The sequence below is a fragment of the Chlorocebus sabaeus genome, chromosome 14 (assembly GCF_047675955.1).
Source record: "Chlorocebus sabaeus isolate Y175 chromosome 14, mChlSab1.0.hap1, whole genome shotgun sequence".
NCBI lineage: Eukaryota > Metazoa > Chordata > Mammalia > Primates > Cercopithecidae > Chlorocebus > Chlorocebus sabaeus.
This window is the reverse complement of record NC_132917.1, coordinates 19,127,582-19,199,670: the sequence shown is the minus strand read 5'-3', so window position 1 is coordinate 19,199,670 and position 72,089 is coordinate 19,127,582. Positions and strand designations below refer to the sequence as shown.

Genomic DNA, 72,089 nt, shown 5'->3' with positions numbered 1-72,089 from the left:
GGTAAGATGATCCTGTTGAGGCTGGAAAGGTAGGCAGGGTCTGAACCATTAAAGGCTTTGTGGCTTGGCTAAGAATTCTGGTCTTTAGCCCAAGAACAATGGGCAAACAGGAAAGGATTTGAAAAGCTTGCTATGAAGCATAGTTTGGAGGGGTAAGAGTGAATGTGGGACACCTTCCTATATTAGGAGGCTAGTGCTATAGTCAAAAGAGGCCAAGATTGTAGCTAAAACTAAGGCATGGCAGACAATGAAGACAAGTGGACAGATGGAGAAGTTGGTAAGGACTGACAAACCTTGTCACTAGATTAGATATTTAAGTAATTGTGGGCTGCATCAACAATGACTCCTAGATTTTGGCTTGCACAATTGAATAGGTGAGGGTGCCATTTACTGAGATAAGGAATTCTGGAAGAGAAACAGGTAAAGAAAAATCACTGGTTCCTCTTGCACATGTTGATATAGCAGTGCCTTTGTAGCATCTATGTGGAGACACAGAGTGGGCAGTTGGATAAATGGGACTAACGCTCAGAGGAAAGGTCAGGGCTGCACATGTGGAGTTGATAGTCACCGCTACACAAGTGGTAACTGAAGCCATGGATATGAATGAAATTGAATGAAGGGAAGGGAAATATTCCTGCTGATGGTCTTTCTCTGCCTTGACTACCAAGCTTTGGGTTCCCAACTACACCTTGATAGCTGCCGCCTCAAGACATTGAGGATGTTTTTCATTCAGTCTTGTCAGGTTTCTTGTCAAATTACACAGGAGCGTGTGTGTGTGTATGTGCATGTGCGTGTGTGTTTGTGGGTGTGTCTTTATGTGTGTATATAGGTAAAGTCTGTCCTATAGATACAGAATTGAAAAGTCACACTGGACTGAGTTTTGGTTTCATTTTCTAACACTCCTGTCTGCCAACATTGTCAAAATGGAGAAAGTAGATTAGCTTTTCCTGGGGTATAATTTGTTTCCTTTACCTTTGACTTTTTCAAAGCTCACACCTTCTTCCTTCAAAGTTCCCTACTGCTTGGGACTTTAAAAACAGTCTGATCTTGTTTCTCATTTCCTCATAATTTCACCACCCACAAACAACTGGATAGCTGTACTTTTTCTTTTTCCAGCAAGGTTTACTAGGAGTGGAACACCTACTCTTTATTTTCCCACCTGCCTTGGCATATGATTCTGATTCCCAGAACGAGCCTATTGGTTACAACACGACGTGGTCCTGGCCCTCCATCCCCACAGGTGCCCAAACATTCTGGTCCTTTGAGAGGGCACTATCAGGGGTCTGGATCTTTCCAGTAGAATTGTATGCCTGGATTTTCATTGACTTTTGCTTCCTTAATTTGGTTAGTGTTGATGAGGAACACATTTTAAGAACGCTTTTCTCATCATATTCCTCAGGCAGCCTTCCTGACTTCTCTAAATATCTCGGAGAAAAGGTAGTTTTGCAGCAGCCAGAATGTGGGCTTTGGAAAGGTGAGGGTTTCTGTTTGTGGCTGCTAATTAGGCTTGTCGTCTGCTATGGTTCTAGGGTCTGCTTTTACTGTCTTTACTAGAACTCACCTTTCAGTTCTAGATTGGAAAAAAAATATATTTTACTTTGAATTTGATTACCAGCCAAGATAGGGTGAGTGCCTAGTATCTGCTGGGCTCATGCTCTGGGGATACCAAGATGAGAAGGAAAGACATGGTCCATGCCCTCGAGATGTACATTTGTGTAGTAGAGAAGACAGGAAGAACACAGGAAGAAAGTGACTGACTCTACGGTGATGTCATGACAAAGATGATAAGGATGTGACTAACCTGAAGAGAATAAAACACTCCACTGGTCATTTAAAAGTTACATGGTTTTCATTTTTTTTTAAATTCAACTTTCATGTTGGATATAAGAGGTTCATGTGCAGGCATATTACATGGGTATATTTCACTCAGGTAGTGAACTTAGTACCCAATAGGTAGATTTTTCAACCCACAAATGCCTCCTTCTCTCCCCACTCTGGTATAATAGTCCTCAGTGTTTATTGTTTCCATCTTTATGTCTATGCATCTCAATATTTAGCTTCCACTCATGAGAACATATGGTATTTGGTTTTCTGTTCCTGTATTAATTTGCTTAGAATAATGGCCTCCAGCTGCATCCATGTCACTGCAGATGATGTGATTTCATTATTTTTTATGGCTATGTAGTATTCTATGGTGTATATGTACCACATTTTCTTTATCTAATCCACCATTGATGGGCATCTAGGTTGATTTCATGTCTTTCCTATGGTGAATAGTGTGGTGATGAACATATAACTGCATGTGTCTATTTGGTATAATAATCTATTTTCCTTTGGGTATACACACAGTAATGGAATTACTGGGTCTAATAGTAGCTCTGTTTTAAGTTCTTTGAGAAATCTCCAAACTGCTTTCCATAGTGGCTGAACTAATTTACATTCCCACCTGTAGTCTATAAGCATTCTCTTTTCTCCACAGCCTTGCCAGAATCTGTTGTTTGCTGACTTCAGTAATAGCAATTCTGCTGCTGAAAAAACAAAAAAACAAAAAAAATAGCCATACTGACTGATGTGAGATGATATCTCATTGTGGTTTTGATTTGCATTTCTCTAATGATTAGTGATAATGATCATTTTTGATGTATTTGCTGGCCACTTGTATGTCTCATTTTGAGAACTGTTCATGTCCTTTGTCCGTTTTTTAATGGGGTTATTTTTCTTTTACTTATTGATTTAAGTTCCTTATAGATCCTGGATATTAGACCTTTCTTGGATGCAAAGCTTGTGAATATTTTCTCTCATTCTGTATGTTCTATGTTTACTCTCTTCATAGTTTATTTTGCTGTGCAGAAGCTCTTTAGTTCAATTAAGTCCCACTTATCAATTTTTGATTTTGTTGCAATTGCTTTCAGAGACTTAGCTAAAATTCCTTGCCAAGGCTGATGTTCAGAAAGGCATTTCCTAGGTTTTCTTCTAGGATGTTAATAGTTTGAGGTCTTACATTTAAGCCTTTAATCCTTTTTGAATTAATTTTTTATATGGTGAAAGGCAAAGGTCTGGCTTCATTCTTCTGCAAATGGCTAGCCAGTTATACTAGGACCATTTATTGACTAGGGAGGCATTTCCCCATTGCTTGTTTTTGTGGGCTTTGTTGAAGATCGGATGGTTGTGAGTGTGCTGCTTTATTTTTGAGTTTTCTATTCTGATCAGTTGGTTTATGTGTCTACTTTTGTGCTAGTACCATGCTGTGTTGGTTACTATAGTTTGAAGTCAGGTAGTGTGATGCCTCCAGCTTTGTTCTTTTTGCTTAAGATTGCTTTGGCTGTTAGGATTCTTTTTAGACTCCATATGAATTTTAGACTAATTTTTTTCTAATTCCATGAAGAATGACATTGGTAATTTGATAAGAGTAGCATTGAATCTATACATTGTTTTGGGTGGTATGGTCATTTTAATGATATTAATTCTTCCAATTCAAAAGGTATATATTTAAGGAACTGAGATTGGTTAGCCTGCACAAAACAGCATTCATAGTTTATCCATTTCTGAAAGAACACATAAGGGAGGGAGGTAACAGATAGAAAGTCTGTATTATTTCAGAGAAGATAAGTAGGCCATAGAAGTTATAGGGGGTTAAATATGGCACTCTAGAAGAAATAAGCATCCCAAGAACTTAAGATATCAGATATGGAAATGAGCTGCTTCAGGACAGTGAACTCACAATGACAGCAGTGTGCAAGCAGATATTGGATTACTGCCTGTCAAGGTTGTTATAGAAGATACTGATTTGTGTGAAAGACTGGGCTAGATCAGGGGCTTTCAATTTATTTTTAAGTAGTGTAATTTTTTTCAAAGATCTCTTACATGAAAGCATAAAATTTAAAATATATATGTGTAAAAGGAACGCTGTTTGGTTGTACCCTACCTTATTGGTCTCTTCAACTTCCCCATCCCCTGCAATGACTGCCCCCATGACATTTCCTTAGAATTCCAAGGACTTGAACAATGTCCCCCTCACACTGTTTAATATCTAAGGATTATGATTCCTTTTGCTTCCAGGATTCCATGATTATTCTATATAGGAAGCTTTTGCATTTAAAATGAATCATTAGCTATGTTCCTTTTATTTTCATTTCTTTTTTATTTAATCTCCAAACATTCTGGAATTTCACAAATTAGGTTCTGGAATGTTTAGCCCAGAGTTCAGTTTAGATCTGTTGAAACACAGATTTTGACGAGTTAAGATATATAAATGATTTTTCTTCCAAAGGATGAGTGTTTGCGGTCTAGTAATATATTTTTTAGACACAAACTACTTGAAATCAGATTGTTTGAGAATGAGGAAGTACAGCAGTAAGTAACCAGCTCCAAAAACTTTGATCAACTTGTGTTTAGCATGTTATGGAATTATGTGTTTCTTTCAACTTTGCATGGCCATAGAAGATCGTTTGAAGCTCACATGTAGGCAGTTAATCTTAACTGGGTTCATTGATTTATAACAGGGAGAAAAATGCTCTTGTGAATCCAAATAACTTACACTTGAAAAAGTTAAGTCAAGTGATTTTGTCCATAAACCACTAATAAAATTAAAGAGATGTCAAACAGATGCCTTGCAGGGGGGGAGGTCACTGGTCTGCAGGTGCAAAAACTTGAGTTAAGCAGTTAATCAGCTTCAGAGACTCAACATGCTAACTAACCTAAAAAAGATGGATACATCAAGCATATAATTTATTAATTAGCATGAAGAAAAAGATGGCAGATTTCATTTGAAAATGAGACTTATTTTTTGATCAGCTTTTCTAGTGTATATGTTCTCTTAACAGAGAAAATTGCATCGATTTACAAAAGAGAGACATTGACAAGTATGTTCATTGCTGCCTTAGTTTTGATGACTAGGAGTTGAAGGCATTCTGGTTGTGCATAGCTTGAAGAATATGTAGATAAAATATGGTGGGTGTGTTCACCTTGTAATATTATGAGTAATCTCTTAGGAGCAATATGCTAGCTGCCACATAGCAACATGGATGCATTAGAAAGACATATGATTAATTTTAAAAAGAAACAGTGAAATGTAACACAGTACCATTTACATAAATTACACATAAATAAACACAAAACAAAAGAATCACATTTTGTCAAAGCACATACAAACACATTAGAATGGTTGCATATACAGGGAGTACAGGCAGAATAGGAGCTGTGAAACGGGAATAAAAGTGAATAATGGCAATAATCAAACAATTAGCTATTGTACAGTATAAAACTAGTGGTATGTAGGAGAAACGTACAAAGTAAAGTTTTGAAATGAAGAAGACTGACATAACTGTGAGAATGAGAGAATACTTCTTAGTGGAGGAAATGCTTGAGCTGGCGTAGAACAATATGGAAAATTTGGAGAACTTAAATAATTCAGTGTAGCTGTCATGAGAGATGAGGTGAATGCTACAAACCAGGTGAGATAGGACTGTATAGTACTCCATGTGAGCAACTTGTGTTTTATCCCAGAGGCAATGGAACAAATGGAAGTTTTAAGAAGAGGAAAAGTAAGAATGGAGTCGGTAATACACAGACTACTCAAGAGGCAGGGTAGAGGCCACATTTGAAGAAATAAAACTGTAAGAGAGAAATCAGTTGGGATATTTAAAACAGAGAGGATGACTGTCTGTAATTAAGGAAGTAACAATGAAGATGGACATAATTAAGGAAGTAACAATGAAGATGGATGCTGGGGAAAGATGTGGGAAATATGGAGGAGATAATGTTGATAGGACTTTGTGACTGATTAGATATTGAGAGGTGAGAAAAAAAATTTAGGATGGCCCCCAGTTTTCTGGCTTGGATGATTGGATGCTTAGTAGTGTTAAACAACAGAGGGAACACAGGAGAAGGTTTAGGAGAAGACCTAGTTCAGTTTAGCACATGTTGAGTTTGAAGCACTTGTGGGACCATTCAAACAGCGATGTCTAATTGGTAATTGAATCTAGTTAATCAGGAGAGTGGTCTGAGATAGGGATATAAATCTGTGAATTGAGGCAGGAGAAGAAGTATTGCCCCTATGCCAAGTGCACGGTGTAAAGATAAAAAGGAAGGGAAAAAAGAACAAAGCACTGTGGGGAGTACAAAGGAATGAGTAGGTGAAAGAAGGGGCAAAGGAAGGTATTTAGGGAGTAATGGAAGAATGAGAGCAAGGGAAGAAGAAATCTGGAAAACAGAAGGAAAGCTAGGAGAAGGCAATGTCTTGGAAGTCTAGGGAGTTAAACTTTTGATGAATGTGGAGGAAAGGCTTTCTTCTACTCCACATATCCAACCATCAGCCTGCCCTGCTAACAACTTCCTTGAAGCTTGTCTCTCTGTGGTTCTCCATTGCCATCTTCATCTTCCGAGCCCAAACCACCATCAACTCTCTACTGTGACAGCCTCTTAACTGTTCTCTTGCTTCTACTCTAATCTTAAATTACAACCAGAAGACTCTAGTTAAAACAAATTATATCATGCCACTTATCTGCTTATAAACTTTTACTCATCTCCTCTTATAAACAGGGAAAAAATCTATATTCTATCATGACCTACAAGAACCTGCCAAATCTGTTGTCCATGAGATGATCTCTCTAACCCATCTCATGCTACTTCCTTCTTTAGTCTCCATTGTTCTTTGTTCTCTTCATAAGATTCAACAAGCTCTTTGCTTGCTCTTTCCTTTCCCCAAATTTTAGCATGGCTTTTCCATTCTTATTTTTCATGACTCTATTCAAATATCATATGCTCAGAGTAATCTTTCCTGACCACTCTGTCCCTCCACCACTCTGTCTTCATCACCTTATTGCTTTATATTTTATTTCCTTTATATCACTTATCATAATGGGAATAAGACAGTGCTTGCCTTATGCCAAATGCTGTGCTAAGTGCTGTTTCATGTATTAACTCAGTCATCTCAGTGATACTATCAGGTAGGTACCTGTATCCATCTGGGTTCTTTCAGGAAAATGAAGCTACTACAAGTCATATGGGAAAGTGGAATTAATATAGGAGTTTTATGTGGGAGGATCTGGAAAAGTGAAGATTTGAAGGCAGTGGCAGTACAATCCACTGATTGTAGGCCTATCAGGGAAAAGTCTTAATCACAAAGTGAGAGCTTGTAGGGAGATCTGGAATCCTGTTGTGTCTCACTGCCATGAACTTCTGAGAACAGTTCTTTGATTTACTTCTGTCTTCTAAATTCACTTCATAATGGGAAGTTCTAGCATGGAACTATCCAGAGAAGGGGGTTCTGGGAAGCCAGTTCTCAGCCTTAAAAGGGCCTGGTGGTAATGATGCAAAGCCAACAACAAACAACTAACAATAGTATTATTATCTCCATTTCTCAGCAGAAGAAATTAAGAGGGGGAAAAAAACCAATGCAGTTTTCACAGGATCACATAACAAGTAAGGTGAAGAGTGGGATTCAGACCTAGCCATCCTGGCTGCTGGAACTTGCTCTCACCACTGTGTCATATGCCTTCAGTGTATACATTCTGTGACAACCAGGACCTATTTATCTTATCCCCAACACCTCCCACAGTACTTAATACATAGTAGGCACTCAGCAAAATCCATTAGAAAATTCAGGAATGAAAACTCAGAGGTAATTGATGAGGTTACCAATTACTCAGCATAACCAATGCCACTGTAGTGACTGAGAAAACATCAGATTAAAATGGGTTAAAAGGTGAATGGAGGATTAAGATGGCATATAGGAGGCAGGACTAGCTTGCAGCTCCTGCTCGCATGGACAGAGAAGTATGTGAAGACTCACATTGTGAACTTTTGCTCTAAGAACTACCACAGGAGCATACCAGGAAAGCCAAGAGAATCCACAGACCCTTTGAAGAAATTGGATCACCACTGCAGGCTTCAGTGAAATAGATAGCATAAATAAAAAACAATCACAACTTCTGGAAATCAAGGACACACTTACAGAAATGCAAAATGCACTGGAAAGTATCAGGGATAGAACTGAACAAGTGGAAGAAAGAACTTCAGAGCTTGAAGACAAGGCTTTTGAATTAACCCAGTCTGTCAAAGACAATGAAAAAAGGATGAAAAGAAAATGAACAAAGCCTCCAAGAAGTTTGGAATTATGTTAAACATCCAAACCTAAGAAGAATTTGTATCCCTGAAGAAGAAGAGGAATCTAAAAGTTTAGAAAACATACTTGAGGGAATAATTGAGGAAAACTACCTGGCTTTGCTAGAGATATAGACATCCAAATACAAGAAGCTCAAAGAATACCTGGGAAACGTATCACAAAAAGATCATCACCTAGGAACATAGTCATCAAGTTACCTAAAGTCAAGACAAAGGAAAGACTCTTAAGAGCTGTGAGGCAAAAGCATCAGATAATCTATAAAGGAGAACCAGTCAGATTAACAGCAGATTTCTCAGCAGAAACCCTATAAGCTAGAAGTGATTAGGGTCCTATTTTTAGCCTCCTTAAACAAAAATCAGCCAAGAACTTTGTATCCAGTGAAACTAAGCTTCGTAAATGAAGGAAAGATACAGTCTTTTTCAGACAAAAAAAATTCTGAGAGAATTCACCACTACCAAGTCAGTACTATAAGAACTGCTAAAAGGAGCTCTAAATCTTGAAACAAATCCTTGAAATACATGAAAATATAACATCCTTAAAGCATAAATCTCACAGGATCTATATGAAAATAACACAATGAAAAAAAAGAATGTATTCAGGCCCCAAATAGCATGATGAATAGAATAGTACTTCACATTTCAATGCTAATATTGAATGTAAATGGCCTAAATGCTCCACTTAAAAGATGCAGAATGGCAGAATGGATAAAAATTCACCAACCAAGTTTCTGCTGTCTTCAGGAGACTCACCTAAAACATAAGGACTAACATTCACTTAAGATAAAGGGGTGGAAAAAGCTGTTCCATGCAAATGGACATGAAAAGTGAACAGGAGTTGTAGCTATTCTTATGCCAGATAAAACAAACTTTAAAGAAACAGCAGTTTAAAAAGACAAAGGAGGACACTATATAATGATAAAAGAACTAATCAAACAGGAAAATAATTATAATTCTAAATTGATGGACCAACAGTGAGATTAACCAAGAAAAGAAGAGAGAAGATCCAAATAAGCTCAATTAGAAACAAAATGAGAGCTATTACAACTGATACCACAGAAATACAAAAGATTATTCAAAGCTACTATGAATACCTTTATGCACATAAACTAGAAAACCTAGAAGAGATGGATAAATTCCTGGAAATATACAACCCTCCTAAATTAAAACAAGAAGATATACTAAATAGAATCTCTGAACAGACCAATAACGAGTAGTGAGATTGAAATAGTAGTTTAAAAATTGCCAACAAATAAAAGTCCAGGACTAGAGGATTCACAGCTGAATTCTATCAGACATTCAAATAACAATTGGTACCAATGCTGTTGACACTGTTCAGAGAGAGAGAGAAAGGGGGAATTCTCCCTCAATCATTCTATGAAGCCAGTATCACCCTAATACCAAAATGAGAGAAGGACATAACAAGAAAAGAAAACTACAGACCAATATCTTTGATGAACATAGATGCAAAAATCAACAACAAAATACTAGCTAACTGAATCCAACAGCATATCAAAAAGATAATTCACCATTATCAAGTGGATTTCATACCAGGGATGCAGGGATAGTTTAACACATGTAAGTCAATAAATGTGATGTACCACATAAACAGAATTAAAAATGAAAATCACACAATTTTCTCAACAGATGCAGAAAAAAACATTTGACAAAATCCAGCATCGCTTTATGATTAAAACCCTTGCAAAACCAGCATAGAAGAGACATGCCTTAAGGTAATAAAAGCCATTTATGACAAACCCACAGCCAGCATTATACTAAATGGGGAAAAGTTGAAAGCATTCCCACTGAGAACTGGAACAAGACAAGGATGCCCAGTTCCACCACTTCTGTTCAACATAGTACTGGAAGTTTTAGCCAGAGCAGTCAGACAAGAGAAAGAAATAAAGGGCATCCAAATCAGTAAAGAGGAAGTCAAACTGTTGCTGTTTGTTGATGATATGATTGTATACATAGAAAACCCTAAAGACTCATCCAAAAAGCTCCTAGAACTGGGAAATGAAATCAGCAAAGTTTCAGGAGACAAAATTAATACAAATCAGTAGCTCTGCTATACATCAACAGTGACCAAGCTGAGAATGAAATCAAGAATGCAACCCCTTTTACAATAGCTGGAAAAAATACTTAGGAATACATATAACCAAGGAGCTGAAAGATCTCTACAAGGAAAACTACAAAACACTCCAGAAAGAAATCATAGATGACACATACAAATGGAAACACATCCCTTGCTCATGGATGGGTAGAATCACTATTGTGAAAATGACCATACTTCCAAAAACAATCTACAAATATGATGCAATTCCCATCAAAATACCATCATCGTTGTTCACAGAACTAGAAAAAAAATGCTAAACTTTTTATGGAACCAAAAAAGAGCTCACATAGCCAAAGCATGACTAAGCAAAAAGAGCAAATCTGGAGGCATCACATTACCCGACTTCAAACTATACTATATGGCCATAGTTACCAAAACATCACGGTATCAGTATAAAAACAGGCATATAGGCCAATGAAACAGAATAGAAAACCCAGAAATAAAAGTCAAATTCTTACAGCCAACTGATCTTTGACAAAGCAAATAAAATAAAATAATAAAATGGGGACAGGACACGCTATTCAACAAATGGTGTTGGGATAATTGGCAAGCCACATGTAGAAGAATGACACTGGATCCTCATCTCTCACCCTATACAAAAATCAACTGAAAATGGTTCAAAGACTTAAATCTAAGACCTGAAGTCATAAAGATTCTAGAAAATAACATCGTGAAAACCTTTCTAGACATTGGTTTAGGCAAAGACTACATGACCAAGAACCCAAAAGCGAATGGAACAAAAATGAAGATAAATAGATGGGATTTAATTAAACTAAAAAGATTCTCCACAGCAAAAGAAATAATCAATAGAATAAACAGACAACCCACAGAGTGGGAGAAAATCTTCACAATCTATTCATCTGACAAAGGACTAATTTCCAGAATCTACAAATAACTGAAACAAATCAGCAAGGAAAAAGCAATCCCATCAAAAAGTGGGCTAAGGACATGAATAGGCAGTTCTCAAAAGAAGGTACACAAATGGCCAACAAGCATATGGAAAAATGCTCAGCTTCACTAATTATCAGGGAAATGCAAATCAAAACCACAATGCAATACCACTTTACTTCTGCAGGAATGGCCATAATCAAAAAATCAAAAAATAATAGATGTTGGTGTGGATGTAGTGAAAAGGGAACACTTTTACACTGTTGAAGGGAAAGTAAACTAGTACAATCACTATGGAAAACAGTGTGGAATTTCTTTAAGAACTAAAAGTAGATCTACCATTTAATCCAGCAACCCCACTACTAGATATTTTCCCAGAGGAAAACAAGTAATTATACAAAAAAGATACTTGTACATGCATGTAATTTGCAGTTGCAAAAATGTGGAACCAGCCCAAATGCCCCATCAATTAATGTGTGGATAAAGAAAATGTGATGATACTACTCGTCCATATAAAGGAACAAAATAATCTGCAGCAACCTGGATGGAATTGGAGATTGTTATTCTAAGTGAAGTAACTGAGGAATGGAAACCAAACATTGTATGTTCTCACTCATATGTGGGAGCTAAGCTGTGAGGACACAAAGGCATAAGAATGATACATTGTACTTTGGGGACTTGGGAGAAAGGGTGGGGGTGACAGGGATAAAAGACTACACATTGGGTACAGTATACACTGCCAAGGTGATCGGTGCACCAGAATATCAGAAATCACCATTAAAGAACGTATGCATGTAACCAAACACAACCTGTTCCCCAAAAACCTATTGAAATAAAAAAATTTAAAATTTAAAAAAAGAAGCAAAAGAGTGAATGGAGATGAATATGCAGAGACAGAGACAAAAAGACTTTTAGGTAATTCGGTGCTATATAAATGTGATGTTTTCATTGTATGGCTTCATTCCTACAAAACTCTTTATTATGACAATATGACAATTACCAGAGACATGTTTTCTCACTATATAATTGGTTATGTACTACTCTACTAATGCTCTAGGACTTTGAATACATCTTATCACCATTATTAGCTATTGTCCTGAGAAGTTCTGGCTTCTTCACCAGAGATAACCAGTTTCTCCAATAAATACATCACAATTATTTTCTCTTTTCCTCTATTTCTTTTCTTTTTACACTTTTCAGTGTAGTTCACATATCTTAAGTGTTCACTTGGTGGAGATACATATGTGTGTGTGTCGGGGGGTACACATACTACTGATCAAGATATGCAAGATATAGAACATTCAGCCCTCTGGGAGGCTCCCTTGTGCTGCTTCCAAATCAATACCTCTATTCTATTTTATCTTGCTTCTTTTGCTAAACCTGGTATTTCTGAGATTAATTAATGTCATAATGTATAGCTTGTTCTTTATATTGCTGTTACTTCTTTACAGTCTACTACAAAATATTGCTACTTATTTTTCTGTGTTATTGTTGGTGGTTAGTTATTTTTATATTTTTGGTTATTTTTAATAAATTGCCTATGAACATTCTATTATATGACTTCTGGTGGTTATATTTATTTCTCTTGCATATATAACTAGGAATGGAATTTATGGGTCATAAGGAGTACATATGTTTAGTTTTAGTGGATACTACCACGATGTTTTCCAAAGTGATTGTACTAATTTAAACTCTTACCAACAATGAGGAGAGTTCCAGTTGTTTCACATCCTCAGCAACACTTTTAATTATTAGACTTGTTTGCTTCAAATAATGAACATAGGAAAATAGGATTAATACATAGAAAAACACAGCTAAAATACAAAGTGCTACATGATGAGTGTATGATGGGACAAAAAATAAGGAACTGTGGATAGTCCCAGACTTTGTCCCTTGTCCAGAAATCTGAGGATAATCTTGCAATTGCTGACCCAGTATTCCCCTTCTTACTATATTTACATGTTTAATGAAGATATAATTTTCATAAATAAAGTGCACAGATCCCAAATGATAGTGGGATGAGTTTTGGCAATTAGGCACGTCTGTGCAACTTCTTCTCAAAACAAGTGATGTAATATATTCTTCACCATTCAAAGTTATCTCATACCCCTTTCCAATCAATCTCCTCCCTTACAACTTGCCAACAGAGGCAATCACTTCTTGATTTCTGGTATAAGCCATTTGCACTTTCCCAAACTTCTGCAGATGTCCCATGGGGAAAACTGGTTGTATGTTTGGGGCTTGACTGGGGCTTGACTAGGATTCTAATCCTTCAACATAGTCAGCATGACTATCAAAACTCTGAGGGTTTTTTCCCCCCCTTAGTAAAGTACCTCTACCTTGGCTAGCTCCCATGATTGGCAAATGCTGCTAAGGTAGAAAATGACCAGCATTTGCCAACTTTCTCTAAAAAGGACATTTTCTTCTTTGGAAATTTAGGCAATTTAGCCATTTTTGCTTCTATAGTTGTCTGATGCCTCTAAAAATATTATATTTAAATCTTCGTAAACTTTTTCCATAATTCTTGCAGCAGAAATGTTGAGCTATTACATTCTACTCCTCTTACTTGAAAGTGGACACTTATTTTCTTTTTAAAAACTATTTTAAAAAAATTTATCACCAAGTACTTATTGGTAACCTGTTTTATTAACACTGTGCTGTAAGAGTTAGAAAAAGAATCTACGCCGACCAAGGTAGCTGACGTCCATTTCAGAAGAAAAAACATAGCCAAGTGAAACTGTAAGAAAGCATAACAGCAATGTCGAATATAACAGGAAAATCTGTGACTTTGGTTCAGTCATTTTGTCTTCCAGGTCTCCTTTTCCACAATTGTGAGCAAGAGATCTGATTCCGATTCATGATTATCCAACGCTTATGTTAAACACACTGAGCCAGGGGATGGAGCTGGCCACTAAGTAGCTGCCCAGGATATCAATCTAAATGAGGTGTCAAAACAGCAATGGAAATATAACAAGATGGAGAAAACACAGTGTATCAGAACCTCACTCAGGAAGCATAACGCATGTGATCTTAGAGTGAGCCGTTGGGATATTGGGTGAGATTCCCAAGGAGAATGCTTAAGAAAGAACAGATGGAGGATAAACTCTTCTACAGAGAGGGAAGCTGGTTCACCACAGAGTTTTTGTTCTGTGAAACGGCAAGTTTGGGTTCCATCCAATATGCCTGGCACAATAGAGGAGAGGCTGAGGCTCTAACAGCCCTATTTTTCTGTCCCCTCATGCAGCTTTCAGTATTTCTGCATGAATGATGAGCATATAGTTTGTAAGTATAGACTAAATGAGACCACGCTCATATTAGCCTTGCATGCGCAGCCTAGTTCTCTAGTAAATAACTCCTTTATAAATGAAGTTGCGCATAGAACCCCAGTACAGAAACATGAAAGAGAAATCACCTGGTTAAATTATGCACAAGGGTGTGGGGTTTTGTCTGCTCAGCTTGCCTTAAAACCTGCTGATAAAATTTTGCCAAATCTTAGGTCTTAGTGGAATACTCTTTGAAAACTACTTAGATGATTTCCACCTTTTTTTTTTTTTTTTTTTTTTTAAACTACTGATGTTCTGTGATTCTGTGATAAGGTATAGATATCTGGAGAATCTGATTGTAATACTTTATTTCTTAAATTCTAATCTGTCATTAATGAATAGCAATGCTATTATTTGATGTAATAACAGATATTTTGAGCAAAATAAAATATTTACATGTTAAATGTACAATTATCCCTTATATTTTGTTTTCTCTCTCTTTTATTTATATTCTGAAAGCTTTCCTGAACTTCTTGTGGCCCTTCTATTAAATAATGTTTTTATTTCCATGAACTCTTTCCTTTTCTTTTACTATGTATTTTTTTAGTCATCTGTTCTTGTTTTCTGGATGCCCACTCTTCTTACAGCTCTCGGATGCTATTAATTAGAATTCTCTTGATGTTTGTTTCTCTTTTCTAGGGAATCCAGTGTTTGCTTCTCAGTTCTTTCTTCCATCCTATTCCTTCTTTTCTGAACAGATGGTTCTCTGCAAGTTTTCCAGGAGCCTTGATTGTAATTCATATTTAAGCACAAAAGACTGTTGATTAGTAAAGGCAGATGACGTGGTTTCCTCTGTTGCTTCAGGTGCCCCTCCACAGGGAGACAGCAATTTGAATTCAGGGTGTGCTGACTGCCAGGCTTCACCTCAGTCAGGCTGCCCTGTCTCTCCCTCTGCTGGGCCACAATGCTGGGCCACAAATGCTAGGAGAGCCAGCTTTGAGGGACCAACTTTCATGTAGATGCAAATTCTTCCCAGGCAGGTTGCTTAATTCTGCTGGGAGCATTTCCCAGGCCTTCATGGGGGAAGACACTGCTGTGGCATGGGGCAGAGAGAGTGGAGAAGGGGCTCTCTCCTGACCCAGCAGAATTCCACAGGGGACTGTGGAATTCATCGTCTCAACTTCTGCCCCTTCTCCCATTCCCTCTACATTACTTATTCCAAAATATTATACAGGAAAAACGTATGTGGTGGACTTCCTATGCATTTCCTGAGCTGGAACCTCCTCCTGCATCCAGTATTAGTAGGCAGTATGAGCCTGTCATTCAAGATTTTCTAAGTGGCTGTAACTCCCATTCTTGTTGCTTTTTTATGGCTTTATATCCTTGTGTACTTTACTGTGATAGCATACTAAAGATGGGGCAGCTGGAAAGCTCTGGGTGCAAACAACAGGAGATGTATTGCTGGTAGAGAATTTAAACACAATAATAAAACCAACAGAAAGGAAGTCTGGTTTTTATAATCACCAAGGTCATTGATAACCGGCCTCCTCCAATCCCCTGACCAAAAAACCCACTTTCTTTGATCTAAGTTCTAAACAATTGCTTTGGTTACTGTAGAGTTTTAATAATATATATGTGTATCAAAAAAACCCTACAGTTTTTACTGCTTATTCTTTAACAACACTGAATTCTACAGTGAAGCTAATTTGGAAATTTCCCAATTATACAGTGGACCCCAACACAAATAAGTGTAATTTTTACTGCTTATTCTGTAACAAACATTGGATTCTACGGAGAAGCTAACTTGGAAATCTTCCAGTTACCTAATTGACTTCAACACAAAGGGACTCAGCTACCTATGTTTGTTTCAAGAGTAAGTTCTTAAAGGTTTGGAAGAATTCAAGCTCACTCTCGGAGGCATTTGTATCTCCAGTCCCTATGGTGCTACCTATGCTTGCATTGAAAAGAGTAGATTTGAAATGAATGACGACAGTGCAGTGATGATAAAGAAGAAGAAACAGAACTCGAGTTACTTCCATTATCTCATTTTATTTGATAATTTTGAGTTTTATTTGTGTTTAAATTAAAAACAATGATCAACAGACCAAATAGTGAACAGTAATATTTTTGTGGTAAGTACTCATTTTAGTTCATAATGACATATTTCACTAAGTATTTTTAAATGAAAATTGTTGTGTGTAAAGTAAACCTTTGTTTCAAACTGTAGAACAAATTAATGAAATAACGATTAGTACTGAAAGCAATTTTGTCATAAAAGGGAATATTAAAAGATGATTCTTCTGGGTGTCAAATAACTGCATGCCGCTGCTTTTTGTCATTTCAGTGGGTTGGGGGAAGGAAGGAAGTCAACGCATGTGGTCGGTCTGCCATTTTGAACCAGTAGTGTGGGTGCCACAGGAAACTAGAGAACTCAGGAGGTTAAATAACTTGTTTAAAGCAAGGTTTAAGTCAGCAGTGGAGCTTGTGTCCCACTCTCATTACTTTTAGTCAAACTAGTCATTGCACTTCGTGTGGTGAGCCAGCCTGTGAAGGATATCCATGCATGTCCAGCTTTCCCAGGCCCTTTAGGCTGAGCACAAGTCCCATTCCTCATTATGACTTCTCCTTAGGCTGTTTCAGCTCAGACTCCTCTCAAGCCTCACAAACCTTATACTTCATCTAGTGCTTTTCATATTATACCTGTGTTTTGCTTCCACCTGGACTGTAATCTCTTTAAGTGTAGGAACCATATTTAATGGATTGCTCTATCTCTTTGCAGCAATGAACCTACTTCATCTAGGTTTCCAGGAGTAGTTGCTGATAGAGATGGTTATGGTAAGGTTGGAAAGAAAGGCTAACCCTCAGTGGTGACTTACTTTGAACATGAATTTTTACAAAAGATCAATTCATTTGGAAGCTAGTCTGAAAAATGAACTCTGAACTCTCAGCATTTTTTACTTTTTAGTCAAAAGTAAAGCATGATTACAAAGCAATGAGATTTCCTGATAGCTTCATTTACACAGTGGCTCCAAAGGAATTTCCAGAAGTATGATCCAGATGCATTCTGTGCTGCAGCAAAGTCATTCACATGTGCATCTAGCCTCCTTCAGAAGGCTGACTCTGAAAGATAACACTTATTGGATCTGCTGGTTTAGTTACCCAAATATCCTGAGGTGATACCATTTTCCTAAAGGACTAAGTCATATTAAAGGCATTGGTTCAATCTGAAACATTGTCAGAGATTAAAAGAAAACTCGATTTGACAAGAGAGTAACAGTTTGCTCCCTCTCTCCTTAGGAGAAAGTTCTGAATTTGTTCTCTTCACAGCCAGGGCATAGTTATAATCAGACACCTTCTGTTAAACGTTACTCAATTTTAATTCCAGAGAGAAATAAAAAAGGGTAGGAGAGCTGTGACTGAGAGCAAGGTACCTTATATTATTAAGATCTTTTTTTTTTTTTTTTTTTTAAATACAGAAAGACAATTTAACAGATTGAGGAAGTTGTGGGAGAAGAGATAGCTATATAAACACAGTCTCAAACAAAAGACCTTTCATTTAGAAAGATAAGATTGTGTTTGGACAGAATCAAATTTTATCAAGTCATGATTGAATGGAGAGGATAAGTTGAGGCTTGTTTAACAAATGCAAATATTGAATATTCAAGAATGGTAAGTTTAGAATAAATATAAGATGTGTATTATTTCAGCAGAGGGAAGTAAATACACTTCTGGAACTCATTTAGCCTCAAAGGTGGTACTGGCTAAAATACAAGTAGATTGCAAAGTGCTTACAATCCATTCAGAGATGATAGGTATAGCATGGATTATTAAGGGAAGCCAGAATGATTGGACCTTTCCCTGACCTCTGAGGCTGATGCTGAATGTGACATGCTGGCCCCCCAGGACTCACTCTTGGGGTCATCATCAGAGACAGTCAGTTGGACTGCAGAATCAAGGAACTGGCCCAGGGGCACAATTCTGATGTTCTCATGTTTCATCTCACTGAGCTAAATATTAACTTTCGGCCTGTAGTGTCTGTCACCAAGTCATCTGTCTTGGTAAATGCTGTTGGAGTCTCAGCATTGTGAGAAGGCAATGAATTTTCCCTGCTGACAGTGAGAATATCCACACCAAGGTGCCATAGAGATTTCTGCTTCCCACAATGTTTATGACAGTAAATTAGGCTACAGAGTGCACTGAAGATTGTTTACATAACCCCGATAGCTGATATATTTGTCAGTCTCACTCCACGGACTGTGACTTTAGTAGAGCCAGATATTGTTTAAAATATAAGATAATGTATGAAATGATCAGAGTGCTTTACAAGAACTCTGAGAATAAACACTTGTTTATTTGGACCTTTCACGTGGATCTCATATATTTTCTTTCCCCTCTGTTTTTCTTTGATTTTTTATATGGTTTGGATCTGTGTCCCCACCCAAATCTCACGTTCAGTTGTAATCTCCAATGTTGGAGATGGGGTCTGGTAGAAGGTGATTAAATCATGAGGGTGGACCCTTCATGAATGATTTAGCACCATCCTTTTGGTGCTGTTCTTGTGATAGAGTTCTTACTAGATTTGGCTGTTTAAAAGTGTGTGGCACCTCCCACCCTCTCTTTTCCTCCTGCTCTGGCCATGTAAGACGTGTCTGCTTCCCCTTCGCCTTCCGCCATGGCTGAAGGTTTCCTGAGGCCTCCCCGGAAGCTGAGCAGAAGCCGCTATGCTTCCTGTACAGCCTGCAGAACCCTGAACCAATAAACCTCTTTTCTTTATAAGTTATGCAGTCTCAAGTATTTCTTTATAGCAGTGCGAGAATGGACTAATACAGTTCTAGTATTATCTTTCCATTTTTCTCTGGTTTCCTTGTTAGTTTCAATTCTGTACCCAAACAGAGTAGCTTGGGCTTTTCTTTTAAACTTGTTGCGGGTCCTGGGCCTGCCTCTCTACAGAGCCATTCTCCTAGGAAAGTCAGTGACACAAATTGGCCACATATGCAGATAATTTTCAACTCTCTAGATCTCACCCTAACTCTTTACCTGTGTCCAGACTTTCAGTTCAGCTTTATGCTTCCACTTACCTTATTCAGTCTTTAGCAGAAAATCTTGTTTTATAAGACTTGATTGCAAAATAGAGACTCTTGCATAAAGCAATCATCACTGAGTGTCATTCCAATCAAAATAGAAGCTTTCAGGAAATATTCACTTTTGCAACTTGTGTGTGTAGCCCTCATTTGCAGTAAATTTTGTCCTTTGATACTACAATCTGATTTTTCAAAAGAGCTAAAATTATCTGGTTTCAAAAAAATAAATTTGATGGCAAAGTAGCCCTAACAGATTGTACTTCATATAATTTTTACTTTCATCAAGCTAAAAATCTGTTTTCTTATATATTTAACTCATTTCATATAATTTCATGGCCACTTTGTTCCCAGAACTACAAGAAGAGTTACTGATACAGAAGCAAATGATACAAAGAAAACATTATTAAAATAACTGTTTGGTCTGGAGTGAAATTTTGATTTCTTGGCTCCAACAATCCTTTACATCCATTTTAATGGCTTTTAGCAGACCAAGACTAATTAGTAGATTATGAATTTTAAATGTAGTGGTCACTACCTGCAATGTTTTGTTTATTTTGTTTTGTTTTTTGACGATGCAGAATAAAAAGAAGATAACAGAATAATATAGAATAGAATAGGATTTCAGTTCTGCTTAGGATATAGAAAGTCACAAGATAACTCTGTTCCTATCCTACCAAAAGGAAAAACTGAATAGTCAACAACAACAAAAATAATTTTCTTGAATCCACAATAGAGTTGAAGTCACTGGGTAACAAGGTGAACTGAATTCTTCAAAGTGCACCAAAGGTAACTATAGTAATAAAAAACCCAAATCCAGATCACTTAGATTAAATCAACTCCCCATAATGCCTGATAGAAGAAGAACTACATCCATTTCTGTGTTCAAATATTTTAAAACTTAGTCAGTATTGTTCTAAGCATAATGTTTGACATTTGATTACAAAAATTATAAAACCCCTAAAAACTAACCCATTGTGAAGAGACAAATCAGTAGAGATGATACAGATACTGAAACATTGAACTTTAAAAATACTTATGATTGATATTTATTAATGGCATTAACCATTGGAGAAGGTAGACAACATGCAAGAATAGATTCAGTAACATGATAAAAACTATATACATAAGAGATGTGATAAGCAGATTGGTCACAGCTGAAGAAGAATGAGTGAACTAGAAGTCAGAACAATGGAAGTTATCTAAGCTTAAACACAAGAGAAAAAAACAGGTGGTGGTAGAGAGGACAAAGCATCTGAGAGCTAAGAATTGTGGGGCAACATCGAAAGTCTAACGTGTGTAACTGGAGTCCCAGATAGAGAAAAAACAGGAGAGCAGAAAAAAATATTTGAAAAGATCATGGGCAAGTCTTTTCCAAAATTGATGAAATGTAATAAACCAAAGATCCAAACACTTTATAATGTGTGTGCACTTAATAGCAAAACTTTGAAGTACATAATGCAAACACTTACAGAACTGAAGCGAGAAGTCCACAATTATAGATGGAAATCTCAATACTTCTCACATAGGAATTGATAGAACAAATACACAAAAAAATGTAAGAATATATGAGACATGAACTGCACTATCAACCAACTTCAGCAAATTGACATGTATAGAACACTTCACCCATCAGTAATATAATGCACATTCTTTTCTCAAGTACACGTGGAACATTCATTAAGAAACACTATCTTCTCGGCCATAAAACAAAGCTCGACAAATTTTAAAGAATTGAAATTATATGTATTAGACCATTCTTGCATTGCTATGAAGAAATACTTGAGGCTGGATAATTTATAAAGAAAAGAGGTTTAATTGGCTCACGACTCTGCAGACTGTAAAGGAAGAATAATGCTGGCATCTGCTTCTGGGGAGGCATCCGGAAGCTTACAATCATGGCAGAAGATGCAGCAGTTGTCTCACATGGTAGGAGCAGGAGCAAGTGCAAAGGGGAAGGTGCTATACACTTTTAAATGGCCAGATCTAATGAGAACTCACTCAGTATCTCAAGGACAGTACAAGTGGATGGTGCTAAACCATTCATGAGAAATGCACCCCCATAATCCAATCACCTTCATCAAGCCCCACCTTCAACACTGGGAATTACATTTCAATATGTGATTTGGGCGGGGACACACATCTGAAGTATTTAATTATGCAAAGTACTTTTTTTCTACAGAAGGGATTTAACCTAGAATCAATAACAGAAAGCTGTTAAAAAGAAGCCAGGCACACTGGTGCGTGCCTGCAATCTCAGCTACTTAGGAGGCTGAGGTCGGAGGCTTGCTTGAGCCCAGGAGTTCAAGGTCACATAGCAAGACCTCATTTCAAAGGTATTGCAATAATTTCTTTAACATTCTTCAGTCATTAATGATCAGCCTTACTATCATCATGTATAATAGATGATAAAAATAACACTTGTGTAGCAAAGAGAAAATTGCTCATACAATTGCTGAAAATCATTTCTCTTATATATTGATGTTGTGTGTATAATCTTTGATAAATTACCTGGTAAATAAAAAACTGCATTTCTCAGTGTTATAATTTACCTTATATAATTCTATTGTTAAAGAACATTTCAAAGTAATGTTTATTACATCATCATACTTAAGTATCGATTCCACAATCTAATCTGATGAATGTCCTGATATTTGCAACACTTTTAATTTAGGTGGGATAAATGTGGCAAGGTAATTTTATAAAAGAGTTGTTTAGTTGTATAAGTTTAACCTAAATTACAATCCATTTAACCTAGATTTTAATTTCCTCCTAGAATTAGGAAGAAAAAATGGTGGTCAACATATATTTACTTAGAAAAATAATAAAAAGAATTACACGTAAAAAGGCAAAAATATATTGGAAAGTATATGGAAATTACTAAAATGCTTGGTATCTATTAATAATGGTACAATTTCAAAGGATTACAAATATGTATAATGAATATTGAGAATTCTTCAAAATTCTGCAATTGTCATGAATATATTTAAAAATACATGAAATGATTTTTAATTTAATTATTTTAATTCCTTTAAAAGTTAATCTTAACAGAATTTTACCAAATAACTAGATTATGGAAATATTTTGTTCAGAGATTGTAGTTAACTGTTTCTATTTACTATATAATTCTGAAGTTCTTTAGTTTTTGGAAGAGAAAGTATTAAACAGGGCATAGAAACTCACAAATGAGATTCACATTTTCAGTTGTAAAGAAATCTCACTTGGAAAATATTTTTAAAGATGTTATATGGGTAACAAAATTGGCTACTTAGTTGATATTTTAAGCAACCTTAACAAATATAATTTAAAACTACAGGGAAAACCAATGCTATATTTCAACAAGTTGAGAGATTCCAAAAAATGTTGTTATGGCAAGCAAGACTCAAAAATAGTCACCCTAGTTGCTATGTTTTCCCAACATTGCTGTAACATATTGAAAAGAATGCTATTAATGAAGCCAGTTTGAATAAAATAAATGTAGAGATATTGTTACATTTCACTTCTTTGTTTCAAACTTTCAATCACTACTTTCCAGAAGGGAAATTTGAAACACTGAAGAAGAAAGTTTTCTATGCAAACCTTGAGTTAATTATTGATTTAAACTTGATCCACAAAAAATAATATAAATCATTATACCTAAGCTCTTCCTTACACCAAAGAATGTTTATAAAATAGAGTTTACCATTGTTTTGGATTAAGATTATAGGAAAATTTCTATTGCTAAGTAGAAAAGTGTTTATCACACTTTTACACTGTTGGTGGGACTGTAAACTAGTTCAACCATTGTAGAAGACAGTGTGGCAATTCCTCAAGGATCTAGAACTAGAAATACCATTTGACCCAGTCATCCCATTACTGGATATATACCCAAAGGATTATAAATCATGCTGCTATAAAGACGCATGCACACGTATGTTTATTGCGGCACATTCACAATAGCAAAGACTTGGAACCAACCCAAATGTCCATCAATGATAGACTGGATTAAGAAAATGTGGCCCATATACACCATGGAATATTGTGCAGTCATAAAAAAGGATGAGTTTATGTCCTTTGTAGGTACATGGATGAAGCTGGAAACCATCATTCTCAGCAAACTATTGCAAGAACAAAAAACCAAACACCGCATGTTCTCACTTATAGGTGGGAATTGAACAATGAGATCACTTGGACACAGGAAGGGGAACATCACTCACTAGGGCCTGTCGTGAGGTAGGGGTTTGGGGGAGGGATAGCATTAGGAGATATACCTAATGTAAATGACAAGTTAATGGGTGCAGCACACCAACATGGCACATGTATACATATGTAACAAACCTGAACGTTGTGCATAGGTACCCTAGAACTTAAAGTATAAGAAAAAAAAGAAAAAGTGTTTATCTATAATTGCCATTCACAATGACAATATTTGTATAAACTAAGATTTTCAACACTGAATTGATAAAAAACAAAAGAAAGTAATAGGCTCAAAAGTGTACCAGGGGTCATGTGCTTCTAGTTAAGGTGAAATAATAGAGACGAGATTTTACCAGTCCACTTGAAACAACTAAAAAATAAAAATTAGATAAAATAGATGAAACAATGATTTTTAAGAAGTTGGATATCAGGTGATGAAGGGCAGTAATCTCTGAGATACAGTAAACAAATGATGTGACCCTTATAAGTAGCCGCAGTGCAGGGAGAGGGGACCCAGGCAGTACCTACTGGTCTCCCTGAGTTGAAGAGACAGAGCTGAGACACCAAGGCTGCTAGAGTTCACAGACTAGAATACCAAAGAAGGGAGAACCTCATGAAGAAATAATCCAGAGATTTGCAGAGGGTCCTCCTTGAATATGCAACAGAGTAGTGAGTCTGTTCCCCTCAGCAAAACTGGAAAAATCTCTTAACTCACAGGGCATTGACTGGAATTCTCGAAAAAGTCTTGTCTCAGTTGTGGGAATTAATAGCCTGAAGCTAGATCCACCTCTGATCCCACCTAATGAGTCTCAAAAGCAAGGTCTGAAAGAATCATGCTACTGACAAACTAATTTTGTCTCAGAACAATAATCAAGAATGTCTATAGAAATACAATAATATCCATCACCTAACAAAGCAAAATGCACTGTGTGGCATCTAATGAAAATTTACCAGGCATGGAACAACAACAACAACAACAAAACCAAAAAAACAAAACTAGGCAAATAGAACGCATAACAAGGAGAAAAATAAATCAGTTGAACTGGACCCAGACTGACACAGATCTTAGAATTACAAAAAAAGACATACAATAAATTATTGTAACTGCATCTGTACTCAGTAGACATAAAAATTATAAAATGAAGATCCAAATCAGCTTTTCAGAGGTTAAAATTGTAATGGCTGTGGTAAAAATATATTGTATTAATTGCAGATTAGATGTTACAGAAGACTAGATTAGTGAACATGAAGACATAAAAATAGAAATGATCCAAAATTAAATAGAAAAAAATGACTAAAAGTAAAATGAAGTATCAGTGAGTTGTAGGAAAACTCCAAAGAAATGAACATCTGTGTAATTGGAGCTATGAAGTAGAAAGGAGACAGAAGTATTTGAAGCAATCATGGCTGAATACTTCCCAAATTTAATAGACACTCTAAAGCCATTTGTTTAAGATTTTCTATACACCCCAAGCTTGAGAAATATTATAATAGCATAGTTCAAAAGCAGTGATTAAGAAAAAAAATCTTAAAGTAGCCAGAAGACACATAGGAAGAAAGACTAGATAGAGTTCTTATCAGAAACTTGTCTTCATCGGCAAGAAGACAGTGGAACAACATAAAGACAAACCAAAACAAACAAAACCCCCAAATACCTGTTACCCTAGAATTATATATCTGGTAAAAATATCTTTAAAAAATAAACTCCACCAAAAAGACTTTTTCCAATATGCAAAACCTGAAACGCTTAATCACAGTGGACCTGCACTACAAGATACACTAAACAAAATTCTTCAGACCTAAGATAAATGGTACTAGATGGAAAGGGAAGTCTACACAAAATAATGAATAGCCCATAAAATGGTAACCACGTAAGACTTTTTCCTATTATCTAAATCTCTTTAAATAATTCTTGACTGCTTAAAAATAATAACAATATAATGTGATGTTTATCATAGGTCTAAAAGTAAAATGTATGACAATAGCACAAAGGCCAAGAAGGAAGAAATGGAAGTAAACTATTATAAAGTCCTTTTACTATATATGAGATGGTATAATATCTCTTGAAGGTAGAGTGTAATAAGTTAATATGTATGCTTTAAACCCTCAAGCAACCACTGAAATGAGAAAGCAAAAAAGTTATAGCTAATAAGCTAACAAAGGAAATATAATTGAATAATTTACAAAATCCCCAAACTAGAAACAACCAAATGTCCATAACTAGGTTAATGGATAAACAAATTGTGTTGTATCTATTAATGGAATAATTCTCAGCAATAAAGAATGAATCGTTGAAACATAAGACAACATAGATGAATCAGAAAATAATTATACTGAGTAAACTAGCTATAAATATTGAGAATACATTGAAATATCCATTTATTAAGAGATTTGGGTCCTGTTACTCTTCTTTCAACATCCTTCACACTACATACAGGGAAACACAAGCCAGTATGTAAATATCCCAGGGTGGCTGTAACACAATCTTTGATAACGGTTTTTTGGGGAGTGGTGAGGTTCTACGTTTTGTGTTCTAATCTTACATTTGCCATTAACTAGTTTTGGGGCAATGAGGAAAGTCATTTTCTTTATTGACTTTGCTTCTGCATTTGTATTAATAACATAAGGGGATTATAAGAGGTCTAAGGCCCCTATTAGCTATGAGTCACTAAACCACAACAGGTCTTGTAAATCCAGACACAGAACTGAACTGTAGCAGGGTTGAGACCCCAAATCAGGTGTTTTCATGCCACACACTTCACTTGGTTTTTTCATGTAATTGATTGCACGCCTATTTTCTTCCTCTTACCAACCAAGTGTTTCTGAGAGTCAGGGCAGCTCTGCTCTTCCCTCCCTCACCCAGCTCTGTGCCTCAATGATGACCCAGTCTAAGGTAACATTTGCTGACTTGACTAACTCATGAAAAATAGGGGCAATATGAGCGCTGAGTGTCTCCTCTGCAATTGTTCTGCAGTGTTGTGTAGTTTGAGAGGACCAGAATAGGAGTCAGGAGACTTGGGCTTTAGTCTGATTCACCTGTCTCAGTTTCCTCATTCATAAAATAACTCCTGGTGTATTCATTACAGTGAGTGGTTGTTAGAATCAGATAGGATGATGGATGTGAAGGTATTTTGTAAAATGTAAATCATTCTGCAGAATTAAGGGAACACTATTATTTCTAAATGCGAATTTGCAAAGAAACACCAGCTGAAGTAGCTAAGACTTTAACTTGGGGCTGCTCTTGAGCTCACTCAAAGCGGGTGCCAGAGGTGACTTTGGCTTTGCTTTTTATGTAGCCAAAGGGAATGATTCATTAGCTGCTGTTATGAGGCCTATATATGTAGCACCACCTGGGTGTGTGGTCAACAGTGCCAAAGCTATTTGGTCACCGGAATTTGTGGGAAATGCCTGGAGGACATCACTAGTACTTGGTGGGTGGTGATAGAAAACTTCCTTCTGAAGGACAAGATTAGGTCTGATGCTGGTATCTGTTAGAAACCCTGTTGAGAGTGAATGAGTGAAAGTTAGAGCATGCCTTCCCCAGGTCCCGGAGAAGAATGTCTTACAGCCTGCTACACAGGCAGAGTTGGGTCCATTCTACTCCTAAGGTGCCCCATTCAGGTCTGGATTTGCAACATTCTATTGTGATTGGCTTCTGCTTTTGCTCCACCCAATTAACCCCAAATTCTTTAACATCAGAGAATGAGTTTTAGTCATTTAATTTTCAGCCTTTGAGACCTATGAGTGTCGAGTAGGTGCTCAAAAAACCTTTGGTGAACCCAAACGAAAACCAATGGATAAGATATAAGACTAGGTTGTTCATCTTGCAAAGCTTGTGTTCTGATGGCAGAGGCAGATGTATGACCAGGTAGATATTTATTGAGTGATGTGCTATGTGTGAGGACAGAAGCTTCAGAGAAGACTTTTTGACCATAGGAGATGACACTTGAGTGGCATTTAAAAGGATGAGAAGGCTGAGCTAGGGGAAGAACGGAGGGAAACATGGTTCGGGAAGTTTCTGTAATACCACACTCTTAATGTGCTTAAATATTGCAAGATACTTTTGCATCAATTTTCTTAATTTTCACAGAAATTCACATGTTAGTAGGATAATCTTTAGTGCCACATTCATAGGTCAGAAAACCAAACCCCAGATAGGTTAAAGGACTTGAGTAGGTCACACAGCAGGTTGGGGGAGTGTGTAAATTAGAATTCTTTTAACTTTTACTTATCTGTCATTCATCCCAGAACACTTGGCTTTATGTGTTAGTTCATGGACTTCCACTCTCTGTTAGAGCTGCTCTTTTGAGTTTATTGGAAGCAGTTCCCAGAGATAATTATAAACTGGGCAAAAAATAAACTGCTTATCAGAGTTTGGAATGGGGAGATTTATTTGGTAGCTGATACTTTATTTACAAACAAAAGAAATTCATTGCTTACAATGTAGAGCCGAAGCACAGTAAAGACAAAAGAGTCAAATTCAGAGTGACATTAACAAGCCCAGGAGGTAAGGGGAGCAGAGCTGATTTTGCCAGTTGTTGCCAAATATTTTAAACTTAAAAAAATTATTTTGCATTTGAAAAAACTCAAACTTTCTTTTGCAGGACTCTTCTTCTCTATTCCCTTCATTTCTAAATTTAAGAACATTTAAGTAAAAGTCAAATCCATAGGATTAACATACATTTAAATGATAAAACAGCATTGTATATGAGCTACTTAATGTCTAAGAGTCATCACGCCTTTGATCTAAATGAAATTTCATTCGTCAGCTACAACTCCAAAATATTATTATTATTTTTTGAGATGGAGTCTCACTTGGTCACCCAGGCTAGAGTGCAGTGGTGCGATCTTGGCTCACTGCAACCTCCTCCGCCTCCTGGGCTTAAGCGATTCTTCTGCCTCAGCCTCCTGAGTAGCTGGGATTACAGGTGTCTGCCACCACGCCCGGCTAATTTTTGTATTTTTAGTAGAGATGGAGTTTCACCATGTTGGCTAGGCTGGTCTTGAACTCCTGACCTCATGATCTGCCTGTCTCAGCCTCCCAAAGTGCTGGGATTACAGGTATAAATTCTTAATGATCATGGACTTTCTCAGATTAAGTGTGTGTGACCCCAAAGCAGGTCATTTTAATGATCTGGGCCTCAACTTTCTCATTTATAAATTGGGATTTACTAGATTTTCTCTGTGTTGTCCAGCTGCAACATTATGTGGTTCTAACATTGTGGATATTTCTGGCCCATCAGTGTAATAAGACTGCCTAGGTTTCATTCTCTGGCTCTGTTGTGAAGGAACTCTCAATTGTTCTTGTTAACTTCAGTTTCCTCATTTATAAAAATGTAGTCGTAGCATCTACCTATAGAATGCTTGTTAGATTAAGTGGGTTAACACAGGTACAATGCTGAGATCAGGATCTGCATCATGGAAAACTTTACAGAAATGAAAACTATTATTACATACTATCTTCTCTTGACTTTGTTAACAACAACAATAGTAACTATCATTTACTGAGAGCTTCCTATGTTAGGCAGTTACTATGAGCTTCACTGACATCATCTCATTTAATCCTCACTATGACCCTACAGTGGTAGGTAATATTTTTATCTCCTCTTTTGTAAATGAGGAGACTGAAGCTTAGGAAGCTCGCTTCAAGCCATACAGCTAGTAAGTGGCAAAGCCAGGAAAAAAAGTGACCCTCTGGACTTCAGAGTAGGAATTTTCACCCATTGTGCAATATTACCCCTTCTAGGTAAAAGACTGGGCTATCTCCAGGGCCAGAGATGGAGACCTGTACTTTGAATCCCTCCTCTGGGTTAGGGCCAGAAAATATGATTCAGAATATAATAAATAAGCACCAATCTGAACTGTAGTATAGATTCACATCATTCGTAAATCCTAAATAGTTCTAATTCATTCATCTCATAAAAGTCATCTTCCCTCCTTTAACATTAACTTATTGATTATTATGTGTTTCTACTGATTTTTCCCCCAGTGATTTTCTGTCTTCTAGTTAAATTTAGCCAACTACTTAAGAATATACCATTGTGGACAAGAAAGATCACTGTAGCACTTTTGTAATAGTGAAAACAAAAACAAAACCCAGCATATGACCTTAAATGAAAGTCTATCAGTTATGGTCTACTCTACTGTTGCAAATAAAGAAGTTACTGTATCTATACCCTTCTTAAATAGACACAAGAAAAGCTGTTAACTGTGAATATCATAAGGTAATGGGGATCATGGGTTGCCCAGGCACATACTCTTTCAGTCTTCATCTTCAGCCTCATCTCATGCCATTCTCTTTCCCTCTCTCTGTACTTCAGACCTACTGACTTTCCTTCAGTTCTTTAAACATGCCCTACTCCTTCCTGCCTCTGGGCCTTTGCACAGACTTGCCCCTTCTCTCTTCCCAAACTTCCTCTCACTTTTTTCTTTTTTGTGTTAATAATTACTGTGAATTTCCCAATATTTGGCTCAAACTGCTCTTATTCAGGAAGGCTAGGCAGGGCCTCTTGTTCCACACTCTGACAGCACCTGTGTAATTTTTGGTTTAATGTTTGTCAGCCTGCTGGAAGGTAAGCTCCTCAAGGGTCAGAACCTTCTTTTCTCCCATTTTCACCATTCTCTCCCCTGTGCCAAGCACAATAATTTGTATGCTCCCCAATGAAGGAAAAGCTCATAGATCTCTTAAAGGTAAATATTATTTTTTACTCCTGGAGCTGGGTGTGACTAATGCATTAGAGTTTAAGAAGATCACAGGGAGGAGTCTGAGGTCCAGGAATCTGCCATTTTGAACAGTACTTCTATTTGGATCACACTGGCAGACAGTACCTTGAGCAGTATGGTAAATCAGAAAAAAATTAGACCTTAGAGTTAAGATATGATTTTAAATCCCATTCATGTATTGATTCCAAAAGTATTTTGAGAGCCAGACACTGTGCTGGGTGCTGCAGAGATAGCAAAAGAGGGTTCATACGACTGTCTTAAAGAGCTTTATAGTGGGGGAGAGGCAGGTAAACAGGCAGGTGTAATGCAGTGGACATGTGCTGTGAGAAGGGATGGGGAGGGTATTCTGAGGAGCCAGGGAAGGGGATCCCTAACATCACCTGGGAGGTCAGAAAGGCTGCCCAAGAAAGGGAGAATGAGACTGCGAGGTGATGGAGGAGTTCACCTGGAGAGCAGCTCAGTGGGCCAGTGGAGTGCATGCAGCCATGGCTGCTGAGATAAGCAGTGCGTACATTGCAGGGCAGGGAGCTCACCTGGGCTCCAAGACTCAAGGAGGAGGACTTGGAAGGAGGCATCTCTGAAGCAAGTGAGCCTCCTTAATGGGGGACGTTCTAGATGATTCACACAATTCTCAAATGTTTGCATGCTCTCTTAGCTAGATGGAGAGTGGGTGATTATGTCTACTGTCCTGCTTTCTTAAGTCTCATCCTGAAGTTTGAGCATGAAATTTTCCCCTGTGTTATTTTAATGAAACTGCAAAGATCAGAGATTAATCCAGCATGATATGTAAAGGGCTCAGCAAACACGAAAGCAATAAAGTCAAGACAGCGGGTGACAGCACAGAATTTCATAAGTATTAAGTTAATTTAGGGCTTTTATATGAAACCCCCCAAAGGTCCTGATAATAAATTCTCCTTCTCTTTTCCATAGCCACTCCTCCTTTCCCATCCAAAACTTTTCTGGACTTCAGAGTCTCCCTGCACCCCCAGAGGAGCTCTCTGGCCCTCAGCAGGATTGTGAGGGTGGGAACTGGCTGATTTAGGGCCCTATCCTGTTCCCCTTCACAATGAGGGCCGCCTGTTAACTTGGGTCACTGTCCTCTGCATGAAGGTGCATTTTTAAAACACTCCGAGCCAATGACTCTAGACATTTTGGTCTCTTGTTAATATAGGATAATAAATTTCTGAATTCAGCAATGACAAATAACCCTTCGTGAGTTATTAATACTTCATAAAACAAATATCCCAGCTTTTGTTTAGTTTCTGGCTTTCTCTTGTTCTCTACCCTTCTATTGTTCTTTCTCCCAATTTTTTCTTTTCTCTTCCTACATCTGTCTTTTCTCAGACTCCCTTCATAGTACTAAGTTTGGTTTTGATTGTGAAAATGTTGTTCCAAGTATACAGTTTGCTAATCTACTTTGATAACCTCTTTGAATTTCTAAGTGGGATTTTTTTAAAGGGTTGTTTTTGTTGCAACTGTGCAGCCTTGCTTTAAAGGCTTCTTTTACCCTCGAGTTAAAGAGGATTTTATAATGCATAGTTTTTCCTTAACTAAGGCCATTTTTTATCTACTTGCTTTATCTTTTTCATTCTTTATTCCTCCCCTACGCTCTCTTTCCACTTTTCTATCTCCTTTTCCGGTGTGATATCTCATTTATCCAGCAGCATCCTCTCTCCCCTTCCCCTCTCTCTTCTGTTTCTCTTCAATTTCTCTTCTCTCTCTCTGGTGTTGATTTTCTCATTGAAAGTTTCAATATTACAAGAGAGAAAAAAAGGATTCTGATAATTCATTGGAATCCCTACCAGGTCAACTGTGACTAGAAGCAATAAGAGTTGCTGTGAAGGTTTTGAAAATTCATTGAATACGATATTTTTAAAGCTTGTAGTAAAAAAGGACAAGCTGAAATTCTTAACACACATATATACAAATTTCTTGTGCAGAGGAACAGTTCCATTATATAACTAGTTTTGGTTTCACACATGTTACTTTGCTCGTACAACTCAAATTCTGTGTAAATATGGGTTCAAGAACACGTGCTAAATTTGAACACCAGTCTTCTCTCTTGAAACACGTGCATCCTACAAGTCATAGCACTTGCTCTTTTAAGCAGGCATCACTAGCACTTTCCTGCCACTTCTTAACTCTCTGTGTTTTATAGTCTTCCAGGGAGAAAGGAGCCTGACTGCTTAAGCACCCCTCCAGGCAGGATGGACAGCAGCTCCAAATATCTAACAGATGTCGTGCTGTACCTCAGGATGAATCTATTATTGATTCGGAACTCTTGCTCGGGTAACTTTTGCCAGGTTTCCTTTCACACTTGTGATGAGGAAATGGATTGAACATCAGTAAGGGGACAAGACAATAACAATAAACAGACATGGTTTAGAGCAAGGCAGCAATAACAAAAACAATCCCTGGCCCCCGACAGTCTCTCTCCTTCCAGCGCCAGGTTGCAAATCACTTTGTTTCCTTCTCCCTGAGCTCACACACATTCAGATACAGGATCTGAAAACTTGCCCAATTTGAGTTCTTGTTCAGGAAATATTTGGATAAGAGAGACAGGACTAAAGAAATTCAGAGTCATCTTGGAGGAAGTTATCAAAAGACACGGGCGTGTTAGGCCTGGAAAGTGAAAAGGACGACTTAATTCTCCGTTCCTGTCTAATCAGAATCACTTGTAGCCTCAAAAGCAGGTCCTGATTGCAGTGGACGCCAAAGGCATATTTTCCATGTTCAAAGCAGAATCCATCATATACTCCCCCTCCTTCCAAGCCTGTAGTCTCTCATCCAATTTACCTAATACATCACTGTCATATTCATTTTTCTAAAGCTCTTTCCTCTCAACTGCCTTAGATATTTTCAGGAAGTTGGTGTGATAAAAATATATGAATTAGTTTATCTAACCGTTATGTAATGAGTGCCTGTATTAAGGCTGCAGAGAGCAATAAGAAATGGTGCTACCCAGTGTAGCCAGAAGATGGTAATATAAATGAACACACAAAACAGTGACAAGTGGAGTCAGAGCCTTCAAATGGAGCTATGGAGAAGAAGAGAAGGTATTAACTCAATGGAGGGAGGGGGCAAGGCTAGGGATTATCAGGGAAGGCTTCATGGAGGAGGTGACATTTGAGCTGAATTTCCAAGGGTGAATAATATTTTTCTAGGCAGACAAGGAGACTACTCACACCTAGGTATGGGGGTGTGAGAAATCAGGACATTTAATGCAACAGTGAGGAATTCCAGGTCAAAGCGCAGGGGCCACAGGGGATGTGTGTTGAGGGGGTTACCTGGTAGGCAGATAGGTAAAATTTTAAAGATGACAAGCCTGCTATACCATACTAAAGCCTTGGACATTCTTCTATGGGAGAGAGGGACCTATTGATGGATTTTAAACTAGGGGACCATGCAATCATATTTCTAATTAAGACTCATGTCTTGTGGGTTGGGAAGGAGACAGCGAGCCTGGTGGGGGCCGTGCTGTTTGGAGGCAGCACTGACATGGGGTACTAGGGAAAAAGTGCTGTAGTAAGAGTCCAAGGGGAAATTAAGGATTGGGGAGCAATTTCAATGTAAAAGGTTGAATGATGATAAATAATAAATTAACGTAGGCCACTAACTAGCTTAAAAACAAAATAAAATAAAACCTTCAGTGGTTTCTCATGACTTACCAAATTAAGCTGAAAATATTTAGCCTGATATTCAACACCCTTAAGAATTTGGGTCCAGTCCATCTTTCTGATTGCGTTTCTCAATATTCCTCTGCTGGGAGAAGAAGTGGAGGAATGCTCATTGCTTTCTGTGTGTTTTCCTGATTCCCTGTCATTTCTCAGGCTCTTCTCTCTGCAGTGACAACGCTTCCAACCCTTCTGGTCCAAAGCCTCCCAGGAGCCCACCAATTCACTCTCCTTTGTTATCTCTGACTGATTGGAATCTCTCCCTTATTGGAGATTTCATAGGGACATGAGTTTATCTCCCTTATTTCGCGTATTTCTTTGGTGCTTTGTATTGGCTTAATAGTTTTCTCTTTCTTCCAATGCATTTATCAGCTGAGATGTAATCTTAGTGAGTACTAGGATTCTCTTATTCATATTTTTATCCCCTTGCACATCTCACTCCTAGAACTTTGTACAAAGCACTTATTTTTTTCAAATTTAAGATTTTTACTACAGCTGAATTTCCTCACTTTCATGAAGTAAAGTGAAGAATTAGAACATTTAGGCAGATAATTCAAATCAAAGTATCTATTTGGCCATGAAACCTGGCCATTGCTAAATGAAATCTCTTGACAATATTAATTTAAACAAGATTCACTAATTGAGTAGAGAAAAATATATATAAAGTTTTTATACCCCCAAATATCATATTCATCAATAAATTCTGGTTATGTTTGGCACATCACAAAGAGACCAATGGATCATAAAGATATTATTGATAAGATTCTATAAGCTCATATCCTGCTATTAATTTTTTATACCAAATTCTTATTGGCTTTAATGAGAGTTCTGATTTTTTTTCAAAAGACAATCACATAAAAGAAGTTTTAAATAAATTTGTTTTCAGTTCTATAGTGAAGTATATGTAGGTTCAAATGGAGAAAATTGCTTTGGGACATATTTATAGACCATATATATTTATTCATCTAGGGATATTTGAGTAAAAACTCCCCTTGAAGACCACAAACATGAAACAGTATATGAGTATTTGCATCACTACTATTTTATTTCTCAATATGATTATTATTATATTTATATGGTATTTATATTTGAGTGGCAATGAGTATACTTAATTTAAAATCTTTGAAAAATTGTTTCATCTCTACATGGTTCTTAACGATCAAATGTTATCACTATTTAACTGATGTGGAGCCAAAGCACAAAGAGGTGCAGTTAATTCCTGGAGAGAACTTGAGATAACCTGGGGAGTCTGTAAAGATTTTAGCACAGCCTTCAAAGCTCAGTTCTATCCCACTTCCTCCCAATACCTTTGCTTGGCCATTCTGAGTCAGAGTGATCCTCCTGAGTCACTGTTGCATCAGACACGGCTCTTGTGCCCCTCTCTGCTTTGTGTGTGTTGGTCTTGTCTGCCATTTAGACTTCAAGTTCCTTTAGGGACATGAAAACTCATATTATTAGCTCATTGATTAAAATAATTTCTAAAATTACCCCTTGGAATAAAATATGTTAAGCATGTGGTTTATCCTTTCTAGAAACATCTGCTCTAACATTTGTTGAGTACTTAGTATATGTCAGGTACCAGGCGCAGAGAAAGGAATAATCCATTGCAGTACCTTCTCCAAACCTATGGGTGAGACAGGACAATTACCACAGCTGAAGTCTGGTGAGAAGGGTGCTGTTATGGAGAAAAAGACAGGGGTATTGTGGTCCACAAAGAGGGCACTGCTAACAAGCTAGCCACTTACAATCAATAGAACAGAGGCTCAGGAAAGAAAAATAACTTGCCCAGTATAATGGCTCAGTACATGGCAGTAGCAGGATTTAAACCCCAAGTATACAACTTCACAGCCCAGGTTTCCTTTTCGACGTGTATTTGTTATCCCACTTGAACACCTAACTGTGTCTTACTTGTGGGTGTACTCCTCTACACCTGTACTACAGTTGTCATACATAGGAAACAGTTGTTTTACTGAGTTAATGAGTGGAGGTAATGTAATGTTTCTTACTGCATTTCATGCCAAATTTTAAGTTAATGCTAAATGGCTAACTAAAGCATTTCCATGTTTTCAAAGAGAGGTTGGGGGAAGATCAGGAGAGACTATTGCTCTATTTCCCTTTTGCCATTGAAATTGGAAAAAGAAAGAAAGGAAGGAAGGAAGGAAGGAAGAGAAGAAAGAAAGGAAGAAAGAAGGGAAGAAAGGAAGAAAGAAAGAAAGAAAAGCAAGCAAGCAAGCAAGCAGGCCACTGTTTAACCCACATGGATAGAAATGGGGCAGAACTGGGGTCTGGCAATGAGTGATGGGCAGAAGGCTGTTGCAAAGTGAGTGAGTGGACTTTGAAAGTGCAGGGTTGGCTGCTTATACCTTCTGTCTAATTCAGCTGTTTGTATGGGTTTCAGACAGGAAAGGTTCAAGTGCAGGATGGATTTGCGATATAAACGCCCCATTCTTTATGCCCATTCCTCCATCATTAACCTTCCTACTCAGTCCTCGAAATGAAAAGCCCGGCATCTTCCATCTGCTCCACGTTATTTATGATGATGTCTCTAATTATGTCCAATTGAGTTGCTGTCGATGATTAAAGGTAATAAGTAATAATAACTTGGCCTCATCATTACCACCATTATTATTAGCTCATTGATTGCAATAATTTCTAAAATTACCCCTTGGAATAAAATATGTTAAGCACCTGGTTTATCCTTTTTAGGAACATCTGCTCTAAATGTGTGATAGCATGGGACTGAACGTGTCTTGCTCCACAAAGAAAGCAAACAGTGTTGACATTGGGAGTCTTGCCTGTGCTGGTATGGATATATTGTGAGATGATGAGAGGAGGAAATAATGATCATGCTCAAGTTCAATGCTGGAATTGCAGAGCTGTTTTAAAAAAAAGGAAGGAAAACAAACACACACACACAACCTGGCATATTCTGTGGCTACTGCAATCTTTGCTCCTTCTTTGAAAAGATTCCCACCTTCAGTGTTGCCCTGATCTTTGCCATGGTGGTGCTTCTCCTGATCTGTATAACCAGGATATTGGGAAGTGGTAACTGGGAGGAATAGGTAACAAGAGAGATTACAGAGCTACATGTGGTGGGGAGGGCAGTGGTCTATAGGAAATCCGTTGAGAAGATCCACTCCCTAACACCATGTTCCTGCTTTGGTTCTGGAAATTTCACCATTGGTCTTTTGTTCTTTTTAGTTAAGTGTCTTTTCTCAAGACTCCTCTTTGGGAGTGAGAGTCCGCCACTGGGGGTTGTACTGTATGTTTATAATGCCTTGGTATGCTTTCCTTTATAACATACTTACCTCTTTATGGGGATGGTGGCCACTGTGAAGAGACACCGTGTGTTCTTAATGGTAAAAGATACTAGGGAAACATTAGCTCTGAGAATGGTATTTAAAACAGTGGCTATCATTTTGGTCAGTGAAAATATAGAACATTTCCATCATCACAGAAAGTGCTATTTTAGAGAGTGCAGATAGACCTTTAGAAACATTTATTAAGGACTCGATGTGATAAACTTTTGCTGGGTGCTATGAGTTTATTTGCCATAGGCGTCCCCCCAAAATTTGAGCAACTGAATCACACATAATCTATCCCAGCTCTGAAGAACTCAGATACCTAAAAATTATAAGATACATAAACAAGATATAAGGCCTGACATGGTGGCTCATGCCTATCATTATAGCACTTTGGGAGGCCAAAATGGGCCTTTGGGGGCTCCTAGACCCTTTGCCATGGTACCTCTGGTTTCTCAGGGACTTTGCATATAAATCTTCTGAGTGAATTCACTGAGCACAGCTGCAGTGAGCCACGTTCAAGTCACTGTACTCTAGCCTGGGGGACAGACTGTGACCTTGTCTCAAAGCAACAGCAACCACCAGGATCTATGTCTCTGTGTTATCAATATATAAAATAAATGAATATTTAAAAATGAATTACTCCTTATTTGTTGTCTCATTTACTACTCATAAAAATTCTGAAAGAGTGGATTATGCCTATTTTATAAATGAATAAATAGGCCCTGTGAGGCTAGATAACTTATCCAAGGCCACAGAAACTACCTAGCATGCCATGTAAGTGGTAGACCCAGTCTGGCCTTTAGAATCCTATTTCAATGCCTTTTTCCAAAATGTCTTACATACATACACAGGTGGACATAAATGCATATTTACTCTTTCTATATAGAATATTATGCTCCAAAGGAACTCAATTGTGTCATAATCAGACTAAATACAAATTATATCTGGGAAATAAAAATCTGTGGTGTAAAAACCTTTGAATTATTTTTTAGATCTCTTACACTAGGTCAAAAAAAATGCAAAACATTTTAAAAATTGATATTGGTGACTTATAAATATTCAATGAGATAAACACAAAATAGATTTTCTAATTTTATAATTTTGTCACATTATGAAATCACAGTGGTAGAAGTTTTATTTCCTTTCTAACTTGAAATCTTCACTTCTTCTCTCTGCTTTGACCAGGTCATTAGTTACCTACAGTCAAGTATGGATTTGGACTGCTCTGCCTAGGTCAGGTTGGCTCCTAGACCCCTTGCCATGGTACCTCTGGTTTTTCAGAAACTTTTCATATAAACCTTCTGATTGAATTTGCAGAAACTAAGGAATATATATGTCACTGGTATATAAGTACTTGTGGAACTTCTATGTGGCTCCAGGGGTATGATTTGGCCTTGGCATCCACTCCCTTTAATACTTTCAAGGTCCCTGAAGAATGTCGTATTTCAGGAAAGAGTTCTAATCACATTGTATCATTAACTTTATGGAGTGTTGTGGAATAACATTTAGTTTGATTCTGATAGAATAAAGGTGCAAATCCACATGCATAATTTAAAATAAAAATCCCGTGTCTGGTACCATATAAATAGATGCCAGGTGTGAAAGGAGAACTGAAATAGTCTCTGAGGATGCTATCACAAAGGAGGCCAAGCTTTCTCCATCAGCTACTTTCAGCCCCTGGGGAACTCATGTGAGTTGCTTCCACCGTCATATCTGATGTTACTCCTAGAAACTTTTCAGGATCCCTTTTACTCTCCCTACCCTCTCTTTCTCTGCCATATGTATAAATCAAGAGTGAATTTCTGGAGGTTCAGCCTGGAATACCTTGCTTCCTTTATTGAGCTGTGAACCAGAAAGAATGAGGTAAGATAGTTACAAAAGTTATTTGTTAGCTTCCAGACTACATTGGCGTAAGGGCATCATTTTTTTATTTGCAGAAGAGTTTAAGCTTCAGCTAAATACCCAAATGCTAAGAAACTCACCCCCGCAAAAAAAGTTGTTAGAACTAAAAAACAAATTGAGTAAAGTTGCAGGATATAAAATCAACATATGAAAACAGTGTGTTTCTATCCACTAACAAAAAAAATCCAAAAAGGACATTAAAAAACAATCTCATTTAAAATATCATCAAAAAAGCCTTAGATATAAATTTAACCAAGGGGTGAAAGATCTGTGCACTGGAAACTATAAAGCACCAATGAAACAAATTAGAGACAAATAAATGAAAATATATCCCATGTTCATAAATTGGAAGAATTAATATTGTTAAAATGTCCATATGACAAAAAGATACCTAATGATTCAATGCAATCTCTATCAAAATTACAATGGCATTTTTTCACAGATATACAAAAACAATCCACAAATTTATATAGAACCACACACACACACACACACACACACACACACACACACAAACAGAATAGCCAAAGCAATCCTAAGTAAGAAGGACAAAACTTAGAGGCATCACACTTCTTGATTTCAAATTGTTTTACAAAGCTATAGTAGTCAAACCAGTATGGTACTGACATAGAAATAGACACATAAACCAATGGAACAGAATAGAAGGTCCAGAAATAAACCCACACATATATGGTCAACTAATTTTTGACTGGGGCATCAAGAATGCAAAAGGAGAAAAAATAGTCTCTTCAATAAATGGTGCTGGGAAAATTGGTTATCCACAGGAAAACAAATGAAATTGCACCCTATCTTACACCATACACAAAAATGAACTCAACATCGATTAAAGACTTAAACATAAAACCTAAAACTGTAAAACTCCCAGAAGAAAACATGGGGAAAAAGTCTCTTGACGTTGGTTCTGGCAATAATGTTTTGAATATGACACCAAATGCACAGACAACAGAAGCAAAAAATAAGTAGAATTACATCAAATTAAACACCTTCTTCACAGCAAAGGAAACAATCCACAAAATGCCAAATCAATCTGTGGAATGGGAGAAAATATTTGCAAACCGTACACCTGATAAGGGGTCAATACCTAAAGTATACAATGAATTTCTATAACTAAAGGGCAAAAATAAAATAATTCAATTAAAATTAGGGAAAGAACCTGAATAGACATTTCTCCAAAGAAGATATAGAAATGACCAACAGGTGTATGAAAAGGGGCTCAGCATTACTAATCATTACGGACGTGCATATCAAAACCACAATGAGATACCACTTCACACCTTTAGTATGGCTATTATAGCCAATTTCCATGTTCTCACCAGCACTTGTACATACATATAGGTATACACATATATGTATATATGTATATATACAAGTGCTGGTGTATATATATGCACACACACACAAGTGCTGGTATATATATATACACACACAAATATATATATTATGTATATATACACACAAGTGCTGGTGAGAATGTGGAAAAAGGGGAATCCTCGTACACTATTGATGGAAATGTAAATTTTTATAGCCATTATGGAAAACAGTATGGAGTTTCCTCGAAAATTAAAACTACCATATGATTCAGCAATCTCACTTCTGAATATAGATCCGAAGAATTGAAATTAGGATCTTGAAGAGATATCTATGCTTCCTTGTTCATTGCAGTATTATTCACAATAACCAAGATATAGAAACATGTAAGTGTCCTGTGATGAATGAATGGATAAACAATTGTGATACACACACACACACACACACACACACACACACACACACACACACAGTGGAACAGTGGAATATCATTCGCCTTCAAAAAGGAGATCCTGCCACGTGCAATAACTTGGGTGACCTAGAGGGTGTTATCATAAGTGAAGTAAGCCAGTCACAGACAAATGCTGTATGACCTCTGTATGACCTCATTTACATGTGGAATCTAAATCAAACTCTTAGAAGCAGAGAGTAGAATGGTGGTTGCTAGGGGATGGGTAGGAAGAAAGGGGGAGGTGTTGGTTAAAGGGTACAAACTTTCAGTAATGCAAGGTGAATAACTTCTGGAGATCTATACAGCATATACAATATTGTAGACTTAACATTTGCTAAGAGAATAGATCTTATGTTAATTGTTCTTACCACAAAAATAAGCAAATTAATTAAATAACAACAACAACAATAATAAATGCATTGGAAGGAAACTCTGGGAGGTGATGGATATGTTGATGGCCTTGACAGTGGTAATAGATTTATGGATGTATACGTATCCACAAACTCATCAACATATATATATATGAAATATGTACAGTATAGGTCAATAATACCTTAATAAAGTGTTTTATTTTTTAATACTGGTAAGAAGGAGAGCTCTGAACTACCATCTAACACAATGGATGTGTAATTTAGCAAACTTGGAACTGTGTAAATATATCAGAAAGCATTTATTCCAACATTCATTTCCTTCTGTCCTCTGACAGGCATCTTTGTCTTTCACCTGCTGCCATTTATTTTAGCAGCAAAGGTAGTTCACTGCATACTTGGATCTATCCTCAAGAAAGATGATGGACAAAGTTCTCTTCAACTCCTCCAAACACCCTTTTCTGAACCCTTCTTTCCTCTTTTAAGGTCTCAACCTTTTTTTTGTTTGTTTTAACCTTACTGTTTTCTGCTTCTCAAAGTCACCCGTGTCATAGAGTCAAATAATATAATGACTTCTCATAGAGGAGAGTTGGGGAATTAACTAGTGGCCCTACCCAGGAACATCAGCATTTACAGGAGGAAATCAGACAGGGAAAGGTTATGTTCAAAGGAATGAATGAAGTCAGGGTTTCACACACTGTAGGTCATGCATTTGAGAATAGCTAGGGGTGACACTCTTCACCAATATTGGAAATCTCTTGTGAGCTTGATCATTATTTTCTGCACCCTTGCTAGGCTGAGGGAGGAGTGAGGAAACTTCTGTGGGGCCTGAGCATCAGTCAAGAGGACCTAGATGAAAAGCCTGGAGCGGGGGAGGCCCACGGCCACAGAGCACTTGGAAGAAGAAGGGAACATGTGGTCCACTGGTGATCTGTGTTTACTCGTCTGTCTGGTGTGTTCCGAGAGGAGGATGCAGGCCAGCCAGAGGTCAGCAAGTCAAAACCCTTTGAAGACAGACCCAGCTTCTGAAATGGATCTGGCGTTCCCTTGCTGGCTCCGTATCCCACAGTAGTTCACACACTTCCCAGCCATTACCTTTTGTGTGTGAATTGTCTACAAATTTCATTGATAGAAACACAAATGTGTAAAATTGTGACATCTTTATTTTTCTGGTACTAAACAATTACTCTCTGGTGCTCCATTTTCCCTAACAAGAACTTTAATCTTATTATTTCTGAGCAGGCATACATTTAAACCCAATTAGTATTTTCTCCCCGACTCTTCGTCATCCAAGAGTATCATATATATGTTTTTGGGGTATGCACATTAGGGCAGGAGTTGTCATAGTTGTCCTTGCCCTTCATTGTCCCCCTTTGAGTGCACCTAATTCACATCACCACTGACCTGTGTGTCTCCTGCTGGTGTCCATGGTCCATCAGGGTCTCAGGTTTGTCCTGCCCGTGCTGTTGCTGCTGATAGTGGCCTCTTGTCAGGCCTCTTCTGATCCAGGCCCTTCAAGAACATAAGAAATGTTTGGATGCTCTCTCACAATCCCTTTCTTCTTAGGTATTCCAATTTCCTCTCTTAGTTCATTGCACTGAGGGGCAGGGCACATCTGAGAGGCTCTAAACTCAGCCTACTGAACAGGAGGGGAAAGGCAGTGTTCTCTTCCAAGAATTCCCCCTCCCCATCCCAAACCTAACTACAGTTTAGATCACGTCTAGGGCTGGGCCTAGCTCTACAAGAGAGGAAGATGGGAGCAGAGTCCCTTCTCTGAGACCCACACAGTGACTACTAAATATTACCCCCTTTTCCATCTCAATTCTCTTCTTTCTCCAGCAGATTGAATTTATGTAGTTTTTTGAGAGAAATCTGCCTTTTTCCTAACACTACTACTTATGGTATAAGATTTATCTTCATATTCCATCTGAATTGACTCAAAAAAACCTTTTCTCTATCATAAAAACTTGGCTCTCACAATGAAAGCCTTGGCTCTCAAGATTATGCTCTGCTTTGAGTTTCTAGAGAATATTTTAGAAATAAAAAGTCAAGATTTGATTCTTATATTTTCTGCATTTTCTCCTTCCAAAAGCAATAAAAAATATCTAGTTTTTTATTGTGGTTTTGGGTTTTTTTTTTTTTTTTTTAAATTGAGACTGAGTCTCACTCTATTGCCCAGGCTGGAGTACAGTGGCGTGATCTCAGCTCATTGCAACCTCTGCCTCCCTGGTTCAAGCGATTCTTGTGCATCAGCCTTCCAAGTAGCTGGGATTACAGGTGTCCACCACCATGCCCAGCTAATTTTTGCATTTTTAGTAGAGACAGGGTTTTACCACGTTGGTATGGCTGGTCTCAAACTCCTGACCTCAAGTGATCCCCCCACCCTGGCCTCCCAAAGTGCGGGATTACAGATGTGAGCCACTGTGCCCAACCAAATATCTAGGTTTTCAGGTAATAGTTCTATAAAGAAGCATAGAAATAGTCATAATGCATGGATTACTGCTTCAGAAAACCACCCTGATAGACTAGAGTTGCCACAATTTTCCTTGCCCACTTTAGCAATGATCAGATTCTCATGAGAATCAAGGAAAGGAAGGTAGAGTCCATTAGGGATAGCAAGGAGACCAAAAGGGGAAAATTCCAAAAAATGGAAAGTGAGTAGACATCAAAATTTTCTTTATGTTTACCATTAAGAATGCTTGCAAAAGGCATCATAAAAATATGGGAGGCAAACTAAAAAAAACTTGCTGTTAGTTTCAGCTCTACCATTTCGTAGCCATATAACATTTGATAAGACAGCCTTACTGGTTTATTCATCCGTGCAATGGATATAATAATATTTGCCTGGCTTGTTTACTTTAGAAGTATGTGTCTACATGGAAATCTGAGTAGATGTTTTATTTAATAAGCTTTTTTCTCTATAGAGAAGAAACAACTGTGCCTAACAATAATTGTATGAAACATGGTAATTAAGAAAGACCCATGTTCCTTAAATGACAAATGGTCTTACTTTCTATTTTAAGAGACAGGCATCTTTCCAGATTTAATAGATCTTTTTCTGTCTCTTCCTTTTTTTCCCCCAGGAATAATTTAGGCAGTGAGTACTTCAATTGTATTCATCTTCAAGTCTGACCTAGAACTTAAGTCTGCAGTTAAGTCATTGGGCATTGCAGAAGATTGAGTACTTGGTAAATGAGATGTACATGCACTATTGTCTGAAAATTTATCCCTGCCAAAACTCATGTTAAAATTTAATCCACAATGAGGCAGTATTGAGAGGTGGGGCCTTTAAGAGGTGATTGAGTCATGAAGGCTCTGCCCTCATGGATGGATTAATCCATTGATGGGCTAATGCATTAATGTGTGAATGGATTGATGGGTAATCATGAGAATGAAACTGGTGGCTTTATAAGAATAGGAAGAGAGACCTGAGCTAGCACACTCAGCCTCCTTGCCATGTGATGCCCTGTGCCAACTTGGGACTCTGAAGAGGGTCCCCACCAGCAAGGAGGCTCTCACCAGATATAGTCCCTCAATCATGGACATCTCAGCCTCCATGATTGTAAGAAATCCATTTTCATTTCTACCCAGTCTTAGATATTCAGTTATAAGCAACAGAAAATAGACTAAGACGATGTAGCAGTGGACTGTGGATAGTAAAAATCAAAGGATGATAATGTGGCTCCTGTTCTTGAAAAATTCCAAGTCCTACTGAGAAGACATTTGTTTAATCATTATTTATTATTTCAATAAATATTTATCAAGCCTCCCCATGTTCCAGGTATTGTTCTAGGTGCTAAGATTACAGCAGAGAACAAATGTTTTTTAAATGAAGCTTTCATTTTTGTGAGACTTGAATCAAATGTACAAAACAAGAGTAAGTGTTTTGAAACGTAAGTCATTACTAAATCATGTGGTACAGAGGATTAGTGCTGTTGGAAGACACAGAAAAAAAGATGAATGTGAGGGTGTTGGTTGAAAAATGCAACTTTCAATAAATTACATTTTAAGCTGGATCTGAAGTTTAGAAGAAATCTTTCAAATGAAAGGAAGAAATACAAGGAAAGGTCTCTAGAGTAAGCATGATTTATTTGTAGACATAGAGGAAACTTGCTTGACTTAAATAACAGGTATATTTTGGAGAGAATTGGTGAATCCAACTGGAGAAGTACTGTGAAAAACTATGACAATTAAACTGAGAAATTTAGTTTCAATGAAATTGGAAGTAAAGGGCCATGGAAAGTTCTGGGTGGAGTGGTGGTCAGATATTGGTGACATAAGGGTGTGTAATGTAATGAACATTGTCTTTAGATAATATGGATTTAGTGCACTCAAAATTCAGGCCACAGGGAGAATTACACATGAATTTTCATTTTCAAAGGCCCACACACTCTGAAGAAGATTGTAAATTACATGGACAATTGATTATTTGTATAATCTTGACAAGCCTGCATAAAAAATAATTTCCCCTGAAATCCAGATTACTAACTTAATAAAAAGAATATCTTTGTCTTAGCTTCTAAGCTATATAGTTACATGGAGCTGTGTACATTTGCCTTCATGACATTTACATGTGGGATAATGGATGTGGATTTAATGCAATAAGTACTTATTTGTTCACTTGGAGTTACCATGTCATGTTTCTATTGAAGGTGGGGAACTAAAAGTAGGAGTTCAGACATTTTAGGGACAATCTCATCACACACAGAGAGAAAGGGCTTGGATAATCAATTTAGGAACACTTTTCTTTTTCTTGATCCAGTGGCCAAAGGCAGATTGATAAGTGGGTATTATTTTCCAGAGAGGCTTAAGAACTTATTATTGAGAAGATAACCAGCCCTCTATTGAGAAGTCAGACCATAGCAGCCATGTGTTTATAAGCCTTTGGTTTGTTTTAAGATGGAGGGTTCCTCACACCATTAAATTTGGAGTTGGTTAGGGATAATGTGGTTCAGGTTTTCCCATAATTGTATGGGAATTCCCTGGGTGAAATGTATGGGTCTGGGAAAGATCAGATCTGACTATACTCAATAACTTCTGACTTTCAATTCATCAGAGTGCCCAGTGGTCTCTCCTCATATATCTCCTCATCAAGCTTTAAGTTGGTAAAGTTTTCATAGATACAATAGTGCTTCTCATCATGGGCTGCCAATGAAATCCAAAAGGAATAGAGTGTGTGTTTGGTCAATGGAATTGGCAAACAGAGCAGGCTTCTGGGGCATCTGGACATTGTTCATACTGAAGCCTCTTATTTGTTCATTTGGAAATGAACAATCAGGAAAGCTTCTACATTTGGAGGATGTTTGCAAAATGAGTTCTCTCAGGTTGAATTTGGCCATGGTCCCATGTGAAGCAGTTGCACTTTTTACTCAACAGATTTTGGATAAACCAGGGAAGCCTGGCTCCTCATATGGTCCGATCTTTGTTGCATTGCCCATTTTTGCAGTTCTGACATCTGGAATGTAAATTAGAACTACGTATTTAATATTTCTGTTTAATGTTTATTATTGAGCTCCCCTGAAGATTGTTATTTGGAATTGGCTACCAAGGGCCTGTTATTCTAATTGACAGAGCTCTTATCCAGCATGCTGGTTATTCCTTTCTCTCTCTGAGTACACTAAGAAAGGGGTGGTGAGCTTTTTCAATTTTCAATGAAAAGAGTAAGTCAGCAGAGATATATAAGTTGACTTTTTTGCCTGGCAGTTGATAAATGTCCATTGAATGAACAATTCTGGAGTCTTCCAGGACATTTCTGTGTAGAAACTTCTTATTTACACTCTAGAAACTTTGGAGAACCAGTGTTGGTTCTGCTAAACAGTATTCTGGTCCTCAATGCCTAGATTCACCGTTTTAGACCCCAGACACACCAAGTTATGCACTTTGCTTTACTAAATTCTATAAAGCTTAGTCAATGAATACTAGACAGACATATGGCTCTCAATGCTATTGGGAATGCAGTTGCATGGAGCTGTGTACATTGACCTTCATGACATTTACGTATGGGATAATGAATGTGGATTTAATGCAATAGTTCATGGTTTGTTAACTTGGAGTTACCAAGTCATGTTTCCATTGAACGTTGGGGACTAAACTAGGAGTTTCTAAGAAATAACTTCTACTCTTAAAGGCCTGGCGCGGTGGCTCAAGCCTGTAATCCCAGCACTTTGGGAGGCTGAGACGGGCGGATCACGAGGTCAGGAGATCGAGACCATCCTGGCTAACCCGCTGAAACCCTGCCTCTAAATACCAAAAACTAGCCGGGCGAGGTGGCGGGCGCCTGTAGTCCTAGCTACTCGGGAGGCTGAGGCAGGAGAATGGCGTGAACCGGGGGAGGCGGAGCTTGCAGTGAGCCGAGATCCGGCCACTGCACTCCAGCCTGGGTGACAGAGCAAGACTCCGTCTCAAAAAAAAAAAAAAAAAAAAAAAACTTCTCCTCTTGAGTAGCTATATTAGTTTGTTAGGGCTGCCATGCAAAATAGCACAGACTGGGAGGCTTAAACAACAGAAATTTATTGTCTCACAGTTCTGGAGGCTGGAAGTCCAAGACTAAGGCGTTGGCAGTATTGGTTTCTTCTGAGGCCTTTCTCCTCAGCTTGCATGTGGCCACCTTCTCACTGCATCTTTGCACCGTCTTTCCTCTGTGAATGACCTCTCTGGTATCTCTGTGTCCTAATCTTCTCTTCCTATAAGTACATCACTCAGATTGGATTGGGATCCACCCTAAGGACCTCGTTATACCTAAGCCACCTCTTTAAAAACTCTATCTCCAAATACAGTCACATTCTGAGGTACTAGGGTTAGGACTTCAACATATGAATTTGGGGGTGGGGGCACAATTAAGCCTATAACAGTACTTTCCAGTACTGTTTTGCAGTTCCACTAAAGAGCCAATAAAATAGAAATGCAAGGCACGTGTGCCAAGAGTTCAACAACAATGTATACTGAAGCGATACATCTAATGACTATTATAGAAGCGTGGAATCAGCCAAATGTATGAGCAAAGTTCCATGGGGATTGAGAAACTAGAGTGCTCCCGTCTATTTGGAAGAAGCTTTATGGATGAGGTGGTTCTGAGATGGACATTGAAGAAGAGATTTAAAAGAACAAACTATTAAATTGAATTATGTGAAATTTCAATTATTTAGATCAAATATAAGCAATTTCATATAGTATAACATATTTATTTTTGTGCTCATAGTATAGGGCAAGGACTGGCAATTTTCTTTTCTATAATATTAAGAACCAGGTGGTAAATATTTTAGGCTTTGTGGGCTATGTGGTGTCCTTCACAACTACTCAACTCTACTGTTATAGTGTGAAAATATCTATGGATGATATATAAACAAATGAATGTATGATGTATTCCAATAATACTTTATTTACAAAACCAGACAGCAGAAGTAACCAGTTAGTAGAAGAGTCACGACAACAACTTAGGTCCCCTGACTCACAGACTAATGTCCTTTGCTTTATGCCACATTATTTTATTTCCTAGGAACTAGTAGGTTTCCAAGTGAATACTGGAACTTTTTTTCAATTCAAAAAAGCCCATTTGGGAAAATAAAAACTTCTAAAACTGCCAAGAAAAAAGACAGCGGGCTGAATTTGCCTTCTGGGCCATAATTTGCTTACTCTTGTGTAGGGAAACTTTAAATTCCCTAACTTTTCTATTTGCTGAAACATGTCTTCCCTGATCCTTTCACACCCCTGTGCCGATCACGGAGTTCCTCTTCTGTGACATGTGTATCCCTTGTTCTTTCCGAAGTAGAGCCTTTCAACATGCAGAGACTGCAAAGAGCAGAAAATGCCTTGGCTCCAACTCAATGTTGTCATGTGGTAACAGACCACAAACCTAAGCCACTTCCGCCTTGTTGTTGAACTCTTGGCACATGTGTGTTGCGTTTCTATTTTATTGGCTCTTTAGTGGAACTGCAAAAAGATTTGTGGCCTCCTTTCATCTAGCGAGAGAAAACAAGCAACCACTTCTCTTTTCACAACCTAAAATCCTCCTTGGTATCCATATTGCAGAAGGGACTTTTTCACAGTGTCAGATCTTTCCAGATAACTGAGAATATCCAGTAAATAAAAACAAATAATTCATTGTGGGTATAAGATTTATAAAGTGTCCATAAATCTCCCTGTCTTTATAGAAAGAGGAAACTGATTAAAACGCAACCTTACTGGGAAGACTCCGTGGTATCACTGGGGACTCCTCACTTACTAGTTCTTTACAGTCATTTATAGCGTGGCTGCTCCATGCCTTTCCGGGACCTGGGGTAGAACGGTGACCAAGCTAGGCAAGATTCCTCTTTTCATGGAGGTTTCATTCAAAGGGGAGAAACAGGAAATAAATAAGCAGAAAAGCATATGAATCAAATAAATTCAAGTGGTAATTATTTGTAAAGAAAATAGAGCAGAGTAATGGGATGCAGATTGAGAGTGGCTATTTAAGAAAGAGTGAAGGGATGGCGAACAGAGAAGGGGCTGACCATATGAAGTGTTGCCTTGGAGTTTCACAGACCGAGGCAAGGGCAACGCAGAGGCACTGAGCTGAGAACAGGCTTGGTGCAGTCGCGGATCAGCAAGGCCATTGCGGCTGGGATGGATGAACTGAAGGGATGGAAGTAGAGGGCAGGGTAGAAAAATCTGCTCTGAGACAGTGAGGCCCCAGGACACACTGAGCAGTTAAGACTCTGTCCCAGACCAAAATAGCCTCAGATGGCTGTGCTTCTTAAAGTCCCTATGTCCTTTTAACATGTTTTTCCTTTCCTTTTTTACCAAGTTAGCTTAGGCCACTCTGTTAATATTCTGCTTTAATCTCTGGGATGAGAAACTAGATAGATCGTTAATCTTGATTTAAACAATGTAGTAAAGCCAAATTGAACTCTAAATGGGGGTGTGAAAGACTTTTCCATGAATAAAGTTCATGGGGTTTTTATAGCCTTTTAAAAGCTCAGACTCCTTCTTCATATTGAACTCTCAGCTGTGTTTTTTGCTAGTTAAGGCTGCTGAATGGTATTCTACAGTCTCTTCCTCTATAATCGTACCTACCACACTCCTGTATCCTCAGAAAGAAATTTAGTAAATTTCTAAAGGAAAACGCTTGCCACATTCCAGTAATTGCGTCTTTCCATGATACCAAATCATCAAGAAGGATCTTGGAGGCTGAATGCAGGGTTAGTGCCCACTTCACTCCCTCCTTCCTTTTCCTCTTTTCTGCTTGGATTCACAGGAGAATTCATTATAGAAAACACTCTCTCTCCCTACTTCTACTGTTGTTGGTAACAAGAAGATGAACAGTAACACCGTTTCTTTTCCTATATAGAAGAAGTAGCATTTGAATGGAGCAGGATTTCAGTGAGTATGGAAGTGAGGGTATTGGGAGCTAAAGGCACTCAGACCCTGGTCAGTGTGTAGGTGTCTCTGCAGCAGCATTTAAATGGGGCAGGATTTCAATGAGGATGATGGCGAGTGTTGGGGGCTAAAGGCATTCAGATGCTGGTCAGTGTGTGAATGTCTCTGGGCCTCAGCTCCCTTCTCTGTTGCCCTTTTCTCCTTCCTATTCTCGTACCATAATGTCATCCCATCAGCTACTTTGGCCAGAGCCTGTCAATACTGTTTTTTTCAACCACAAATCCAGTTTTTAAAGCTCTATTTTCAATGATTTTACTTTTTCATAAGAATTGAAGACCGGAATACTGTTTGGCAGAACTAACATTGATTTTACCACCAGGTGCAGGAGACAACTGCCATGAGTGACTTCTGGGACACATAACAACCCTACTGTGTCCTCCCCAAACCCTTCCTTGAAATTCCATCACAACAGCTATAATACTTTGATTTAAATTTTAAAACTCCCATTAAAATGTAAATGCCCAGAGGAAGAATAATGCCTTGAACTCTCTCTAAGCATTTATCCCTTAGGGTGAGTTAGATATTTTACTGACATTAGATTTTTATAGGAGAAAGAGGGGACAGTGTGAGAATGGGAGAGTACTCTGAAAGAAAGGCTGGGAACACCAAAGACCAACTTGGCTGACTTTACAATCATCTAAAACTGCAGTCTCAGGAAATGTCACTGGGCTAATTGTTCCCTACTTTGGTTTATTAATCCTGGTTTCTTTGGTTTGGATTGGTTTCCATCCCTCTGCCCAAGCCACGATGTCATAGCCAAGCGTCACTATCCCTATTGGGTATGATTTGCTACAATTGCTGGGTCCAAGCTTCTGAATCATCTCAAGACTCAGTGTATTTGTTCTGTTGTTTGGCTACCCTTCTATACATATTACAAAATCTATCCCAAATCTGGCTGACCATTTTCTGTTACTACTATCCCCTCCTCCATTAGTAATATATGTAAGTCACCCTAAGGGATAAATGCTCCTCCATCCAGAGGAGGAGAGGATAGGAGTAAATCATAAAACCCTTCCCTGTCTTTCATCCATCTCCCTTTCTGGAGCCAGTTTTTTCTCTTGCACCCTACATCACCCATGTTCAATAGCTCTTCCCCTTGACCATTAATCCTGGATGTGGATCTTGTCAAATCTTGTTTAAAAATCAAAGCACTCTTCATACAGCCACTAAATCTGCTTCATCTTTCATGACAGGGATATCTTCAAGGAACTCCATCCGATTTGTTAAACATGACCTCCTCTGCCTGGGTCCTCAAGCCTCCCTTCAATAAAGTAGGCTTTTCCAGGTGCTCTCCTACCACATCCTTTAAGAATGCTTCCAAGAACTCCCTCCACTGCACCCTTCTTATCCCTAAACAAAACAGATGTTACACACTCTGGTCTCCTATCTCTCTGCTTGTCTTAAGAGGGATCTTAAAAGAAATATGAAGGATGGATCTGGCTATTTTCAAATCCTTTGGAATTACTTCCAAATAGATGAATTTCAGTTACTGCTGCTTTACCTTGTCTGATTTTCCCATGAATGCAAATTTTTTTTTTTTTTTTAAGTAAAATGAATAGCCATGTGTTTTCCACTGCTTTGCATGATATACTTATGTTGTATTTTTTGAAACTTGCCTATAGGTCAATTATCTTCAAATGTAAATTCAGGATTTGAGGGGACTCAATATGTAACATGCCTTTGAACCAATGGAGAGATTGGTTCAGAACCAATTGAGAGATGGGCATAGCTCTGTGAAGACTGAGCCTCCACCTTTAACATTGTAAGTGAATTTTCTATTGTTTTAATCCTTTATCAGATACACTTTTCTGCCCAATCATTGGGACAATCAGATAATTATGAGATTCCTCCCTCAGCGCATAGCCCACACAACAGAGTAAAATGTACCCTTCTGGCAAATAAGTAGATCACAATGAGAGGAGTGAGAGGTAGGGGCTAGGCCAAGCATTCATATTGTGTTTTTCCAAGTTTAACCCTCAGAAAAGTCATTCCTAAAGAGTAGAATGTGTGAGGCATGGAGAGGGGCTGAAGAAGTGTAGGAACACTGTGGAAGTTCCTCCAGATAAAGGTTCAAATAGGTAGGCATAGGCTCCCAGTATTCTTAGGTAGCACAAGAATTACATATGTTGTTTGATGTAAAATGCAGATTCCTAAGGCCGAATCTGATTCAAGATCTGGAATAGGACCAAGGGTATCCAAATATATAAATGAACTCTCAATGATTCTAATGCAGGTAGTTGGTTAACCCACTTAGAGGGACATTACATTAAAATCTTACAAAATGTTCTCCAAAAAAAAGGATTATATAATTAACTGTTTTGGAAATATTAAATAAAAACAAATTAAGCACACTTTTCTTGATTTATAATATGATAAACATTGAACAGAATGGAACATGATATTTCTGAAGCTTTTTTTCAGACCGCTCATTAATGATTTGAGGGATGCCACTGCACTAACACAGTTTGAAAGGTGCTGAGTTGAGTGCCTGAAATAAGAGAGCTACCTATTGTCATCTGTACTGGTTAGAATATACCTGAAATTCAGTTTACGGCACTACCATGCTTTAAGAGAGTTGTTGAAAACCTTGAGCATGTTGAAAGAATTTAGTCTTTAGGGGTTTGCTAATGAACAATGGTGGAAGGAGACTGAAGAGACTCTTAGGCTAAAATGGCAGTTCAAATATACTAAACTCACATTGGTCAAAACCCTAACAAAGCCATAGAAAAGAGATGGAAAGGACTAGCAAATAAAGCAAGAAAACAACAGTTATACATTTTGGAAGCTGGAAAACATACAAACCAGCAGTAAATGAGTTACCAAAACCAAAACAGTGGAATGCAAAACCAAAGAGGAGAGAGCTGGGAATCAACCCATCATGGATTCTTCAGAATCTCTGGAATTCTCAGGACCGGACAGGACAGCTCCAGTTTCCTTTGTAACTGGGCATGATGGTGTTAAACAAAATATAAAGGATTGGGTGAAAACTTCTGGCAAAGCAGTCAGATGTTTAGGTTTTCTTCCAAGTTCTATGCCACTGGGTAACTGACCTTCCTTCACTCTAGAGGTTTATTATCTGAAGAGGGTAGAACAGAGAAACCTGGGACAGGGAGTTGGCTGGCACAGGTGTTAGTACAGTTAAGATGGGCTATCCTACTGAAAATAAGGTATATGCATTAAATATTTAATGCTGAGTTCCCCAGTCCTATTTTAACCCCCAGCCCTAACAAGTCTCCTAGAATTCCCTAAGTAAGAAAATGAAAGAACATACTTTTAAAAATCTGATTATCCCCAAAGAAAAGACCAAAACCAGGGGCTCACTGCAGAATAGCCAACCACATCACTTACCTGACTGCTCAATGTCAACAACCCCATTTACAAATGCCTACAGCAATATTCTGGGTATCATATGCCCTCCAAGAACTTTGCTACTCCCCATTGAGAAGCAGTATTTATTTCTCTCCCATTGAGAATGGGTGGAGCTTTGTGACGGCCTCAATGAATGAAATGTATTGCATGATTTTTGAGGCCAGGTCATCGAAGACAGTATGGCTTCTGCTTGGCCCTTTCTCTCTCTAGATGCCTGCCCTTAGAATCTTCTCACCATGCTGTGAGGAAACCCAAATTTAAGCCCACAGGGAGAGGCCCACTGAAGAAGAATTGAGGCTTCAGCCAAAAGCTAGCATCAACTATAAGACCTGTGAGTGATGGACTCCAGCTCCTAGATTTGGAACCTTTCAGCTGAGGCCTCTGGTGTCAGAAATGCTGTTCTTGCTCTGCCCTGTCCAAACTCCTGAAACACAAAATCCATGAACATAATAAAGGGTTGTGTTAGACTGCTATACTTTGGGATAATTTCTTATAAGTCATTAATAAGTGGAGTAAGCTTATAAGTCATTAATAACTGGAGTAAACGGGAGTTTCAACAGTTAAACTTACAATAAGTATTTTGAAGATCATCTTGCCTTAAAAACTTCAATATCTTTGAGGGAATAATTTGCCATCTTAGAATTTAGAAGAATTGTGTTTGTGTCTATATGAGGGAGATCAGATTATAACAGAGGGTAAATGGGTATGGTATTTTGTATGATCTATAACTCTCTTAAAAGTTTTCCTGGAATTTTAAACTATTTTTCTTTTGATTAAAAAAATAGAGGATGAGATATGAACTCATTACAAGAATAATAAGTTTCAGGATTTGGTAAAATGAAGAGAAAGTTTTGAATGGGCTAAACAGGAATTCAAGGACTGCTTATAATACATTCCAGAGCTCAGCAACTCCTTTTTTATATTGCCTGCTGTTTGGGATTCTATTCATCATTGCTGCCTTCAGTTACAGGTGGGGACATTATTTTGGAAACCTTTCTTTGTATTGTCTTTGTAACCTAGATCTATTGCCCATGACATTTTAGCTATTTAATAACTCTACTGTTCCAGCAAAACCTCCCCAAGGAGCAGTTCAAGCTCCCAATGTCCACCAACCTAAGCTCTCCGTAGGAGCAATGAAAAAACACAGGTGTGAGAAATCTGAGGCTTCCTTCTCCGAGGGCTCTCTCTTCAGTCAGGGGTGTATTTTCCTTAAAAGAGCTTAAGCTCTATGGAGTAGTTAATCTTAGATATTCAGATATGGAAGATTAACCCCCAAAGATTAAGTGATCATTTAAATGCGTTAATTCAAGGTGATTGTTAATTTATTGCCTTCTATTCTCATGATGAACAACAATCCACCCCACTAACTTTATATAAATTACTTTCATCAAATGAGAACAGAAGTGTTTTTGTGAGTAAGGAGAATACATATATTTCATCCAAATGAACAACAGAAAGATAGCACCATGCTTATGTACCTTATAAAAGGTGTGAAGGAGATTCTGAAGTTGCATGACTCTCTCATCTGGTGTGACATTTTTCATTTCAAAGAATATTGGTTTCTGCTTGAGCTTATTGTAAAAAGACAGGATTCCAATATTTGTAGAAACAAAAATAAATTTATTGGCTTTTGTCCTCCCAAAGAGATTTAGGGCTACTGAGTCTAGCAAACCCTATTGATTCAAGAGATACCTACCAAATGTCATTTTTTTGCTAGGCTTTTTTTTATTGATTCTGGAGAGACAAATTAGACATGAAATTTGCCTTCAAAAGGCATATAGTCTCATGGGGAGGTAAGCCATGTATAAAACTAATTAAAATGTAAGGTAATAGAAAGTGAGATGGACTGTATGGAAGGTAGGGACACAGTAAGTGAGAGTTAAGAGGGAGAGAAACTTTGCAGCTGGTGGTAGAAAATTCAAGATGGTGGGATAAAGGGGCTGTGGAGTCAGAGGAAGTTGGTTTCATGGTGGAGATGAACCAGGGGAAATACACAGAGGATTTTTCAAGTGAACAACAAAGGTTTGGTTTGGCTGGAACATCCAGACTAGATGTACATCAGTATTGATGGGGTCCTGCTAAAGGGGAGATTCCTAGGCCCTACCAGACTTACAGACCCAGCTCAATGGAGGGGTCTATAGGGGTGGACCTGAGCAGTCATACATTTAACAGGCTGTTCTTGGGACCATAACTACAGCTGGGTTCAGGGATTTCCAGGCCGAAGGACAAGATTTATAATGGTGAGTGATGAGAGATGACATTGGGAAGGTTGGTTGGTGTCAAATCGTAAAGGGCCTTGACTTCCAGAATGTATATGAGCTTTACTCATTAGTCAGTGGGGGTACTGGGAGAGACTCTTGAGGAATGAACCGACAGATCAGACAGGTACTTCCAGAATGGCGATCAGCTGGTGTGAATAGGATGGATTAGCAAGCCAAAGACCAGAGGTAGGGGAAACAATTAGGTGCCACCTATAATTTCCCATGAAAAAGTAATTGAAGCATGAAATTTAAGAGTGGCAACATCAGGGAGAGAAAAGCATGGGAGGGCTTCTAATCTCATTCACCTGACAATGGTTTGCTTTCATTCCTGGGACGTCTCTGACTTTGATCTTGCCTCTCCTTGAAGATACTCTCAGTAAACCCTTAAACACTTATGACCTAGGCTCTTGTTCTTTGTGGCTAAAGTACATTGTGCTTAAATATATAGAATGGCATTTGCTATCATTATTTTAAGACAAAAGCATATTCATTTCACTGAGTCCTCTGAACTTAAAGATAATTAAGGATGTCTTAATCTGGATGTGACTGACTCTTTGCCAAAATGAGATGGATCAAGAAATGATGGAAGCTGTTGAATTTTTTTATCTGCCCAGCACCTTGCATATGAGTGAACACACAGTAATAACTTTAAAAATCTTGGTTATTTATTTGAGCTCCGATTCCAGTTTCTGAAGATTTTGATTCTGTCCTGATTTTCTTGGGAAGTCAGGATATGCTTTTAAAAATATTATTTCTTCTCTAATAATCTTTTTCTCTGCTCTCTCTCCTCACACAGCCTGTTCTCATAGGCTTAATGGGTCCCGATTACTCACAGGGATGCATAGAGTAGTCCCTTTAGAGGAATAATAGAGGTTGATGACTTCTTGGAATTCCCTGGCCTTTGAACACACTGCACATGTTTGGAAAGTGGCTAAAAATTTGGAACATTACTGTCTTCCACATGAATAATTGCAGCACGTAAAAACAGGTATTCCCAGCAACTCTTTGTAAGGAAACATAGCTAAATGAAAAGAAGAAAAGGCAAATGCTGTGTCCTTTTGTGTGGAAATATCAGAAGAAGAAAATCTTTCTGTCTCAGAAACATAACAGCGTATAAATTCAGATTAATCTTAACAAAAAAAAGAATAAAATGCAAGTGAATCTTGAGGAAAAACTTAAAATTAGTTGCTGTAATCTCTATGGGACTTGTTATAGGCTAAACTGTGTCCCTTCAGAATTCATATGTCGAAGCCCTAAACCTTGGACTTCAGAATGTGACTGTATTTGGAGACAGGATCTTTAAAGAGGTGATTCAGTTAAACGAAGCCGTTAGGATGGATCCTAATCTGATGTGTTTGGTGTCCTTATAAAAAGAAGGAATGTGGACACACATAGAGACACCACAGATGCAAACAAAGAGAAAAGACCATGTGAAGACAAAGTGAGAATGTTCTGTCCCCAAGCCAAGTAGAGGGACTTCAGAAGAAACCACTCCTGCTGACACCTTGATTGTGGACTTCCAGCCTCCAGAACAGAGCAATGAGAAAGCAAACTTCTGTTGTTTAAGCAACTCAATCTGTAATACTGTACTTTGTTATGGAAACCCCGGACCAACAAATATGGACCCCCAGTGCCAAAGGGAAATCAGAGGGCTTAGGAGGAGCCTGGCACCAGTGACAGACTCACCCTGTATGGCACATGCCCAAGCCAGGGCTATTGGGCATCAGTTGATCTTCTACCTCCATCACCAAGGGGTCCCTTACCTCGCCAGAAGAAACCATGAGAAGCAGCTGTTTTCAGGGTTCATCTCCATTTTATCAGATGTGTACATGGTGATATAATGGAGACTGAAAAAAAAAAAAAAAAAACCAGAAGGAGAACATATTTTCAGAATCTCTCTTCATTTTAGCAACTGGTTCAAAGTTGAGATCAAATGAAGATTGTTAAGAAGAAGGACTGCAGGTGATAGGAGAAGGCGACCCCTCCACTGGCTTGCTTTCTGGGGTCCTCCCTCTCTTAAACATGTGCCTCTGCTGCCTGCACTTGACCTGAGATGCAATTCCTTTACTGTGCATTTTGCTCTAATCATTCTGCCCCACTCAGTCACTGCCTGTTTCCACCTCCACCATATTTAGGATTTCAGACTGACTTTTTGATTCTTAAGGCCACATTCACCAAAGAGACTCACTTTCCTTTCTCCCTGCATGACACCCCAAAGCTCTGAGCCAACCCTAGCTGCTCCCACACCAGAATCAACTCATTGAACCCCAGGCTCGGCCAGAGCTCCAGGTTGGCTTGAGAGAGTGAAAAGAAACAAGAATGAGCCCAGTCCAGATACCACCCCTTTGGTTGGGCTCACCACAACCCCAGTGCAAAGAGGAGCAAAATGCCTGCTAATTAACCTGCACCAATAATACCATATTGTATCAAATCTAGGTAGCTATCAGTTGAAAGACACAATATGATTTTATATACCAGTAAAAAGAACAAATACTGTCAAGCAAACACTATCACACTATCAACTGTAAGATACTTTATATTACAGAGTAGTTCAAAGGTTTTTTTTAAAAGTGTGTATTTTAGAATCAATGATGACATGGGATGTATAAGCATGAAAAGGACGTGACTTAAGAACAGTGAACAAATCCTTTTTTTTTTTGCAGGCATATGATTTTATGCTGTGATTTTAAAGTTTGTAATAATTTTTCTGTACTGAACAAGAAATAAATACAGTTTCCTACACCATCCTCAAAATCCATACAACTGAAACCCCATATAGTTTCCCAGGGCAAGGTAATGAAGGCGTGAATTCAGGGTAGATACTGTCCCAGAGGTTTTCACGAATATCTGAGCTTGTGATTATTGTATATGAGAGTGTTTCCAGAGGCTCTTGCTTTTCTTCTGAATGTATTTCTACTGTTTCAGGTTGCCTGATAGCCCTTGTTATCTAAATTCTCATTATCTGAATTATTGCTATCTAAACTAAGACACTAAATAGATGTACCTAGCTTTTTTTTTTTAGGTGGCTGACATCTCTCAATATCTGAACTCTCATTCCTGTCTATCTGAAATCCTTGAACCATCTGATGTGGATAATGTTTCACAACCTGAGATTGAAGATTTCCAGACCTAAATGGACCTTTCCAATGAAAGAATTGCCAGGTTTCTGGTAGGACCATGCTTGTTTAAGCCCTGTCAGTCACCTTCTACGCAGAAGCCTAGCAATTCTTTCATTGGAAACTCCATCATCTAACTATGCGAGGTTGAGCAAGTTACTTTCTTTTTCCCACCTTTGTTTCCCTGTCTGTCCTATGCAACTTACAACTGCCTCATAGAGTTGCTGTGAAAAACAGATGTGATTGATCGTATGTAGATGAGCAGGAGGACTCAGTGACGGAAGCCTCATTCCTGCTGCCAGCTTGTCTGCCGCTCTACCCCTCTGGACACCCACTTCCTTGACCTCTGGCTACTGGTTGGTTTTGGCCAATGGGAGGCACCAGTAAGGAGTTGGGAGCAGGAAAGAAAAAGGAGTTTGGAAACTTATGCCTGAAATCGTCCTGCTTTCTACTTCATTTTGTCCTAGAGAAAGCCCTTTTTTTTTTTTTTTTTTGAGATGTGATCTCAGTTCACTATAACCTCCGCCTCCCAGGTTCAAGCAATTCTGCTGCCTCGGCTTTCCCAGTATTTCCCCTGGGATTACAGGCATGTGCCACCACGCCCGGCTAATTTTTATATTTTTAGTAGAGACGGGGTTTCTCCATGTTGGTCAGGCTGGTCTCAAACTCCAGACCTCGGATGATCCGCCCACCTTGGCCTCCCAAAGTGCTGGGATTACAGGCATGAGCCACTGCCCCTGGCCGAGAGCTCCCATTCTTTACTGGTTCCCTTAACTCTCTTCGTGAACACAGTCCCTGTTAACATCTCTTGTATTATTCCTTTGAGGGCACCATCTGTTTTCTCCCAGGGCCATGACTGTACCCTCTCCCAGCATGCAGGTGGTGACGTTTGCCCCCCGATGGAGTTTGCTGCCTTAAGAAATTTTATCTTAGTGCAGCAGCAGAATGACTTATCCAGAAAACTCCACTATTTGAAACCTGGCTCTGTGCAGGCTTAAACATTTTGTTTATGTGGTGAAAATAAGGAGAACGTCATTCTTGAAAAGGGATTTCTTTTTTAACTTTTGGCCAAACACCCCCTTTCATTCCCTCCTCCTCTTAAGAAAAGAGAAAAAAAAAGAGGATGCTCTGGCTTGTATTTATGAGGGAGTAAGGCATGCAGTTCTCCTTTCAAAGCTGTTCACATGGAAAGGAAACTGGCCTTGACATTTACACAGTCCAGGAGGATTCCAAATAGAATTTGGACAGATTGGGAAGTTACCATCTTGGAGTGTAGGGAAAGCAAGCCTGGTGGGAAGATGTGGTGACATATATGAGGCAATCCATAGATGTTAGGAATGTGCTGCTCCGTATGTGCCTCACTTCTTCAAGATCCAATGGAACTGCCACAAATATGCATATGTTCTTTATGATATCACATGAGAAGACCATCCAATTAAAGCACTCCACACTAAAGGCAAGGAGTATAAGTGCTGCATGTATTTATGATTGCTTAATGTCAACAAAAGGGTCTTTTAAGCACAGCACATTCCTTACCCGGCACTCGCAGATCTTGCTAAACACATCCAAATGCACAAACTATAAAAGAGGGAAGAGGCAGTACCGGCACCAAGCTTTTTGGTTTCTGCATCTGGCCAGCGTCCACTGGGAGAAATGTAAGTCAGAGTTTACCACATGGATTACAAATGTGCTGAATTGCAAGAATGATTATTAAATGAAAATATCCATAGCACCTGCAGCTTGTCCCGGAAAATTCCCCCAGGGTGTTGTGGGTGCTTTTCTAAAAAAATTTTTTTAAGGAAAAAAGGAAGACAGAGTGAGATGCAAATGGCAACTCCAGCTGTTTATAGTAGCAACTCCATTAATGTTCCTGAAGGGCTTGCAGAGTCAATTCAGTCAATGTGAGCTGCTTCCATTCTCAGCATGAGTGTGAGGAGTGGGGGCTAGGGGAATATCATTAGCCTCTTTCCTTTGAGGTTTGGATGATCAAGACAATGAAAATAATAGTAATGTAAATGGAAATTGCTTTAAAAAACAAAGCACATCAGTGCAGGGGGAAGCATGAGGCTAGCTCCATTTCTCTGACCCAGCAGTAGTGTTTATTCTGTTGTAAGGTCAGGGCTTCTTCTAGAAACAGAAACTGAGAGGCTATGTGGATTTTGTTTATTTAATACATGATTGTGTGTGTGTGTGTGTGTATATATATATAGAACACTCTGAACATATGTAATAATATCTGGCTGTGTTTCAATTAGTTTCTGTCTGTGTGTGTGTGTGTGCATGCTTGCACGAGCATGCTCACACATCCATGTATGTTTGTGTGCATGTGAAAAGAAAAATAATAAAGTTAGGGGAAGTTCAGTGAAGTGGTAAATTTTTGGAATTTGAAATGAAAATACCTAGAGTCGAATTATAACCCTATCAGTGTAAGCACTTGGGCAAGTGATTTAACCTTTCTGCACCTGAGTTCCATAATGCAACAGTCCCCAACCTTTTTGACTCCAGGGACTGGTTTCATGGAAGAACATTTTTCCATGGACTGGGGGAAGTTGCAGGGGGGGTGATGGTTTGGGGGATGAAGCTATTCCACCTCAGATTATCAGGCATTAGATTCCCATAAGGAGCACGCAACCTGGATCCCTCGCATGCGCAGTTCACAATAGGGTTCCCACTCCTATAAGAATCTAATGCGTCTGCTGATCTGACAGGAGGCAGAGCGCAGGCAGTCGTGCTCACTTGCCCACTGCTCACCTCCTGCTGTGCAGCCCGGTTCCTAACAGGCCATGGACCTGTACTGGTCTGTGGCTTTGCTAAAAAACATAATTCAATGATACTGTTAAAGCCAAGTAAGACTATTTAGCACCATCATGATAATCACAGGGACCACTGCAGTGGGGTCTTGTGTTCAATTCCAAATGCAGCATGGGCAAGTGGAAGTTTATAGCCAAGGAGCAGGGTGGTGGTCAGAGGATAGAACATTCCCAAGAGGAAACATCAGGGGTAAGGGGGCCTGTGGCTAAACTGACTTAAGAGAATTCTTGCTGAAGGCAGGCCAGGGTGATCAGACATCACCTGGGGATGGTGGATGGAGGATGAAGAAACTGAACACATATCCAGGGTGATGAGATATTGAAGGTGGGGGTTCTTGCTAAACTGATTTAGCAGGGTTCTATGCTAAAAGTGGATTTTATAAGGAAATGAGTAGTAAAGTGTGGCCAAAAAGAATTTTTGTTACCTTGTAGCTTTTAAAAAAACTATTAATGAGCTGTCATAACACAAATATGATAGACAGATAGATATATTTTTTGAGACAGGATCTCACTCTGTTGCCCAGGCTGAAGTGCAGTGGCATGATCATGGCTCACTGCAGCCTTGACCTCTTAGGCTCAAGTGATCCTCCCACCTCAGCCTCCAAAGTAGCTGGGACTACAGGCATGCACCACCAATGCCCAGCTAATATTTGTATTTTTTGTAGAGACAGTGTTTCACCATGTTACCTATGTTGCTCTTGAACTCCTGGGTGCAAGTGACCTGCCCACCTTGGCCTCCCAAAGTGCTGGGATTACAGGTATGCACCGCATTGCCCACCCTATGACAGATAGTTTTAAAGGGCTTTAAGAAGAATATATTTGGACCCTAGTTCCCACCTCTGACCCCCATCCCACCCCCAGCAAACAAGCATAGACTTCTAAAGGAGAGTTCTACTATGTCTCCTAGGCCCTGGAGTTTGTGGTATCAGTGTGGATAACTGGTAAAAAGAGGACTGAAATGAAACTAAGACAAGCTGAATTGATTTACATTATGGAAGGGCAAATAGTTGGGGGAAAGCAGAGACCCAGAAATGTGAAAAGATGGCAGAAAGCTAGAGGAAGGTGAGAGCCACTGACAGTTAAATTTTAGGAGCACTTTTGGCAGTAAGGAAACAGTGAGAAAACAGGTTTTCTCTGTTTTCACCATGCTGTGATCGGCAAAACTTTGGAAAGATAATGATTTAAAGCAAATTTTGAAGAATTGTTTCCTATACGTTGCATTTTGTTATACCTCTTTGCCATTTTCTCAGACTTCAATAAATAATCAAAATTGTTTGCAATCTCTTCTGAATTGATTGTTTATTGAACTGGAACACTGGGGAACTCAGCTTTGCATGTGTTACAGAAAGATAATTTTTAAAATGACCATTGTAAGAATTTTAACATACATTTTGATGTTGAGTAAATAATGAGTTATGTTTTCAGTTATGCTCAGCCTTATGTGGTAAAATGAGAAAAAAAAAAAAGGAGAAATGCACAAGACATAGAACTCTATCTGTATCTCCAGGGCAAAATGCTGAATGGCGGAAGGCTGAAGAAAAGCTAAAAGCTCAGTCCTATTGAGAAGTTCGTCACAGAGCAGACTCCACTGAAGTAATCATATGGCTTTCCTGCCACTCTGAGTCTTTAACTGTCCAAAGGGAGTCCTGAACCCAAGGCTGTTTCAGCTGCATGCGATTGTTAGGATCATTCACTCATACCCCTTTGTTTAGGATAGAGAACAATCAGGCAAAGAAGGGGAAGGACTAACGCAAAGTCAGATAATTAGCTAAGGGCGTCAGAATCCACAGTCAGGGTTGTTAGTACCACATCAAGCTCCCTTGCAAATTATCCTCACAAATCCTAAGCCCACAGGCTCAGGGCTCATCTAAAAGAGATGGACCAGAGAGGTGGAGATGGAGAAAAAAGTCTCCTACCACACACTGGAACCACTTTTACAGAAGTGCCTGTTGTCTCCCCTGCACCCCTGCACCCCTAGCCCCAATAATGCCAGGCAGCAAGCTGCTTCAAAAAGCAAGCAAGCTGCTGCCCCTGCAGTGTTCAGGCCTCCTCCTGGCAGGGTTCCCTCCACCTGAATCCATCTCAGGGAAATGGTCATCACTGACTATGCTGTGCAGAGCCTGCAAAGTGATGTTAATAATCTCGCTGGGCCTTAAACTGAATAACCAAGATTTCACACATGTACCATTCACTTCCCACTTAATATGCACACTCAATTTACACAGGAAGTATGCTTAAGGCTCTTTCAATGACTGTATGTGACTACACATAGGGTTTTTCTTTTATAACAGATTGGCAAATGCCTGAGGTGGTATGAGTGTGGTATTGCTGGAAAACCTTAGTTGAAATTCCTAGACTATATGAAATCCTTTTTAAATCTCCTTATTCTGAAAACATATTTTTTTTTAAAAATTTAAACCACTCATGGGATTTAAAGTAAAAAGTACAAATATACTGTATTTCATGACTGTAATCAAACTGGAAATATTATGCAAACATAGAGCCCTTATATTTTCATTCTTCTACTTTAGGTTGCAATTGTCTATCTCTACATTATGTGCAAACCAAAATGAGAACTGTGGGAATAAAACACATGTTGTGTTCACGTTCTGAATGTTCAAGTATTAGCAGAATTGAGAGATCCATAGAGTCACAAGAAATCATGAAACATTATTTGTGTTGCTGACCCTCTTTCTGCACCCCTCCCTATGATATATGCCTCTTTACTTATTGCAGGTCCCTGGGAGTTTCTTCCAGCTTTTAAACGGGGCAGGAGACTACTTCTACCTTTGATGACTCAGTGTAGCATCCAATAATAGTCACAGAAAAATACGTAAGTATTTTCCTTATGTCTAACCTAATTTCTAAATATAGACTTATACTTCTGGCTATGATGCAGTAGTTTGTGGCAGACTTAAAACTCCTGCCAGGAACAACCAGAAGAGAAGGTTGATTTTTTAAAGTGTCTAAAGGCATGATGGCACTACTAACACAAGGACTTGAGGGGCCAGATACTGGAAGAAAGAAAGCTCAGTGAGGTGAACATGCTGTTTTTCTAGTCAGGACATTTGACAATTTTTAGTATGGGATAAGCGTCAGCCTCAAAAAAAAAAAAAAAATCAGAGAAAACTATCTCTTAGGGCTGGGTGCGGTGGCTCAGGCCTGTAATCCCAGAACTTTGGGAGGCCGAGGTGGGGGGATCACTTGAGGTCAAGGGACTTCCCTGGCCAACATGGTGAAACCCTGTCTCTGCTAAAAATACAAAAAATTAGCGGGGTGTGGTGGCATGTGCCTGTAATCCCAACTACCCGGGAGGCTGAGGCAGGAGAATCCTTTGAACCCAGGAAGCAGAGGTTGCAGTGAGCCAAGATCGCTCCACTGACAGAGAAAGACTCAGTTTCAAAAACAAAAAAACAAAACAAAACAAAAACTTACCTCTTAATGATTTTATTCAAGAGTAAGCAAAGAGGATTATAACCTGGGATGCACAGCTATGGCAAATCTCAGGTGCACCTGAAGAGGAGAAAGTAAGAGGAAGCTTTTATTTGGCAAAAAGGGAGAGGTTTACATAAGCTACTTAGAAAGACTTTTATTGGTTCTGTAGGCTCAAAGCTGGAATTGGCATCAGTTCATTGGTGGAGATGCCGTTACAAGGCAAGTGTTCTTCTGAGAACATTTTATCTGAATTGCTGCCGTCCTAAAGAATTTCTAGTGTTAAATCTGGTCATAGAAATATGTGCATGCATGCAAAATGTAGGTCATAAAAAGCATGAGATGCTTAAAGGACATGAAAAAATTTCTTTTGAGATTATTTTAAAAAGTCCTTGGGACAATCTTGTCTCAGACATACAAGCATTAGCCTTCTGTCTTCATGCTTTCCCAGCTTCAGTTTGTTTGGGGCTGCCAAGAATGTTTTCATCCTAGTATCTGCAACCTTCACATTAGCCCATCAGAGGAGCACTTCTAATGGGCAGAGAAGTGGTACAGCTTTAGGCAATGTTAAGGTCTAGGGAACAAGAAGTTGGAATTCTGGATTTCCAAGACAGCTAAAACGTGAGGGCTAAAATCCTGGAGAGAAGAAAGGTACAGAAAAGGGAGCCTGATATTTGGCACCATTTTTATTCTCTGGGCATTTGATAATTGAGCAATATAGGGCAAGAGGCTGCAAAGCTAAACAGTAACAACTGAAAAGCAGAGCAGAGTCTTTGGCAGTCACATAGTGCCAAGAAATTTTTTAAAAATTGGGTTTAAAACTTGAAAAAGAGGAGGAGTCATTGCAGACACTTCAGGCTCTGAGCTGGGACCACTGGAAGGTTATATTCTACAAGCAGAGGTAGACCAAGTTTTCCAGTGATGTAAATCGTCTCAAGTCAGTTCCATCTATGATTAGATTGAGACCATCTGTCTCCTCCTGTCTTCAGAAGAGAGGCCGAATCCCCCCTAAAAGAATACTGCATTATTCAAAGCATTAAAAATTTTCATACACAATATCTGACATTCAACAAAAAATGATTAGGCATTCTAAGAAACAAGATCAATAAATAAACAAGATAAAGAGATATGTAACCCAGATATTCAAATTATTAGGTATGTTTAAAAATACTTTTTATTAATGTTTAATAAAATAGATGGCAATATGAACAATTTCATTATAGAATTAGAATCTATATAAAATAATCAAATGGAAAATTTTAGGAATAAAGTTTTAATATCTGATATTAAGAAATAGGTGAACAGTAGATTAGACAGAGCTAAAGAAGAGCTCAGTAAGCTAGAAGATAGGTTAGTAGAAAATATTCATAGTGAAGCATGAAGACAAAAAAGCATAAGAATTAGAGAAAATAATGTCAGAGACACATAAAATATGGTGAAAAATCTAACACAGAGTTTCTGAACCTCTGCACTATTGGCATTTTGAGCCAAATAATTGTTTGTTTTATGGATATTTTGTCCTAGGGACAAAATTTTCCAAATTGAAAGTCATTAGTCTAAACCTAGCATAATTAGAGAATGGGGCAGAGGCAATACTTGAAGAAAAATGGCTGAGAATTTATTCAAGAAGCACTGCAAATCCAAAACCTAGGCATATCAGAGTAAAACTGTCAAAAAATAAAGAGAAAATCATAAATATAGCCAAAGGGGAAAAAATATATGTTACTTTTGAAAGAGCAACTTTAAGACTAACAGTTCACTTCTCAACAGAAATGAAAGGAACTATGTGACAATGGAATGATATCGCTAAAGTGCTGAAACAAAATAAAAGCTGTCAGAATTCTATAGCCAGTAAAAAAATAATACTCAAAAACAAATAACAAATAAAGGCATTCCTGACAAAAGCTGAGAGAACTCATTCCCTACTCATTTCCCTGCAGGAAATGCTTAAGGGAAACTTTCATTCAGAAACACAGAAAATGCAAGGAGAAATGAAGAACAATAGAAGAGTTAAATATATGGGTAAATCTAAATTAATATTGATACTAGAAAACAATAATATTTAATGAGATTTACAGTGTATGTAGAAATAAAATACATGTTAACAATAACAGGAAGGACACAGAGGGTTGTGCAATAGAAAAACTAATGTAACAGTCCTTAGACTGCTATCAGTAGAAAGGCCTGCTTGCAAGGTTGGCTCTGCATCTGGAAACTTGAATTTTAGGAGGGTTCCCACCATTTCCTGAGCCAATATGAGTGGCTCACTGTGTGTAAAGAGTTTGTGTGAACCATATGGTTTATGCTGAACACCTGGTTTCCTTCTGGAAGTCTGAAATTTTGGTACATGCTAGACAGAAGTTGTCTATATGACCAATATTTAATAAATATCCTGGGTGGCAGGTCTCTAATAATCTTTCCTGGTAGACAAGCATTTGACAAGTGTTGTCACAACTTGTTGCTACAGGAATTAAGCACTTCTTATATAATTCCACTGGGAAAGGTCTCTTGGAAGTTTGTGTCTGGTTCCCTCTGAACTCTGCTATATGTACATTTTTCCTTTGCTTATTTTGTTTTGTATCATTTTGCTGTAATCAATCATAGCTATTAGCATAACTATATTCTGAGTTCTGTGAATCCTCCTAGTGAATAATAAAAACTTGGGATAGTCTTGGAGGGCCCCAGATACAGGGCCTTTTAAATCTCAGTGTTCAAAAGTTCAAGGTTTCCAAGGCTCTTTCCATGTCAGTGAAGGGGTAGAGGCACAAATTTGTATTAGTTTCTAATAAATAAAAAAATACACGCTGTGGTCTTCAAGATAACCACCGAAACAAAACTAAATGAATGTTTATTTAATGAACTACTAGAAGTGGTAATAAGTAATAGGGAATACTTGATTAAGCCAAAGAAAGGCCAACAAAGGAGAAAAAGGGAACAAAATTAATGTGACAGATGAAAAAACAGATATTAATATAAACCCAAATATTTTAGTAGTTCAATTAAATGTAAATGGCCTATATATCCTAATTAAAAGACTAAAGTAGCCTAGAGGCTCACACCTGTAATCCCAGCACTTTGGGAGGCTGAGGCAAGAGGATCAGTTGAGCCAAGGAGTTCAAGACCAGCCTGGGCAGCATAGCAAGACCCCATCTCTACAAAAAAATAAAATAACAAATTAGGTGGGCATAATGGTGTGCATATGTAGTTCCAACTACTTGAGAGGCTGAGGTGGAAGGATCATTTGAGCCCTGGAGGTCAGTGCTACAGTGAGCTATGATTATGCTGCTGCACTCCAGCCTAGGTGACAGAGTAAGACTTTTCCTTGAGAAAACAAAACAAAAAAAGATTAAGCTAGATTTTGGAAGAAGTCCAACCATATACTGCTCAAAGGAGATGCACTTTAAACATAAGGAGACAAAATTGTTGAAAGTAAAAATATGGAAAAGCTATATTAGGCAAACCAGTAGTATACTGGAGCCAGCTATTAAGGGCTTGCAATGTTGTGAAACATTCAGAAATTCTGAGTGTTAAAACTTTGTTGTTTTAACATTTACACCTCTGATGCAAACCTTAATCAAAAGAAAGATGATGTGGCTACACTATTACTAATCTTTTCTAAGACAAGAAGCATTACACAGATAAATCCATTTCTTACTGATAAAATGATTAATCCACTATTATGGCACAACAATTCGAAATTTGGTTACACTTAATAAAATACCTTCAAAAACAGCAAAATTTGATGGAATTTAAAGAACGTGTGCTGAATGTGCAGGTTTGTTACATAGGTATACATGTGCCATGGTGGTTTGCTGCACCTATCAACCCATTGTCTAGGTTTTAAGCCCCACATGCATTAGGTATTTGTCCTAATGCTCTCCGTCCCCTTTCCCCCTACCTCCTCACAGCCTCAGTGTGATGTTCCCCTCCCTGTGTCCATGTGTTCTCATTGTTCAACTCTCACTTATGAGTGAGAACAAGGACATATATGTAAATTCACAATCATCATGGAAGACATCAATATGTCTTTCTCAATAAATTATAAATATATTGGAAGAATTTCCTGCCTATATGACACAAAGTGGGAGTGTTAGAACTTTTTATTTGTATTCAGACTTTAAGTCTGAAACAAAGATATCGCCAATAGGGGCCATCATCCCACCTGCTTTTAACTGTTTAGCAAAGGCAATTCTGTGTATTTGATATGGGTAATAGTTACTCATGCATGTATTCAGAGTCAAACATTTATTCAAATCCAACCTGTGCCATTCTCTGTTTCAGCTGTTAATTATACCAAGATAATGTCTTTGCTGTGAAGAATTTAGTCTAATTTGAGGTGCACACCTAAACAAGTAATAGCAGAGCAAAGCATCAAATACTCCATTATCAATTAAGATCTTTCCCACTGCAAATAATAAAAGCCTTGACTCCGATTGTTTTTAAATGTTATTCATCTGCAACTTTTGAATTTCTATAATCATAGAAAGTTAGACATAGATAGGACTTTTATAATCAACTAACCAGAGTGCTTGAATTTTAACATTAAATATAACACAACATAGGGACTTATTTACATTCGTAGAGCAAATTAATTGTAATGCCTGAGAGGAGAATGCCTTATTCATTATTCAGTGGTGCTCTTATTACACCATATTGCACACCTTGGTTCCCTTTTGAGTCTATTCTGTTTTGAAGCAAAGCTTGTAGTTCCTTCTCTAAAGCAAATAATCAGGGTAAAAAGACTATACAGATGATTATGCAAGGTTTTATATGTACTTTTAAATTTTTCTTCATTCTAAAATCTTTATCCATTTATAATCAGGTTCAATTGAGAATTTTCAAGATAAATAAGAATATAGTAATTCATTTATTTATTCAACCATCACATATTTATTGGTATTTATGTGCCAGATACTTTGCTAAGCCTTGGGAATTTAAGAGTGACTTTATTGAGTGCATTATCTGGAAGGGGAAATGAATAAACACATCTCTACCATAATAGTAATAAATGCTGCCATAGAGGTATGTACTAAGTAAGTGTATATAAGAGGAGATAAAATTTATTGAATAATCTTTTATGGTCATAAGTCTTATAAAATATGGTAAATATATCACAAGCTTTATGGAAATAAATGTACATGAGCCTGGGTGCATGTATGTGTATGAGAATGTGGGTTATTAAAAATGGCTGAAGGTAACTTTGGCAATGACATAAAAACTAGACTCAATGCTATTAAAGTAAAAGTAATTACCGGATCACTGGGAAATAGGAGAAAGACAAAGGTAGTCTCTAGTCTATTAATAGGGAAGACCAGAATAAAAGTACCCGTACAGCTTAGGAAGAAGCCTATTTATATTAATTGATGGTGGAGACCTACTGACACCATCTTTGGACAAGCAGGAGAATGGATTGTGGGACCCTGAATGCCCTTCTTGCCCTTAATACCTTTCATGAAGAAAATGGGGGTAGTTCTCTCAGCATATTATATCATTTGATCCTGTTATTCTGACCAATATTGGTTGCAACTAAAGGTTAGTCCTCTGGCCAAAAACAACTTAATATACTGTTCTGTGTAATCGGCACTAGCCACATGTGGCTATTGAGTACCGGAAATGTGGCTATTGAGCACTGGAAATGTGGCTAATCTGAATTAAGATATGGTCCAAGTATAAAATATACACAGGATTTCAAAGACTTAATATATAAAAAAGAAGTAAAACATATTACTACTTTTTTTTTTTTTTTTTACCCAACACATGTTAAAATATAAATTTAGATATGCTGGGTTGGATGAAATGTTATTACAGTTAGTTTCACCTTTTTCAGTTTACTTTCTTAAAGTAGTTACTAGAAAATTAAAAATCACATATGTTGCTTTTATTTGTCACTGGCATTGTATTTCTGTTGGACAGTGCTGCTGCTCTATAGGCTGGATCAACAGCTTGTTAGGAATCGTGGTGCAACAACTGCCTGATAGAGGTGCCCCATGTTGAATGGTGACTGGTAACCAATCAGATTCTTTCTCTTAGGGGGGTGGGGTTGGCACGCATGCACACACACACACACACACACACACACACACACCAGAAGAGCAGAGAAGAGCGGCATCGGAGAAAGAAGTTGCTTCAGAAGAATTGTGGGCCTTCACGGTAGAGAACAATGGATGGCATGGTAGAGAACAGCTCGAGCTGTTCCACTGCCTCCTTTCTACACAGTCAGTCTCCTAACCTAGGCTCTCACTCAGCTTCCTCTTCCAGAAGGTCATCCTAAACATCCAGAGGAAGTTTGTGCT

General features: G+C 38.2%; 2 long non-coding RNA genes across 2 annotated transcripts; one reads left to right on the top strand and one right to left on the bottom strand.

Annotated features, from left to right (window-relative positions):
• Nucleotides 1-34,978: 34,978 nt before the first annotated feature.
• LOC140713414 (uncharacterized) lies at nt 34,979-54,281 on the bottom strand. The gene is made up of 5 exons (XR_012095492.1): nt 54,157-54,281; nt 47,916-48,077; nt 44,082-44,127; nt 42,799-42,906; nt 34,979-35,467 (listed from the first exon to the last, which is right to left on the bottom strand). It is a non-coding gene; the product is annotated as an uncharacterized lncRNA (long non-coding RNA).
• Nucleotides 54,282-54,625: 344 nt separating this feature from the next.
• LOC140713415 (uncharacterized) lies at nt 54,626-64,985 on the top strand. The gene is made up of 3 exons (XR_012095493.1): nt 54,626-54,872; nt 55,004-55,147; nt 63,872-64,985. It is a non-coding gene; the product is annotated as an uncharacterized lncRNA (long non-coding RNA).
• Nucleotides 64,986-72,089: the final 7,104 nt, after the last annotated feature.